We start from the raw sequence: 63,879 nt of genomic DNA, 5'->3' as shown, positions 1-63,879 counted from the left end.
CTGGAACGCAGCCTTGGTGTGGATCCCCCGTCCCCGTCCACCCCCCCCCCCGCCCTGTACGTTCCATTTGAAAGAGACCCAAAGGTGAAATGTCGCCCGCGCCTCTCGCCCCACCCCCTTTTACACTTCTCTCACAACACACAGCTTCTGTGCATGGTACATTTTCAGCAAGCAGGGGCGCCGGCAGCTGCAGGGAGCGCCAATTTGCCAATTCAACACACAGTGAAATTATATAAATGATGACGCAGAGGATTTTTTATTTTTTTTTATCTGCTCGTGCTGCCGCCCCCAATGTGTCACGAAAAAATGACGCCCCGGGCGGCTGCCCGGTTCGCCCGTGCCTAAAACCGCTACTGGTGGCAGTAATAATAGCAGTGGCAGCAATAACAGCAGCAGCAGAAATAGCAGCAGAAGCAGTAATAGCAACAGCAATAACAGCAGCAGAAATAGCAGCAGTAATAACAGCAGTGGCAGTAATGATAGCAGTGGCAGCAATAACAGCAGCAGAAATAGCAGCAGTAATAACAGCAGTGGCAGTAATAATGGTGGCAGCAATAACAGCAGCAGCAGCAGAAATAGCAGCAGTAATTAATAGCAACAGCAATATCAGCAGCAGTAATAACAGCAGCAATAACAGAATCAGCAGCAGGAGCAGCAATAATGACAGCAGCAATAATAGCAGCAGCAGAAGAAGGAATAACCAACCGCAGCAGCGTCTTAGATTTATTCCACCAAGACCAAACATATCAACACTGTTGTACCCATTAGCATGCCAAACACTCCAAGAGTTATCATGAAAGAGCTCTTTTTGGTTTGGAATGACATGGGTGAGTAAATAATGACTTTTTGTGAGCACTATGCCTTTAAACGATGTGTCAATGCTGTCAACAGTATGAAAGAAAATCACATGAAACCTCAACAGCAAACAATAAATTGTAGCGTTATTCCAGTATTATTAGCAGACTTTGCTAACACCTTCAGCCGCTGCACATGGAAGGTTACATAAATGATCTATAAGTCTTCACATTGCTGATCAGGTGGGCTTCAGATAATGAGCACTCGTTCCCCTGCTGACACTGAGTGACATGAGCATTTTTTTTACACTGGAATCCATCTGCCCTCAAAGGGCACTTTCATTATCACTGCAATAATTAAATATGCTTTAAAAAGGAAGCACATTCGCTCCAATAAGCCTGGTCGAAAAGGAACTACCTTAGATGGCAGTTCATCTGAAGCTCATGTCAGATTTATAGGATGATTTGAAAAGGTTCAGAGATAAAGTATGTCCATCATCCTGAGCACAGTCAATTATTTACATAGACAATGAAATACCAGGAAGTTTCTGTTATAAATGACACCCATATATGGGTAAGAGTTAGCAATTATGCTTCAGTAAAACATGTAACGGCATGTGTCTAGAAACTGAGTTTGTCAACCGCATCAGTGGCATGTACAAGGAATTATAAGAATGTACAAGATGAAATACCTGAAAATGTCTTATCCTGATACTTCATTACTGACATATGATGGTACAAACTGTCTGTACGGCATAGTTCATAGTTTCATCCAAAAATGAAAATTCTTTCATCATTTAGATCATTCCAAACCTGTGACTTTCTTTTCTCTGTAAAACACAAAAGAAGTTTTTTTTTTTTTTACGTTTTTGTCCATACAACACCGGACCACATTGAACTGCAGCTTTTACACTGAGCTTCGGAAATCTTCTTAAGGCCAAATGTGTGTATTTATGCAGGTGGGTGTATGATTTGTTTGCAGTGTATGGTCACTTTGATTGTATCAAGTCACTATTAAGTTGACAACAAGTCAACAAGTCATTCTAAATGCAATAATTGACTGCAGTTTTGCTAACATTATCATTGTTGAAGAAAAAGAAGCAGATTTGACACACCTCAGAAAAAGAGACAAATAACGAGACAGTTATCAAGGCTTTGGAAGCCAGGATTGATTGATTTAAATATAGACATCTAAACTAATGAAATTAGGTAATTAGCATGGTCAAAGTCGTCTAATGCATGACAGGAATTCTGAACACGTTGCACAAACTTCTGGAGGCAATCAGACTTGTACAATTGCATATCAAGCAGTTACTTGTTCAGGGTGTAGTCAGTACTGTATACCGGCCTCCTGCAGTGACCTTTGGAATGTGGAATGTAAGGAATGCAATCCGTGTGTTACTGACAGTGTGATGTGGAATTCTGACCTCATGTTTTCCCTCTTTCTTTAGAATTAACTGCCACTTCAGAGTATTTACCACAGCAGTGCATTTTTGTCTTTGATGTACATGTCTTTGAAGGTCTTAAGCATAATTAGATCTAGTTTTTGGGTTTAGTTTGATGCATTTTTTAGCTACCAAGATGCATTTAACTTGTATTTGTGCAGCCAGTAACCCTATAATGAAGCTTCTATGTTTGCAGTCTGCAGTTGAGCCTTTGACCCCCGTGCTGAGCCAGATTTCGTAACCCCCCCAGCCGTATGTATTCAGTCTAGGATTAGCCTCTCATACAAAAAAAAAAAAAACGAGAAGAGCCACTTCCCTCTTTCTGTGCATTGTCACCGTTTATCTAGAACCTTTTCAGCTCAGCATGCAAAGCCCACTTCCTGTTAGCTCTACAAATGACGTGTTATTTGCGATGAGTTTCTGGAAAAAGTGCGATTGGCCTGTATTGCAGAGCGTACATTTGGAGAATCCCTGGGCTTGCACTGAAGTTGCAATATGACTGTAAATTGCGAGATGGAGCCTCCATGGATCGGACTTGTTTGTTCAGCACATCCCACAGATGCTCGATTGGATTGAGATTGGATTTGGAAGCCAAGTCAACACCTCAAACTCCTTGTTGTGCTCCTCAAACCATTCCTGAACCATTTCTGCTTTGTGGCAGGACGCATTATCCTGCTGAAAGAGGCCCACCAGGGAATACCATTTCCATGAAAGGCTGTACATGGTCTGCAACAATGCTTAGGTAGGTGGTACGTGTCAAAGTAACATCCTCATGGATGGCAGGACCCAAGGTTTCCCAGCAGAACTTTACCCAAAGCATCACACTTGCCTTCTTCCCATTGTGCATCCTGGTGTCATGTGTTCCCTATGTAAGTGACGCACATGCACCCGGCCATCCACGTGATGTAAAAGAAAATGTTAATGATCAGACCAGGCCACCTTCTTCCATTGCTCCATGATCCAGTTCTGATACTCACTGTTGGCTCTTTTGGTGGTGGACAGGGGTCAGCATGGACACCCTGACTGGTCTGCGGCTCCATACACAACAAACTGTGATGCTCTGTGTATTCTGAGACCTTTCTATCAGAACCAGCATTAACTTCTTGAGCAATTTGAGCTACAGTAGCTCATCTGTTGGATCGGACCACACAGGCCAGCCTTCGCTCCCCACATGCATCAATGAGTCTTGGCCAACAATAACCCTGTCGTCGGTTCACCACTGTTCCTTCCTTGGACCACTTTTGATAGATACTGACCACTGCAGACCGGGAACACCCCACAAGAGCTGCAGTTTTGGAGATGCTCTGACCCAGTCTTCTAGCCATCACAATTTGGCCCTTGTCAAACTCGCTCAAATCCTTACGCTTGCCCATTTTTCCTGCTTCTAACACATCAACTTTGAGGACAAAATGTTCACTTGCTGCCTAATATATCCACCCAACAGGTGCCGTGATGAAGAGATAATCATATTCACTTTTTTTTCCTTTAAATATTGAATGTGTGCATATGCAAAATATACCTCATACAAAAAAATGGTGTAAATGTTAAAAAACTGCAATCACAGAAAAAGTCCTAATGCGAGGAGTGGCTAATTACTCATATTGTTTATTCTGTAATGACATTGTCAAAAAGTGTCTACGTAGCTCAGACAAAGAGAAAACAACTGTGTAATTTGGTTGTCTCTTTAGCTGTAATCCAATTTTCTGCTTGTTTTTGCCATTTTGAGAAGTCCGAGAACAACCAATCTGTAGTCACATAGTATAACACTTGGATATTTTTCATATTTTTTCATCTCCTGGCATCTTCAAAGAGAGCACGGTATGTTGCAAGATAGCAAGATAGAGACAAAAGGCATTCTACTGTATCAGTGTCTGATTTACACATGCGATAGACAGACACATACTCACACCAAAAGGACAGACGGTACACACTAGAATTATTATTACTAGCCTGTTTGCCTAATTTGTCTCTTGAGTGTAAAAACTACCTGCATAGCCAGACAGTTAGCTGGAGTCTGCTAGACTTAGACAGTTAGTTGGGGCCGCTGAAGGTTTGTAAAGCCACTGTGATGACTGCGTGATCAGGGCTGTAACCGTTGCGGATCATGCAGTCTCCCAGACACCGATACACACAGACGCCTGGCTGTGAGCCAGCTAGTCAGGGAGGTTCAGACGGCCTGCTGTGAACATTGTAAATATGCTTTTCAACACATTCCCAGCTTGGTGAAAAGAAGATTTAGCTGTTACTCACAGTGGAACACAGTTGATTTTTAAAATTGGGTCATTGTGATTATTGAACAGTCTGTTCTCTGAACGGGTCGTTGCATAAAAGATGCTTTGCTAGAACAGTATTTAGTGTCACTATCGTGGAAATGCATGTTTGTACCTGCATCAAACAATCTAAAAACACTGTAAACATGATTCTGCTCTGCCATTCAATAGCATTCGTGGAACAGAACAGTACAAGATGTGTTTGTTTGCATCTGCCTGTTTGTTTACTGTTATTGGACTCTTTATTATTTCATAAAATACTTACTCTTGCACTTCCAGTTAGTTTAGAGACGATTCAGAGAACTCAACTGCAGGAAGTGAAAGGTAAGCCACCCTCTTGTTTGTCTCCCCTGAGCAAGCACTGTTAAAATGACCTGCTCACTCAGACTTTTTGGAGAGACTCATTGAATAAGATGACCTTTGATGACCTAAGGTGATCAGGCGGCCTTTGACCTCAGTGCTTAAAGAAGACAAGGAAGAGAAAAATAGGTTTGCTAACAGCTAAATAAGCAGCTGTAACTGTGTTTCCTGTTTTCTTTATATATATATAAAATGTTGGAAAAATCACTTTTTTTTTTGGTACATCCAGCAGCTCTTGTTCCCAAAACTGTACCATAAAAACACTATGGTTACAGTGTTGCAAGTATTGTGGGATATAATTTTAGAAATTACTGTTAATATACCAACCTATTTGACCAAATATTATTTTCTTTTTGATGTATAAATTGGACAATATTTGTCCAATATTTTACAGTAATTCTACATGTACTAATTCTACAAACACACACACATATATATATGAAGAGTTTCGTTGCAAAACGAGATAAATCCGTTTTTAACATTTTTGTCAAAACATGTTTATTATTATGTTATCATGTTATTATTTTGTTTTATGGTGCTACTTAGCTGTATTTTTTAAGTTATGAAGGTTTAAATCAAAACAAACCAACTGCAGTTGAATTGATATTAATTGGAATGCACAACCAAAAAACAAGATTTTTGAAAAAGTAAAAAAATGGATTTATCTCGTTTTGCAACGAAACTCTTCATATATACATACATATATATATATATATATATATATATCATTGTTACAGTTAAGTAATTAACAGTACTGTAGCATTTTTACATAGTTTTTCTCTCTTTTTTACAGTGTTGTCTGAGCAACAGACAAGTAATATTGATTTAGCTGAAATATTAGCTCAGATTTAAAGTTATACTCATGAATACTGGAATAACATGTTTTTAGACTAATTTTAATCTAAGTATATGCTATGATCTTGATGTAATCATACACTCTAAAAAATGCTGGGTTAAAAACAAATTGGGTTGAAAATGGACAAACCCAATGATTGGGTTGTTTAAACCCAGCAAATGGGTGTTTTAACCCAGCGGTTGGGTTAAATGTTTGCCCAACCTGCTGGGTAGTTTTATTTAACTCAAATATTGTTTAAAAATTGCATTTATTAATGTTTAATAATTGTGTACCGGCGGTACAGTTGAATGCTAACACATTAATAAGTTTAATGAATAATAATTAAACAAACATTACATTTCTTATTAATATATTTTCACCTTTTGATTATTATTATTGCCTCTAGTAATTATGTGTCGGATTTTGGGTTCATTTTAAGCCAGACATATAGTCATTTTTAAACAATAGTTGGGTTAAATAAAACTACCCAGCATGTTGGGCAAACATTTAACTCAATCGCTGGGTTTGACCATTTTCAACCCAACTTGGGTTGTTTTTAATGCAGCATTTTTTAGAGAGTACACTAAAGATGTTGCATTTTAAATCTGATTATGAGTAACACTTGACATTTTTCATTTGTGTCTATAATTAAAACCTTTGTTCATTGTAGGCCATGTGTTTTGAGTAGCTCTTAAAACTCCTTCTTTCTGCCACTGTGATTCTGACCCCGAGCCCTGCAGAAATATTAGGTTTGGCATTAGCGGTCGTCTCTCCGCCTCTGCTGATTGCCCCAGACTGATTGATTTCTACTGAGGAAACAGGAGCCTAATAATTACTTTCACATATGAGCACGATACGTGGCTTTAGAAAAATGTTTGCTTGATTGATTCATTTTAGGCAACACTGAAGATCACTATAACTTCAGATAAAAAAACAGTTGATCAGGTCTTGCATTTGGAGAATGCAAACAGCCATTTTCACAAAATGAAGATTAGGAGCACGTGACACTGTTTAAAGCTGATAAACGTTCTCTGTCTCTGTGAAGTGGACATGCTCTCTTAAGTTTTGTAGTCCACCTCATCTGATCAGGGCTTTGTGTGTGGCATTGTCTTTGTGCAATGTGTGCTGTCAGATTACAGACACAGAGCTGACGGGCGCGTGCCTGACTTCCCACTGGCTCCGGTGCACTTAACTTCTGCTAATCAATCAGTCACAGGGGGGAGTCCATGTGTTCCCAACTTCAGTTTAACGTGACTAATGAATGAATCTCTGTTACCAACGGTAACCCTCAGTCAGACAGATATGGTGTTTCCTGAGTGTGAGACTGTAGAGGAAGTGGAGAAACCACTGAGTGCTCTTATCAAGGTATGGTCTGCACTCACCGGCATCACAGAAAAGTCATAAAATATAGTCTGTATACACACAACACAAACAATAATTAACCTAGCAAATTATACACAATATACATAATAGAATGGAAAATGTCTTTAAAGTAGGCTCAAATTATGACAATACACCTTTTGTGTATTGTCATTTTTAGTGAACAAATACATTAATTTGTATTGATTTTGAACTGGTGCCCTTCAGTCGCAAAAATCCATGTTTGTGTTGCTATTCTTGCTGGTTCTTCCATATTTGCAGACCATTAATCTCCAGTGTCGTAAAAGGAAACATGCTGTGGTGACAACAGGAAATGTGGGCTGTAAAGCTGTGTATGACATGCTCATGAGTTTATCTACCATAGGACAGGCCCAGCATCTGACAACAAGGTCCCATTGCGTCAAGGAGAATGGTGGGTGTAGCATTAGGATTTCACGGTTAATGATATGTGATGCAAGAATTAAACAATAAATGCACACATCCAGCGGGCAAAAAGCAATAAAATGATATGTGATGCACGTACGATTGATTGAGTGATTTATTGTTGTCTTTACCTGTATGTTCTAAAATAAGTGTGTCTGAACTTCTATAGGTTTGCTCCATGTGCCCTCTATCTATGGGACTAGCAGTTTAAACATTATATAAATATACATTAAAATGAAATCTGAAATTAATAAATTGAATTGTACAAATGCATAAATGTACAATTCTGCTTTATAATCTATTCTTAAACAGACTTTGGCATTCAGTCAGAACCTGATTAAACTACTTAGACATTAAAGGGGACCTATTATGCCCTTATTTACAAGATGTAAAATAAGTCTATGATGTCCCCAGAGTGTGTATGTGAAGTTTTAGCTCAAAACACCCTGCAGATCATTATAGCATGTTAAAATGGCCACTTTTGGGGGGTGAGCAAGAACACGCCGTTTTTGTGTGTGTCCCTTTAAATGCAAATGAGCCCCTTTCAAGAAGAGGGCGGAGCTTCAAGAGCTCATGCTCCGGCATACCGAAAACAACAAAATGGGACGGTCTCACGCACTGAAAATGTCACAAACTGTCAGTAGCTGTGTTCAGTTCAAACAGGAGACGGACAATGATGCCTACAGAGCCAATTTATGCTGCATGGAGATAAAACAGGTATAGTTATTTTAATTACAGTTATAAATTATGTTGTCATCTTGCTTTTATACACTATTAGTACAAGCCTGTTGTAGCAGACCCTGTCCGAATAATGGCTGAAACTTTACTGATGAGTTTTATGACGTTTATTATTATTAAAAAACAGTTAAAGTCTTATCCATAAACTCTCCCTCCCTTGCATTATCATCAACATACACAGCGAATTACACAAAAACGATAGTTACAACTAACAGTAAACAAATCTATACAGACCTTGTGCCTTTTCAGGGGGTGCTTAATAAACTGGTAAACTTTATATCCTAAAAAACATCACTGCTGTAGTAGCCAGTAGTTTATCGCTCCGGAGACTATAACCTGGATCACAAATAGTTTACTGATCCATCCTTGAGTAACATCTTTTGAGCAAAACCTGTGTTTTTTAATGTCCCTTTGGTGTAAAATGATTCACGCAGACATAAACAAATTAAATCACCTTGTATGATTCATTTAAATACTCTCCTCCCATATTTACGTCTGAAAGAGAAACTTCTTTAAATGCTTATGCTATAAGGTTAGCCACAAAAGTAATTGTCCACGCATTTCACTGCATGTCTTTAGTAAATCCTGACAGTATTTTTTTTTAATGCCAAAAGAAGGTTTGCGCTGGTGCAAGCTGTTAGTAAATCTGGCCCTTAAAGGGGACCTATTATGCAAAAATCACTTTTACATGGTGTTTGAACATAAATGTGTATTGGCAATGTGTGTACGCAACCGCCCTATAATGAGAAAAATCCACTCACTCCTTTTTTAAATATCCATAAAACATAAGCAGTGTCTCAGAACAAGCCGTTCGCAGATTCTGTACAAAGTGACATCAGTTTTACAGGCCTCGCCCACAACTGTTGACGGACTCTGCTGTATTAGCATAGACCCCGCCCTAATAGAGTTGTACACAGTCCGCCATTTCTCCGGGCTGGAGCAACTGTAACGACAAAAATGTCTTGAAGGCAACTCAGGTGTTTTGTTGCTGAATGAAATGGTGAACATAACAGTCTTCATGTACTCCTGACATCAGAGCCACTGAAGACGCAGTGGATTACTTTTATTTTTGAAAGAAATGTGCCCCCATAGGCTATACCTATGGGTTTATACTAGTCAGTTTATTGGTATTTGCTCCATTATTTACTGCCCAAAAAACATGTTTTAAACAGACACTTTTTTTTTGCCCTGCTCTTGCTAGATTGTGTTGGTCATAATAAAAATGGTCCGGCTGCATCTGCGTTCTTTAATTTGTGTGTCATCAGTAGATTACATGCAGAACTTTCTACTCCCATCTGCGCTTTTTTTTAAATTGCGCGCCCACGCTAATTTGCCCTGTTTAGTAAATCTGGCCCTTAATGTCTTGTGAGTCTTAAAAGTCATGTGCCTACTCTGTTTGTTGCCGCACAAAAGTGGACTTCATAAAGGACGGAGTGATGAGAGGGTCTTATTTTTCTCGGCCCCTGACCTTGGCTCAGCAGAACACATGAACTCATTAGTGTGTCAGACAGAGAGGGGTGACCCAGCTGCACATGACTCTCGTTCTGACTTCATACTATTTCAACAACATGGCCATCCATTAGGCATGCATAGCACATTTGAACCTGTTTTATACTGATTTGTGAGATTATTTACAATTTTTCGGAGTAACATCTGAATGGTTGCATCCAATATTTATTATTTAAAAAACATATATATTTGAAACAAGGTTTTAAATGTACAATAAGTACAATAAGTATTGGATGCAACTATTCAGGCATGTGAGGGGTGTTTATTTAGTACTCAAAAATATAAAAAATATTTATTGATATAATGTCAATAAATATTTCATTTTTAAGCTACAGCAGTATGTGGGATTCTATTGTTTATATTTTCTGAGCAACAGTACAGAGACGTTTAACGTTTAGTTAAATAGTGGACATGTACTAATTCTATCCCTCATTTTAGTTAAATCATGGCCACGATTGAATTAAATTAAAACAATGGAATAAATTAGTACAAGGCCATGATTTAAAGTCCCCCTGTAGTCATTTTTGCTCACCAAAATCACATATTTAAACTTTTTTTGTTTTCTGTGAAAAAAATTCTTCATGCCTTAAAATAGCTTGAATGTAATTCTACACTCTTGCTTCATTTTGTATACGCAGAGCCATGAATATGCAAATTAGCCCCGCCTCCACTCACTCACACCAGCTCAGAGATCCACTCTGTCAACTTTACTGAGGTAAACGCTGCACAAAGATATCGCTCTTTATTACATCTGACACATAACAGTAATTTATATGATTAGCCTTTATCAAACATCTAATAATGTGTTGCTAATGTTACACAAACCATGTTCCCGTTTGCCGTCTCAGTCTGCTTTTTGAAAATCAGAATCCTTAGAAATGCTTTGAACAACGGCAGTGGAGAATGGCATAGTCCATCATAAAATCATAATATACATCATATACACAATTCACCTGCTATATTGCTAAATGTACCTGATTTTTCATATCGACAACATAAAAATATCCCAGGATAAGCTTCTCTTGAGACTCCCCTGCTTCAGAGCTAATAATATGCTAAAGCCCGCCCTGACCTGATTGGTTACAAGGTAGTTTGTGACATAAGAAACACCAGCGATTTTAAATCATTACTTTAGATCACTGCAGTTTTAAAGGGTTAGTTCACCCAAAAAATTTCGTTCATGTTGTTCCAAGCCCGTAATACCTCCGTTCATCTTCGGAACACAGTTTAAGATATTTTAGATTTAGTCCGAGAGCTTTCTGTCCCTCCATTCAAAATGTTTGTACGGTAGACTGTCCATGTCCAGAAAGGTAATAAAAACATCATCAAAGTAGACCATGTGACATCAGTGTTTTTGAAGCATCGAAAATACATTTTGGTACAAAAATAACAAAAACTACGACTTTATTCAACATTGTCTTCTCTTTTGGGTCTGTTGTATATATACGCTTTCACTCCACAGTGACGCTGCTTCTTCTTCTTCTTTCCTGTTTTACGGCAGTTGGCATCCAGCCTATTGGTGCATTACCGCCCCCTTCTGCTCCAGACAGTGACGATTAGGACATCTGCGACATGCACATCTATGCACCATTTTAAAAAATATAGCAATACCAAAATAGAAAAAATGTAGAATAGCTTGAATACAGCGTGTGTCTCCCTCAGACTGTAAACAAAGCTCGGGCGCACTAGATAACACGTCAGCAGCGTCACTGTCCGGAGCAGAAGGGGGCAGTAATGCACCAATAAGCTGGATGCCAACCGCCGTAAAACAGGAAAGAAGAAGAAGCGGAGTCGTGGGCTGCGTCCGAAAACCTAGGTAGCTGTCTTGCTGCCTCGCTGTCTTATAAGAGAATGACTTGTACGGCAGCATTTGTGCATTAAGGTACCTTACAAAATTGATTTCGGACAGACTTCTAGAGCAGCACAACAGTTTAATGATCTACAGCAATATAGCGCGAGCTTTGGTGAGAACTAAACAAATATTTAATTACTACAGTAGTAATTTCTCGATAGAAATGATATCAAAATTTAAATATGTTGATCAAAATCGTACATTTATACACAAACTGAGCAGCAAACGCAACTTTCGGACGCCATCTTTCTAGCTCAACTGTCACAGAATGGAAAGCACAGGATTGTGGGATATCAAAGGCAGCTAAGGATACATCTATGCTTCCTTCAAAAATCGATCTGAGGAAGGTATCTCATGAGAGAGGAAGTGAAGCTAACATTGGATTCGGACGTGCCTTGATGCCTTACTACCTTGAAATGTGTCCTCGGAAGGCAGCATTTTCCAGTTTTCGGACGCAGCCCTCAACACGGATTGACAACAGACCCGGAAGAGAAGACAATGCAAAAAAGTACATTACCAACACCGACAGATTCAATGGAATCAGTTCAATGGAATCAATTCAATGGAATCAATTCAATGGAAATGATTCCAGAAGAGAAGACAATTCTGAATAAAGTCGTAGTTTTTGTTATTTTTGGACCAAAATGTATTTTAGATGCTTCAAAAACTTCTATCTAACCCACTGATGTCACATGGACTACTTTGATGATGTTTTTATTACATTTCTGGACATGGACAGTCTACCGTATAAACATTTTCAATGGAGGGACAGAAAGCTCTCGAACTAAATCTAAAATATCTTAAACTGTGATCTGAAGATGAACGAAGGTCTTACGGGTTTGGAACGACATGAGGGTGAGTCATTAATGACATGATTTTCATTCTTGGGAGAACTAACCCTTTAAGTAGAAAACACTCTGCAATGGTGTTGAATGATGAACTTGCACATGGTTTGTCTGAAAGCATATTAAAAACACCTCATAGACATTAAAAACTTGATTTTCACCACTGGGGGACTTTTTAACTATTAGTAATTATACTAATTAAGTATCGCGAATTAATTCTTAATTGTAAATAATAGTCTATTTTATCCTTCACCGTACAACAGTGGCTTTATGGTGGATAAGATAAACCATGCATATTTCTGAAGCTCAACCAATGTTTTCTTTTAGAATAAATATGGAAAAGAACTGTTGAGTAGCCTGTGATTTTCTTCATTTAATGATCTTAAAATAGATCACCCCATGCACACTGCAGACATCATAATTCTACTGTGCTGTGTTTATATTCAGACTATAGTGTTTATGTCTGATGTAAAAACCCCAGCATGCTCCACTTTTTGCTTTTCAGTGAACATTTGAGTCAGTGACATGCTCAAATATAGCTCCTACTAGTCTAAGAATAGAACATGCAGTCAGTCTATTCATGGCAGAGGCTGTTACCTCAGTATAGCGAGTATCGTTGTTAAAGTGCCGTGCTATTGCTGCCATGGAAATAAGAGCCTTCTGTTCCTGTTTTTCTTCTATTTTCTCTCTCCAGCTTGACGTCAGGCAGTCCTGAAGTGCGCAGCTCAGCCCAGCAGCCGCCCAGGGTACGCACCATGCTTTAGTCATGTCTGTCTGCAGAGGAGCCCATCAACGTCGGCTTTGTGCGCGGACCAGGGCCTCGGGGCAGAAATCACTGTTTTCTCTTGGGCTTTTACAATGAAGACACAAATATATCTGTCAGTTGCTAACTGATCCACCCCACTTAAACAATGGCCCCTGTTGATGACTTCATAAAGTGGGTGATTACTGCTCACTAACTTTCTTCTCATCACCGTTCTTGAATTGCGCTATTGTTTTTTTTTAACCCCTCGTTCAGCAAGTGAATTTTTTTTTTCTTTTGGCACAAGGGAACTGTAAGCACTGCCACATGTAAGAACAGGGCTCCCTGTGAAAATACAGACATGCCATTCAACCCTTCTGTACGGCATGATGTGTTCTCAAGAAAAGGTTGCTACTCCGCCTGTGCAGATGTAGATGACTCTGAGTCATCAATTAATCACTTCATATTACTAAGGTTGTAGTGGAATCACCCCCAGATGTCTTTAAAGGAATATGGTGTGAGTCAGCGCAGTAGTCAGAGCACACCGAAGTCATAGTGAGGAAGATGTGGAGTCGATCACGTGCAGTAAGCTGTCTGCAAAGTTAATGGGAAAAATCACAGGGTGTGTGTGATCTCAGATCTCTCCTGCATGTGGCCTGCAGGCAGCCTGACCTTTCACAGTCACCAAAGAAAAGGTCAGTTAAGTCAGAGTGATCAAGCTATTTTTCGGTCTTCTGAAAAACAGCACGAGTCTGTGACTAATAAGATGTTTATGCATGTTTTCATGTCCAGTCTATAATGGCATTGATTGTTCTTTTTGAAAGATTACTATTCGACTGTTTTTTTTTTTTTTTTTTTGATGATGAAAAGGCAGTGAAAAAGAATAGCTAAGCAGATTATGATCTTATCTGGCTGTAGTTTCTCCTTCATCCTCTTGAGCAGGAAGATATTAAAAGCAAGTCCTCAGAGCTGTGTTCTCATGTATATTTTTCACCTCTTGCAAACAAAGCCCTTTGTTTGAGAAACAGATAAGGAACCTCTTACTTCTGTACACACAGTGCTGCGTCTAGGCTGCATGATTCATGATACAGGTGGGGGAAAAAACAGGTGTCAATATGTGAACAGCAATCTCCTTGGGAATGATGTTTCTTTACCATTAATCATAAGTGTCTGTTGTCCCACAGAACAATTTAAGTCTATCTCTTCCTTATTGTGAGCTTAAAATAACATCCGAAATTATACCTGGCTATTCCAACAAGGAAGCAAGAGTATTTTTAACTAATTTGTCTTTATGACCAGCTCTAAACTGAACGCATGTGATGGTTTTTCCCTCTAATGTCCAAACAGTTAAATCTTTAAATCTGACATAAAAAACACAACAGGAACTGTTAATTTTTTGAACAATTATGCATAAAATTTATTTCATAAGAAAAAGTACACTTTGCAAAATTCATAAATATCCAAATATATTATTTGTTTTGAATGACATCAGTGTTGTGCATAAATAAAAATTATGGTAAGACAAATTCGGTCCTTGAACAGCAGTCTCTTATTGACTTTTCCTCTGTAGACCCAGGTCTGAGTCACGTGTTATTCATTCACCCCCCTCGTGGAGTGCAAAGTGCGGCCATACGCCGGCGCCTGGAAACATCCCCAGCATCCTTGCTGCATCCCTTTAGAGGTACAACAATGTCCACGACCACCCTGGTGCTCGTTCGGTCCTTCCAAATGGCGATAACACCGATCATGCATTATGAGGAACGTGGACCAATGTCTCTAGTATCCTCTGACACTTCGAATTCCATAGACATGGAGGTGGAAGCTCTGGAATGGACTATTAGACAGTCCCCTTGAACTGACGAGTGTGTCCTCATGACAGCTGAAGGACGACATCAATATTCCTTTTCTCTTCAGCACATTTCAGTGCAGAATATCTCAGCGCTCTTGCAGGGCAATGGAGGGCACCCACTGGTTCTTGCAACGGCTTTCCTTGCAGTAACTTCCCACCTCCTTCAGCTTGAGATGCTCGGCTTGTGGGTTCTATGAGAAGGAAAGAAACATGATTAGTATTGCAAATCTTTCACAATAGCTTTTTTGGTACTTTCTTGGTTTGTTTTGAAGGGATAGTTCACCCCAAAAAAAAATTTAAATTCAGTCATTTACTCCTCCTTGAGTTGTTCCAAACCTGTATAAATTTCATTGTTCTGCTGAACACAACATAAGATATTTGAAGATATCTCGCCCCCATTGACTACTATAGTCAATGGGGGCGAGATATCTTCAAATATCTTATGTTGTGTTCAGCAGAACAATGAAATTTATGATCTGCTTTGTTACAAACATTCTTCTAAATATCTTCCTTTGTGTACAGGAAGAATACATTTAATTGTTCTGCTGTACACAACAGAAGATATTTTGAAGTATGCTTAAAAACCAAGCAGATCTTGCCCCCCATTTACTACCATAGTATTTTTTTTCCTACTATGGTAGTCAATGGGGGGGCGGGGCGCACAAATATATTACTTTGTGTACAGCAAAACAATGAAATTTATTCTTCCTGTACACAAAGGAAGATATTTGGAAGAATATTTATAACCAAACAGATCTCGCCCCCCCATTGACTACCATAGTAGGAAAAAAAATACAATAGTAGGCTAGTCAATGGGGGCAAGATCTGCTTGGTTACAAACATTCTTCCAAATATCTTCCTTTGAGTTCAGCAGAACAAAGACATTTATACAGGTTTGGAACAACTTGAGGGTGAGTAAATGATTTTTTTGGTGAACTATCCCTTTAAGGGTGCGAATTGCTTCCCGAACACGTTTAGCAAAGCTCAGTAACGGACAGAACATTAGCAAAATGTTAAAACTGCTATTATTTATTCAGTATATTTACATTTCACAACTAAATCACGCGTGTTAACGAGAACAAAAGCGATATAAACAAACTGCACCCCTCCCTCGAATGTTATTTTATAATTCGCACACTGCTCCTGTTTAATATGCATTTGTGAAATGCATAAAAATTGCTACTTACAGTTACAAGTATGCAGTGGAGGTCTCTTGGTTCATTGGCGTTGCTGTCAGTGGAAAGAGGCTCTCCGAGAACCTGTGCCAAACGCCTCATGCCGGAGACGCGCACAATGTTGATGTCGATGTCACAGCAGAAGGCTTGGATCAGCGTGAAGTGGATCTGAAGCGCAACATCATTTTCGTCCTCCTCATCAGTCGCTAAAACGCAAAGGACCACGCTGTCTGGATCCCTGAAAAAGGTAATAAACGCATTTCATTTAATATGCAATTCGATTAAAAAAGCGAATTACATTTGAGATAAGAGTAAAATACTTACACATTCATGAGTTGTGCAGACTCGTAGACTCCAACTGTCAGACAGTTTTGTCGTTGTGCAGCCACTAGAAGCTCCTCGAGAGCTTCACTCACTGTTTCCATTCTTAAAAGAAAAATGAATTGTCAGTTTTAACTTATGAAACGGTTACAATGAAGAAGACTCACTCAGTTAGGCTATACGAAACAAGTAACTTACTTTCTGTCAGTGCTGCTGCATCCAACAACTTCCTCCAGAGTCATGTTTGTCATTAAATGATGTTATAATCCAGAAATAGAAATTCCCCCAAATAATATAATTCCAGAGTATATGGTGGTAGTAATCCACAGAGATTTCGAATGGTTTCTCTCTCGCACTGCTCCGATACGCTAAGATGCTGTGTCGGCTCGTATTTGACTGCACGCTGTGGGAGCCCGTGGTTTTTATAGGAGGAGTAGCGTAGTGGGCGTGGTTGAAACTGCAGTCGAAACCTCATGCTAGTTAGTTGCCCACGAAGGTTTCTATGGAGTCTCCTATTGTGTGAAGTATTGTGTCATCTGCAGTTGATGTCTTTGTGTGAGGAACGATCAAGGAACTATTCTCCATAATGAAATCCTGCAGACTAATCCGTTAAAAATGAAAAGTCATTAATATTGATAGTTAGTTTCTGACAGATGGATTTAAAACTGGTTTTTGTCACGATATGCATGAAGCACCCGCTGAGATTTCAAGTATTGTTAAACTTTCTAAATAAAAACATTTTATATAATATTATATATATATATATATATATATATATATATATATATATATATATATATTTTATCTCTGCATTTTTACGTTATATTTTGTTTATTTTCATTTCTATTATCTCATAATGGCTTTGCAAAATGTTGTGCAAAAATATATATCTTAAAAAAATAATACATCATAATGTCAACTAACGTACGTGGACTTCAAACGGTTTGTTCCAGCCCTTGATTCTGATTGGTTGAGCCGCGTTCGAAGCCGTTGTAAATGCTGATTAAAAAATGCATTTAATTATATGAAACCATATTATGCATTATTTAACCTTGATGTTAGTCTATATTTTTGCATTTATTGTCTCAAATGATAATCTACATAATAATAATAATAATTAATTGATTAGTTGATCAAAAGTCATCCAATTCTTGAACAGCATTTATTCAACCATGAGCGTCTGGACGGTCTTCTTTGTCCAGCGCTCCATCTGGTGGCGAGAACTGTTACTGTACCTCCTCGTGGAGATCTGAGATCACGAGGAGAAGGGACATGTGCTGGCAAGTACCTCAGAAATTAAGGTGATCGTGTAGGTAATCATTCTCTGATTACATCAAAACTAATAATAACTAGATCTGGGATTTATACTAAAGTCCGCGATTTCGTTGGTTTCGGTGATTAGGGTCAGATCATGAGATTAAACTGTTTAGCTTTAATTATGTCAGGTGATGATAATGTGTTATAACAAAATGAAGATGAGCTGTGAAGCGAAACACGGAGCGGAGGTTATTTGATTGTCAGAGGGCCGCCATTTTGCATGACAATCAATTCAATCAGGGCTATCGTGATTACATCAGTTGAATAAGATTATAGTTTGACAAAGTTTGTAGCACCACAAATCATCTGTTGACAACATGATTATCATCTTAATCCTTTTCAAGTGGCATTAATACCCATAAGGCCTTGCTAGCATATCGAGTTAGTTAGCTAATAGCATTCAGTTTAGTAAAAGATCTCGCTGCAATGATAAACTCATAGAAGTTTTATGTAGCCTGTTGTAAAATTTAAATTTTGTAGTTCATGTAGGCCTACAAAATAACCTTTACATTTTGATATTTCTTAATTCTTTTGATGTCCTTAATATCAACATGCATGCACTTAATTAAAATATTTGCACTCACTTTAGCTATTCATCTATTTTGGCTATTTGTTAGCTTTATATTTCATAATGATTTAAAACATTTCTTTTCCGTTCAAGTTTAGCATCTGACCTATAATGTCAAAAGTATTTTATTCTCTATTTGAATTTAAAGCTTTGACATTTTTTTTCAATGTGCCATCACAAACTTTTAAAGATAGATAATATAGACCCAGATCTATAGAAATATATCTGAATGAATGAATGAACAGATAAAGAGATAGATAGGTAGATAGATAGATAGATAGATAGATAGATAGATAGATAGATAGATAGATAGATCACAGAGGGGCAGTGAACTTGTGTACTTAGTGCTTAGTTAATAAAATATTTACATGGGATCATTAAAGTTATTTGTTAAAGTTTTATTTCAAATTTTCTGAATTAGGCTAGAATTTCCCAATGCCTTGGTGTCTCTGCCTTACAGGTTATCTCATTAATACCTGAAGCAAAGCCACTGACCTTGGTTACTCTTTATACATGACCCCAATCATCTATTCCTCCTCGCCCCATCAATGTCAATATTGGACTTGACCCGGAATCATCCAGATCAAGCAATCCTCTGTCACATATCTCGAGTAATTGTGATAATTTCTGAGATTTGAGATTTTATTTAAAATGATCATGAAATTATATGTTTAAATTATTTCATTGATTTACTTTGACTATCAGCCCCAAGGTCTACACAATTATGTAGTAGGCTATTTTGTTCGGAAGTCGACACCTGGTGGTTTGTGACGGTATTGCAAGGGTTCGGTGACCAGACCAGGCTAATACTTAAAAAAAGAAGGGGAAAAAAGACGTTTCTTTATAAAACAATTAATAAAGAAATGCTTCAAATATACATATGAATGTAAAAACAGAAACAGTGAATCAAAGTTTCCTATAATTTCAAAATTTAATGCAACTTCCTATTATATTATGTAAATGATTTGTTTAATGCAATATGAAGTGTTACAGAGAAAACGTTTTTCTTAGATTTTGGGTGGGGTCACAGTCTGTAAAAGGCAAAATCCCTGGTTTCTGGTAACAGTGTACAAACATAAGCAGACATAAGTTAGGAAACTCTCTAAAAAACCTTGGGTTATTGTTTCTTCCCAAGTCCTGGGTTGAGCCTTTTGGGTAATTATTGTTATTATTTAGTTATTATTTAGTTGTCCAGTGTTTGGATAATTTTTGTGTTACCCAGATCCTGGGTCAGACATAACAACCCAGGGTTGAGTTATTTATCGCGGGCTTTTTGCGACCTCTTCAGGAGAGAGCAGTGCAGCTCCAACAAATTGGTGCATGTCTTCGGTAATATACATGTTTGTGTACGTTTTATTTGATCTAAAAAACGTTATTTTTCTGTATATCGTTTAATTTTGTAAAAAGCAACATACATGGGCGATGTAAGTCAATTAAAGGAGTGTCTTGTCGGTCTTTTCACGTGATGGCTTGCATACATTTTTATGATTTTATTAAAAAATATACAGAATATACATACTTAGGATGTTAAAACAAGTTCTCAGAATTGTACGCTGATTATTTATGGACAGGTTGTGGTGTCAGTCACAGCATTTTTCAGCCGAGTCAGACGCAGAGTGGCGGTCTGAAGTTATCAGTTCCCCCGCCGAACGCGACTCATCTCCGGCACGAGATCCAGCGCAGTTACGGTGGAAACAGGACAACATGACTGGTCGATTACACTTGAATTACTTCTAAATGTTTAATTTTTACTTCTAATATTTGTTAAACGACCTTAATTGTAAGCAATATGTATTTTATGTAAAACTATATAAAATGTGCTATGCTATAAAATATGATCGAAAATAATCATGTAAAGTGGTTGTGTGGAGTATTAAAAAAGGTTTAGAGGATTTATGTTAATCTGTAAACATTCATTCATGCATGAAGTTTTTTTTTTTTTTAATTATTATAGTAAAAATAAATCAACCTATTATGCTGGGTTAAAAAAAAAACAAATTTGCTGGGTAAAATTAGCCCAACATGTGTTCTGTACTATATTTACCCAGCCCTTGGGTTGTTTAAACCCAGTATTTTTTAGTCTGGATGAACCGCATCTGTAACGTTAAGCATATCTTTTCCTGACAAACTACCATAAGTATGGAAATATGGCCGTCATCATCATGAATGTTGTAGCAGGTGATGTAGAATTCATTTATAAAGAACAGCTGTTCATCACCAACGACCATCTGTTGGGACCAAGGAAACTTCTTTCAGCACCATGGTTAGCGGACGGATCGTCCTTATCGCTGCTGCTACTGCCCTGTCCTTCATCCTCACGAGCTGTGATGATTCATTTGACAATCGCTCTTTGGAGAGTGTCATAAAAACACAGGAGGAGAACAATTTGGTGAGTTATTTAAGTTCTGTCTTTCATGACAAATGAATGAAGAAAACCAACCATCTTGAATAATCTCATGAAATAGATCTAAAAATGTAATTATTTTTACAGATAGAGGCACTGCAAGAGGTTCTTGAGAAGTTAAAGAATAAACAACTCCCACAAACTGGAAAAAAGTTTAGTCTACTTCCTTCGGTAATGTAGCACTTGTTTCAACACCCAGTGCTTATTCGTGAAATGATTTTGATCATAATTAAGTTAATTCTGTTATTGCTTTGAATGCAATTTAAAATTCTAGCTGAAGTTTCATACTGTCTTACATTTCAAGTAGCTAAACTCAAAGTGGTGCAACCTGCAGTGATTAAATGAGCAGTTTTTCGACTACTTTGACTTTAATTACTGACAAAGAATAGCGAGTTGACAACAAAATGACATGTTATCATAATGCTGAAAATATTTTCCTGCATGTATTGTAATTGCATTGACCATTCCATCACTTCTTCTTCTTATTTTTATCTTCAGTGTGATGCAGGTGAGCAGTGTGCAGTACGTAAAGGTGCAAGAGTTGGCAAGTTATGCGGCTGTCCACAAGGAACATCATGCCACTTTTTTATTTTGAAATGCCTTTAATCAGATAAATGATGTAAAATCTTGTCGTTTTCCCTTTTACTTCAGACATTGCATTCATTTTACATTACCGCTGTGTAAAATGCCTTGCAAATTCCAAATAAAGTCATGAGTTATTGAATGGTTGGGTTGTTTTGCTTTCCTCACCTACATTTTTTCTAACGTAGAGTGAATGCATTGTACTTAATTCATATGCATTTCCTATTTGATTCATGGTAAATGCGTTCCTTAAAAACAATTAGCCTAAATACTGAAGATTGCTGATGCGTGCAACACGGCGGACTTCGATTGGTCAGCTTCAGTTTCATTCAAATTATCCGCCTGTTCCTTCAAAAATGCTTGAATCAAATGCTTGTGTATTACATCATAAGAATAACTTTCCAACATGGCGTCGGGTCTAACGGCAGCGATGGAACCAGAGGACCTGACAGCCCATCCTGGATTCAGCAATGACAAATACTCGATGTTGATTGTCATCGGTGCGCTTTATAGACCGCATATACTGGACTATATTGTGGTGGAGATTGAACGAGGTATTCCCTTTTAAATTTTGGGTTTGGTATAATAATAGTTAACCCAAGCTGTTATAATAATATATTGAATATTATCATTATCTCTCATTTGTGTATGTTAGGACTGCATTCAACATCCATTCTGTGATTTTGTAATTATTCAACGGTTGTTTGGTGAACTGAGATGGCTGAAACACAATCAACACAGTGCGACTCATTGCGCCAGAGACTTTCTCTCGCGTTCAGCAATACATTTTTACGCATATTTCAACAAGCTGTCGTCGGCTACATACCGCTAATCCTACAATAGCTTTCAAAGCAGTAATATCATGTTTATTCTGGTACAAGATTCGCGCAGCGGTCCCTGCACTGCAGTGTTATGGCATCAGATAGTAAACATCAAAAATAGCCACCTTGTGCATCCCTTTCCAGCATGCCTAAGTACATTATTTGCCTCACATGTTTATTAACAGTCGTTATTACAGTATATAGAAACGAATTATTCCTTTAACGTGTTTCTCACACATCAACAGTTTAGTCTCAGTCTGTGCGTGTTCACACACCCACCCCAGCGGTCGTTTTTTTGCTTACATGTAAATTAATTTTAGTGGCCATCATCACCCTGATGAGAAATCCAACTTAATCTAGTAGTTAATCTAATTGTGAAACACTGTAACTGGTGTCTAGCTGGTCTAAGATAGCCAAGTAATGATCATCTTAAACCAGCCAGCTACATGCTACAAAACAAAAAAGCTACCAGTTTAAGCTGGATTTTCAGTCATCAACATTTCAGCAACAGAGACAGTGGTACCATTTTAAAGTAGTCACATGAGGCGCTAACAATATGTCAGATGTTGACAGCACATATATCTGGGTGATCAAAAACTGAAAAGAGCCTGCCTCTGTGGGTAGTGAGCAAGAAAAAAAGATAAATAACAGCTTACAGGAATTTTTTTTTTTCATATTTGCTTTCATTTAAGTTTTCTCTCACAGAAGTAATTTGTACGGTTTTAAATTATTGTCAGTCGACCTTTCTGAGTACAGCAGACCAATGCCACGAAACAAAGCTTTTTTTGATGGCCAGTCAGCCAACCATCTCATTTGTCTCTAAAAGCCACAGTGTGTCTCACATGATGTTTCGGTGACATGCTGACTGCAGTGCTTTTGCTCTGGGGGTTTAGCCTGCTTGCTCTCAAATCAACGTTCATTGTTTTTGTAATAGGCATAAACCCAGTACAGTAATTGTCAATAAGGACATTATTGAGTTTTGATAATGCTTTGAATACTTACGTCTCCTTACATAGGTATTCGCGCATGGGATGTGGACCTGACAGTGTGTAACTTGGATGAGCAGCTGAAGCTCTTCTCTTCTCAGCATTCTTCTTATGAATCCAAAGACATAAGAGGTCTTATTTCTGCTTCCTAATATTCACTGACTATGAATGCCTTTTTTTTCTGGGTAACTTTTATTTTTCATCATACGGCAGACATAAATTTATGAGGTAGCCTATACAAAAAGAAGCACATTTGGGTTGGCAGTGAAAGACATGAGCTACACTTTTAAAGAACTCTGTTGGGAATATTTCAGAGCCCAGTTGGAGCACATGATATACGTGTGGGATTCAATCTTATGAATTAACAAAGAAGCAACTGTGTAGTTCAGCCCCAGCACAGCTCTTTTTACAGTATCAGACATGCACAATAATATTCCAGTTAATAATGGAATATGGTCATATTTTCAATGTATATGAGTCATGTAAACTCATTAAAGCCATAATCTGATTATGCCAATTTCAAAAAGTCTGAAAAACAACAACAACACCAACTGGCATGTTTCTATATTAAAAGAATTACGGTTCAAGGCAAACATGAGAATAGCAGATATAGAACATCATGCAATGGAACATTACAATATCTGTTGAGCATGTAAAAATATTTTTAAGTCTTAACAAGAATTTTGACACTTTTATCAGAAAATTGTTTTAGTAAACCTGTTCCTTTTGTATTTTACATTTATAAACACAGTAAATATCCTTTCATTACTGTCTGATGTAAAAAGGCTTTGCTTCAATGGGAGAAAGTCAGTAATTATTTATAATTTTAATATTTATATTGCGTAATGAGGACTGTGTAAACTGTGTCGCCTCTATTCTTCAGTAAAAGTTGTATTATGTTGGCATGTTGGTCCCGATTTGCTATTTCAGTAGACACAGCAGAAAGACAGGAAGGAAGTGCTTTCTACCAATTGTTCAGACTTTGGCTGCTGTTGAAAAAACAGCAGTGGAACATTTTCTTGCAGTAGTTTTGAAAGTGATTTTGCTGAAAAACCATAGATAGACATGGTTTGCTCTAATACTCAGGGAAAACTCACTCATTTTGTTTTGCATTACTCTGGTTCTGTTTTAGATTATGGCAGCATTAAAAGCTTTGAAGTTTGACTCATGATTTTAAACACTTACAGAATAGCCAAATATTTAATTGCATCATGTTTTCTGACTTTAAAGTTTAGTGCAATTTGCTTTGATTTATCTGTATTGTGCTTTTTTTCAGATTAGTATGCAATGCATTAATGTTTGCTGTTGAGAAATCCACATATGCATGCCATCTTTGTGTACTTATTCTGATGATTTCCCTATTGACTCATTTTGTTTGTCTCCCTACAATCCCATCATAGGTCAGAAGACTTTTCATTTCAGTTCAGACGTACTGGACATTAAAGTTGTAGTAAATCCATCTGAAGGGTTACTCTACTCTGAGGTGTGTGACTGTTAAAGGCATCTCTTCTTCTCTTCCTCGATTCTATTTATTTGTATTACACAATCAATAAATGACAAAGGTCACATTAAATATGTTAAGGCTAAATAGTGCCTCGGAAATATAAGACCCATCACCAATCCTGCAGAAAAATGTAGTCTCATTTTCTAATGTAATCATTTGTAAGAAAAATTAGTTTTCAATCAGGTATTCAGTCTCCATTTTGTAGTACTTTGTAGAGGCATATGATAATAGCTTGAAATGTAATTGAAACATATGCATATATTTTAAATATTTGAATATATAAATTGAAATATTTTTGTAATTTATAAATATTTTGTGTAACTCAGGTCCACAGATTCATATCATCCATACCTCGGCACAAATTGCTGGTTCTGACGGGACAGTCTCTTGAGGACTCCGGGGATCTGGTCCTGCACACGGGGCAGTTCACTCCTAATGATTTCACCCAGATCTTTTCAGATGAAGAGGTTTGCCAGACTGTAAATGTGTATGCCAATATTTTAAAGTGTTGTCCTCTCATAAGTAGTGGATAAGAAAAAGTAGCTATATTTGTATATAATATGATTCTTCTATGCATTAAAGATGATTCAGTTTTTTTGATGAGAGCTGTTTTCTGTACATTTCCAACAGATTCAAGCTCTCTTAAACTCTGTAAGCACACATGGCAAAGCAAACCTCACCTTAAGCTGCCCTAAAATTGGAAAATGGAAAAACTCAGTGCTAGGGAAACACAACATACATGACATTATCGACACTAAGGTGAATCCTCTAATGGTACTACCCAAAATGGGCGGCCTTCAAGAGTTCACGGACCACATTTTTGAGTCTTTAGAGCCACAGTCTACATTTGATCTCTTAGAGCCGCCTGGCACAGTGGGATTTCTCAAGCTATGTCGTCCGTGCTGTTATGTCTTTCCAGGAGGGAGAGGCGACTGTGCCTTTTTTGCTGTCAATGGCTTTAATGTTTTGGTAAATGGTGGAGCAGATCCGCGCTCTTGCTTCTGGAAGCTCGTCAGGCATTTGGACCGCGTTGACTCAGTGCTGCTTACACATGTTGGAACAGACAACCTGCCGGGAGTTAACAGTCTGTTGGAGAGGAAGGTCGCAGAGCTTGAGGAAAATAAAACTGACTCACAGGAAAAGGAGCAATGGGCGAAGAATCTAATCTCTCCAGAGCTTGGTGTGGTTTTCCTAAATGCCCCAAACAGACTTAAAAAGCTTCAGGGTGATCCTAATGTACTACGAAGCAGTGATCTAGCAGGACTTATTTTACAGCATTTGGAAAAACTAAAGATCTCACCAGAACCGCTTTTTCGCAATTCAATTGGCTCCATAGAACCAGTTATTCTTTTCCAGAAAATGGGAGTGGGATGCCTTGAGCTTTATATCCTAAATCCAGTCAAACGTAGCAAAGAAGTAGAGTCTTTCATGAATAACTGGCCAGATAATAGTTCCAAATCCAAGAATTTAGATGGCCACCTATCCTCTGTGGTCTCTATATGTGCTTTGCTTGTTTGGCATCCTGCTAACCCAGTGGAGAAAATCATCAGAGTTCTCTTCCCTGGCTCTACACCACAAGGAAAGATAATGGATGGTCTGGAGAGACTGAAGCATCTAGAGTTTCTCAAGCGCCCTATAGTGTGCTCCAAAGATTTTGAAACAAAACAAGATAAGAATCCAAAAGCAGAGAGTCAGGACAGTCCCAAATCTGTTAAAAATGAATCCAGACCAAGTAATGGTGCTTCAAAAGACAGAGCGATTCGTGGAGATCTAGAGCTAAAAGACAAAACCAAGGGCATGAATGCAAATGATCTAAAAGGTGAAGAAAAGTTAAAATCTGTAGAAAGCAATGTGAAACATAAACCCTCCAGACTAGTTACAAGGAAGGAGTCTTTGAAGGACAAAAGCAATGAAAAATTAAACATATCAGACTCAAAGAAACAAGAAAATGGGCAGAGAGAAACGTCAGGTAGCAAAAATTCTTCAACGAGAAGACCAAAGTTAGATAGCAAACCCGAAGAGAGAAAAGCAACAAAGCCTCTTGGGAAAGAAATCAAGAAAACCTCCACTGGATTACTGAACTCAAATAAGCCTGAAAACGTAAAAAACGAAGCAAAATTACACAAACAGGCAGAGGACAAAGCCAAAAATTTTAAATCTAACAAGGAGCAGCAGAACCAGAAGTTGTCAACAGACTCAGAAGATGTAAATTGCTCCATAATGTCTTCACCAGAAGATATGACAGCAGATTTTCTGGAATTGGATCGAGAGCAACATGAATTGCTCATGAAGAGGCAAATTGTTGACTCTGGGAACCTGAAAAATGTCTCAACAGGTAATGTGCAGTCTATGTGTAGTAGCATAGTAAACCCAAGCAAGTCCGGAGCATCTGCGAGACCTTTTGTCAAAATAAAAAATGAGCTCTCTGTGAATCTAGACCTCACACCCACTGAGTATACTTTGCTTGATGGGGCTTTGAAAGATAATATTTCAAAAAATGGGCATGAGGAAGTTTGCGTCAGTCCAGATGAAAAGACGTTAGAGCTAACATCTCCTAGATCAGGTCCAAATAGTGCTGGTCATACTCCTTATCACTTGTCACCTGAAGAGACCTGGGCCTCAAAAGATCTTAGTAGTTTTGGTGTTAAGATGTGTCTTGGCTCAGATAGCCAGCAGACGGGATTGTCCAAGTTTTCAGAGTCCGGATGCCCTAAAAGTAACCAAGAAAGTATCTCAACTTCCTCCAAAGAGAAGCATTCTAGTTTCCTGTCTCTCAGCTCTTTCAAGGATATAATGCATGATATATCTCCCACATTTACCACCACACACTCAATGCCTGCGGAAGTAAGTTCACCACAGTCCACTGAGGTTGATGAGTCATTGTCTATGTCTTTTGAACAAGTGCTGCCAACGGTGAGCGAGTCCACCAACGAAGACGAAACATCTTACTCCAACGGACATCATGTTAATTCTGATTTCAAAGTAGGAATGTCTTTGTCTTTAAAGAAGCCTCACACCCAGAGGGCACCTCATGATGGCCCAGAAGGGTGTTCATCTGGACCGCATGGTCTAGTATTTGATGCTACCCATGATGTTGACCTTTGCTTGGTCTCTCCATGCGAATTCAAACATTTCAAACCGGTTGGCAATCAAGAAGTTCCACTGTCACCAGGTTTTAGAAACACCAGCCCGTTGAACCTTTCTGATGATAGTGACCACTCCCAAGAGGTAGCTAAGCCCCTTCCACCTTCATGTTCAGGCAACAAGGTCACTCATCCAGCTCAGGAGACCCCTCTCACTTCAGCCAGTGACTATTTTCAGATGGCAACAGACTCAGATATACATCCTGGTGTAGAGGATTGCCCATCCATTACTGCAGATGGACTTCTGGATTCTGATGAAGAAGGTGGTGCCCACCTGCAATCCCAGAACCTAAATGATGGTGTGAATTCTTACAGAGGGAATCATTCTTTGCCAAAGGATCCCCCACCCGCACCTCTGAAAGACTTACCTCCTCTTCCACCTCAGCCTGGCGCTTGTATGCCTGATCCTGTCAGCAATGCAAAGCCTGGTGCAACAAAAGGCAGAAAAGCAGCAAGAATTACGCAGAGGTTAACATCTTCACAAGGCACCAAAACCAGGGCTGGTAGTCAAGGTTCTTCTGTTAGTGGCTCGAGAAGCAGCTCAGCAGGAGACATACTGGCTAGTCGGAGCACAGGCTCTGCTTCTAAACGATCCACAACAGCAGGTTTGAAATGATTTTACATTGTTTATTTTTGCATGAAGATTGCATGAAGATTTATCTGGTAATGACTGGTGTCCTAATGCAGGTTGCAAGGTTGGTGCTTCAGTATACCTGGACCTGGCTTACCTTCCGTCAGGCCATGCAGCTTCTACTGTTGATGTTGAGTTTTTTTGCCGCTTGCGATCATCCTGTTACATATTAAGTGGGGACGACACACTCAAGGAAAGCTTGCTGAGGTCCATTCTGGATGCATTATTGGAGGGAAAATCTGTATGGCCTGAGGATGTGCCGGTATGTATGAGAAGATATATGCAGTAGAAGTCAATTCAAAGTTGCTCTACAGGACTTTGGCCTCTCTATCTGTGGTTAACTCTTTCCCTGCCATTGATGTAGTTTTCTGGCTTTCCCTGCTTTCATTGTTATACTGTAGGGGGCGCTATTACACATCTTCTGAAAAAGTACTGAATCTCTAGATTAAAACACAGGCAAAAAAGGAGCAGAAACAAGCAATAAGTGTTGCTTATAATCATTGTACACTCTAAAAAGTGCTGGTTTAAAAACAACCCAAGATGGGTTTAAAATGGACAAACCCAACGATTGGGTTGTTTTAACCCAGAGGTTGGCTTAAATATTTGACCAATGTGCAGGGCAGTGTTATTTATCTCAACTATTGTTTAAAAATTACTTTATGACTGGTTTAAAATGAACCTAAAATAGGTTGGAAATTAGAAATCAGACACATAATTACTAGAGGCAACAATAATAATCAAAAGGTGAACATTTATTAATAAGCAATTTATTAATTGTTGTTTGTTTATTTATTATTCATTTTACGTATTAATGTTCATTTATTAAACATATTCATAAATGTTAATTTCCAACATATTTTGGATTCATTTTAAGCAAGCAATACAGCAGCTTTTAAACAATAGTTGAGTTAAATAAAACTACCCAGAAGGTTTGGCGAACATTTAACCCAACTCCTGGGTTAAAACATCCCATTCGCTGGGTTAACAACCCAAACAATGGGTTTGTCCATTTTCAACCCAACATTGGGTTGTTTTTAACCCAACATTTTGTAGAGTATAGTCTGAAAAAAGGAGCCATTACATTTTTGTGAAAATGATCAAAATTGTTAGCGGCGGCTGGCAAAAAAAAAAAAAAAAAAAAATGCTGGCGGAGAAAAAGTTAAACATAAAATTCGAAGTTACTTGTAGAATTGTTTTTTGTAATGCCACTTTAAATCTCATGCTACTTCTACACTGACAGGTATACCTATGGTTGCCTGTGATTATCATATCAGAGTGGACCCAAAACAATCTTCTTTGAGGGGATAATGTGAGATACTTTGTCTGTTTTATCTTTGTGTACTTCTAGGTGACTCTGATTCCCACGTTTGAATCACTGATGATGCATGAGTGGTATCGGGAAACTCAAGAAAAACAACGGCATCTGGGCATTACAGTCCTAGGCAGCAACAGCACTGTGGCTATGCAGGAGGAAACTTTCCCTGCTTGTAAAGTAGAGTTCTGCTAGTGATGACACATGCTTTACATTTCCAATCTGTGTATCCCATGCTTATTTAAAGGGACACATACACATTTTCACCACCACACATTCATATGTACAGTTATGTTCTTCTCGGCAGATGTTTTACCAAACAACATATATTGTGTTTGTGAAAGATTCCTAAGCAGGAAGCTAAGGACTAAAGTAAAATCACAAGTATTAAATCAATACCTATAGATGTATTTACTCTAGGAGTATAACTTCACTGATTTATTATTAAGAAGGGTATTTAATAGATTCCCACTTCACAAACATAGCAAGTCATAATTATATACTGCACACTTTAACATAGCCCAGAGTTCACATATCACAGATACACACTTCTTTGGAAAATGCATTATTGTGGTTTATGCGGATGACCTGAATAAATTGGAGCTAGAGAATTGCATTGATTATGTGCATGAAGACCATTATAAACTCATTTAGACACACAAACAAATTAATTAAACAAATTAGTAGTGCCAGTGGGGGTTAGATGGCACAGATATTTTAATATCAGCTGTCCAAACACAGATCAAATTACGCAACATGATTACATAGAGACCTATTTTACACTTCAATATGTTCTTGACAAACATTTTTGGTTTTGCATTGGTCTGAAAGGATAGTATTGTACCATTTTCCTGTCCCTTTTGAGGACCAGTAGCTTCACACCAATTCACACAGATGTGGTATGAATGCACTGCACTGTAATAGAAAATCACTATGAAATCTGTAGATGGCATGTAAGTGTTCATCCCATTTGGACATGTGATAAGTGGTAGAAGTGTGTGACACTAAGTATAACTTGTAACTGCAGTGCAGAGCCTCTGATATCTACTGTATGCCTACTGTGCTTCTGTTACTGACTGCTGTAGTACATACTGCTCCTTTATTTTTATTAGATGCATCTCCTTAATTCAGCACTATAAAGAGAATGTCTGGTAAGTTTGTGGAGCACAAGAATTTTAATTCATGCATTGCTGCACTCCCATATAAAGTGTGTAATATACTTGTATGTAAAATGAATTATATGAATTAAAACATTTAAATGTCATTAAAAATTCTGTACTGGTTCTTTGTCAGTATTACAGGATAATGCAATCCCACAATGCACAGACATGATTAGTGGGGAAAAAATGGTAAAAGTTTAGAGAGAAAAAAAAATTATATATATATTAATTTATTTTTTATTTTAATTTATATGTATAATTTAATACTGTAAATTATCAATTAAAATAGTTGAATGTAATTAAATTGGACTATCCCAGATATAGCAAGCAATCATTGAAAGAATGTTAATTCAGTGTTGATGTGTGGACGCTAATAGCAAAGTTACAAAGTGATGTTGGTTCAGTATCACTTTTGCAACTGCACTGAAATTTGAAACAATTGTGAGATTTCAACAAAAAAAATCAACACTGAGATGAACAAAGAATCATTGGTAATATTGTTGAATCAGTGTAACATTGTGATGTAAAAAATAAATTATAGACTTGTTTTTAATGAGCGTTCATGCATGCGGTTGCTAGATTTGAAGAATTTAAATCCCCAAATTGGAGCTTTTCTGTTGAAAGAACACATTTTCTACCCGGTGTTTTACTTAATCTTTTCAATCTGGCAAAGATTAAGGAACACTTCGGAGCAGATGATTTGAAAACAGACCAACAAGTAAACCGGGGGACTTATGCAACTTACCTGTCTCTAGTAATTTGCGTATGAAACTAATTTAATGTTTAATATATAGAGAATCTTGTCCTTCCGTAGACCCGGGTTTTCCAGGCTGAACCATACAATATACCACTAAAATCAAATACAGACTGTATCAATGTGCATGTTAATAGTTTTTAATGAAGAGAAACTTGCCTCCATTCCACTCCACTTACACATCTCATGATGTTTAACAGCTTTTGACATTTCTCAACCATTTTATTTATATGTTCAGCCAATGAAGGATTTTAATAAAAATAAATAGGTCTTCCTCAAAATTTAAAAACCTTCACCCTTTCCAATGGTCTCATACATTTTCAGGCTTATTTCTGGAATAACGTTCTTCCTAGAGAAAACTAGTCTTTGTTTTTTTATTCTGAAAATTTTAATCCCCATTCATGCGCCCATTCTTCTACTTTTCTGATTGCTTCTTGAATCTTCCCATTAATATGCAAAACATTCCTTCCCCTTTTCCACAGAGTCTGTTGTCTGCAAAAAACATCTACTAATGTCTTTTACTTGATTAAAAACATAATGAACCATTACAGAAAAAATGGAGTTCCATTTTCTATCTCAAATCTATTTGACAATTTGTTCCCTATACTTACCTGTATAGTTCTGTCTGCCATCAAATCTTTTATCCAATTCAACATCCTTCCTTCTATGTTCATCAGTTTTAATTTTATCAGCTATAATTAGAAGGTTTTGAAGGGTCCTTTCCATACTTCCTGATAGGATTTATTATAGTTTCTTTCCAAGCTCTCAGTTGCTTTTACCAACATTTCTGTCTCGTCCTTGTCTGTTACCTCTATTTCGCCTTCTGATTCTGATACAGGATATTCCCATTCTTTCCTATTACCTTCCATTCTCTTTATCTACTAGGCTGATCTTCCAATTTCACTGCAAAATCTTTGCCAGCTTCCTCTTTGTCTTATAGTTCTCCTCACCACTGCTTGAGTGTAATTATGTGTTCTGTTAAGAAGTCTAAAAGCCTTATTTCTGTTTCTCACAGCTTCACTACACTTAGCTGTCCACCATGAACAGTTTTCCTTTTTTACCTGCTATTTGGTATTGATTCTAATGCTGCCTCAAGTATTGTTGCACAAACTCTTGTCAGTTCTTGGTTTGAGTCAAGTGCTACCATTCTTTTCTCACAAATTTCCTCAAACTTGACCCAATCTGCTTTTTCAAATATCCATCTTTCTCTTCCTTGTATTAACATTCTATGTGTCTCAATATGCACTGTTGTAACAACTGGTGTAGTGATCACTTGCTAGTTTCTTCCCATATATCCCACTTTCTAGGCAAATTGTTGACACAGTGTCAAATCCAACACAGGTTCCATTCCCATATGAACATCTATCCTTGTTCCCCTCCCATGAGTCTGCATCATTCAAACAAACCAGCTCCCTTTCCTCTAATATAGAGCCTCCACTATCCATTACCATTTATGTACCTCCCTCCCCAAAGTGTATTATGTGTATTTAAATCCCTAATACACCATAATTTATAATCACTATCTCCTGTCCCCTACTCCACATCTCCGCCGCAATATATTCTTGATTCTTCTATGCGCGACTCAAATGCCGTGTCATGTGCGAGACACTGCAAAAGACATGAGACGTGAATGCAACGGTTAAATGTGTCCATCTAGCGCATGTTTACAGTGAAGCTGCTGTCGGTTAATGAAGATTTGATGGGTGTCAAAAGTGATAAGACTTTTCAGTTTTATGGATGTTGCCATCTTTGATATTACTTTGGTCAAGTCTCTATGGTTACTAGTAAGGGAATCCGGGCTTGCACATATACATACAGACATTATTCGAGTTGCTGTGTGAACATACATGGTTCATACAATGATTTATAGGCAACCTCACTCATGCTAATTCAGATTAGCACAGTTGCTTTAAAAAAAAGTCTTGTTTATTTTAGTTCAGGAATTCATAGTTCAAGTGTTAGTAATCTGTACTTAATCTTTATTTCAGGAAGCCATTTTTAAAACCATGATTAACTATTCTAGATTACAGCCTACTACTGTCTTCATTTAAACCCTGTCTGGGAAACTGCCCCTTATAATTGACAAAAACTTGACTAAACAAAAACAGAACAAGGTTGACTATATGATAAAAACTAAAAAGTATATTGGTAACACTTACAGTGTTGTACTTACTATAGTAATAACAGTAAATTATACATTATACATGTAAAATTATACATTATTATACAAATTATACATTATTAAAGGATTATTATTGTTATTATAAGTAACTAACCCTAACCCTAACCTCTATTAAGCACATATAGTTAATTAATACTACTCAGTACTTTTGAGTAATTACAATGTAACTACGGTATTGTAAAAGTGTAACCAGTATATTTGACACAGGACTAATGATGCATGTGTGTTTCCGAGCGTTAAAGTCAGTTAATTTCATTGCTGCCATTTGCAAATATTTGTCATTCTTTAATAGTTGTTTGGTAGTTACAGTTGTTCGAACTTAACATGTGACTTCATAATTGAGTTGTACTGTGGAATCAACTACAGGGCGGGGTTTTGCGCTTAACCATTTTTTTTTTTTTTGCAAGATCAGTGCATTTTTATATTTTATATTTGCATATTTACATTTCTTTTGCATGCATTATATGATGTGACAATTTGAATTACTTGAATCCTTTCAGATGTGGACGGTAATCTGTCACACCACACTGTACTGTATCTAGTTGCTTACATATTTTTCAAAATACTTTTTCAAGGAACTTGGTTCCTGGGTGGGGTTTTGTGCATAACTGTAGGAAATATCACGTTAAAGCAAACCTGCACTGCCACTTCATTTTTTTTATATATACAACGTTGAGTTTCAGTAAAAAAGAAAGTAATCTCTTTCAGGTTACCAAATGAAAGCAGACGAATCTCACGTCTCATTCCAAGGTGAGCTGATTTCATAACTTTTTTTTTATTTTACTTTTATTTTTTACTAGGTCAACGCAATTTTATATTTTATTTTTACATATTTATGATTTGTATTGAATTCTTTCACATGAGTTTGGGTGTGGACAGTTATCTATATGTTGTACTTTACTGTATGTAGTTGCCTACATTCAAAATATTTTTTAAAGAAACTTTTCATTTCATTATAACAGCATGCTTTAAATGTTTTTCAGGTCATTATGAGCACCATCACATCCAGCTTGACAACATGGCAGAAGAAGAAGCTCTGCTCGTTGTTCAACAATGCCAACTTCAGCCTGCTGTTTAAAGCCAGTGTGCATGGCTACCATATCAATACATTTCACCAAAAGTGTAATCATCAGGGACCGACTGTTGTTGTAGCTTACAATAAGTCTGGATATATTTTTGGAGCTTTTACTAGCAAAGATTATGGTCAAACAGGCGGAAATGTTGTGGATGACAAAGCTTTTCTCTTCAGCTTTAATGACAAAGAGATTAAAGAAGATCCTCTCCGTGTGTTCAGTGGAAATCCCCAGTTTTCTTTCACTGACAGTGGTCCAAACTTTGATTCTTTAGTGTTTCTTTACAATAACACAGCCACCGTCTACAGTAATCCAGCATCTGCATACAAATTCGATCCACTGAAGATGCATGGGAATGACTTACAGCTGACAGAATGTGAGGTATACAGAGTTGAAGGTTTGTTTTATTTTGTGCTACTTTTTAGATCATTTATGAGAGAGTAGTGCACTTTCAATGATGGTTGTGTGAATAACTCTGGTTTGGATTCTTACCAGATTGTGGAAGACTCATGGAGAAACCATGGAGAAATGTGCAGTGGAACTCTGAGTGAGTAAAGAAAACCAAATTTAGTGTCTTCTTAAAATTTATTCAGATTCAGTAATTCAGTCAATTTGGTCTGATTTCTGTTTTTTAATATCAATGTCTTTTACTAAATGTTTTTGACTTACTGTGTCCCTAAGAGTGTTTAAGGTATTTGACAATAATTAATAATGTTTTTAGGACAAAGAAGGCACTCCTAAGCACCATCTCGGGCTGGAAGCCTTCTGTTAGCTCAGTTAAACAGGCTCGGATTCTACTGGTGGGTCCTGTTGGAGCTGGGAAATCAAGCTTCTTCAACTCTGTCAACTCTGTATTCAAGGGTTATGTGAGCATCCAGGCCAACACTGGCACTGCTGGAACCAGTTTGACAACTCGGGTAGAAATATACTTTGATTATTACATCTCTGATGTTTCACAGAGTGAAATATTGTGTAAAGTATTGTGATTAGTTATGTACCACATTACATGCTAAATATTTGTGCCATGCAGTTCCGTACCTACAACATAAAGCCAGGCAGCGGTGTCAGCCATGTTCCCTTCACTATGTCTGACTCGATGGGTCTGGAGGAGGGTTTGAACAGCGGTCTGGATGTAGAGGATTTTGCCAATATTTTGAAAGGTCACATTCAAGACAGGTATCAGGTGAGAACTTTAGGTAAAAGGTAAACAAAAGAATAATGGTGCGTTCAAGTCATGTCGGAAAGATCGTATTTACGAGCAGAACTGACATGAATGCCACCACAATGTCGTAAATACCAGTGGGAAGCTCGTAATTTTCTTTAAGCTCCGATCTGTACGAGTTGGGGGCGTGTCAGTCAGAAACATGGCGAAATACCACAATATTACAGGTATTTAGCAGTGAATTGTCAGGCTTTTCTATTTACAACAAAGTAAGCTGATTCCCAGCAAAAAATACAATAGCATCACAGTATAAAAATGTAATATGCAACAATAAAGTTTACATAAGCTTCATAAATTAATTAAAAAACATAAAAAAGGAACATACAACTAATGTACATTATTTGCTCTACATTTTCTAGAAGCAGAAGTGTTGTAATTTTGTGTAATTAATTTAGAGAAGGCACACCGCCATCATACTCCGACGAAAGTGACTTGAACGCACCTACCGTCGTACACACGATTTCCCACCTCGTAAATACGAACTTCCCAGGAAGACTTGAACGCACCATAACACAAGACATGTCACTCGTATTGTTTTGAATGGGAGAAAGTGTATCGCGCAATATGGCGGAATAAGTCCCGCCTTCAAAATAAGAGCCAATCGCCGACTGGTTAGAAGCACTGGTTTCTATAGAAACAGTCAGACGCGCCGCGCGCCTCCGAAATGAGGTACAAGAGACGCGCATGTCTGTGCATGCGCATTAGCTTGATCCAGCCTAAAAAATACAGTTTTTTTGTCATGATTCGAGCGTTTAGGAAAAAGAATTATGAGACAGTTGTCAGATTTCATTGGTGATTTCAAATATGAAATTTAATCGAAAGTTTGGCAAACTGCTTTGGAGAATTTGATGTTTCCCCATTCAAAGAGATAGGAGCTGCATGGATACCCAGGATGCCCGAGCAGTGCCCAAGGAAGTCGACCGGAAGTTGAAGTCGGCCGCGTGCTGCCATCTTATAGCAGAATTTCACTTGCGTTAGCATCCCATTGACTCCCATTCATTTTGGCGTCACTTTGACAGTGAATAACTTTACATCTGAGGCGTTTAAAGACTCCATTTGTCCATTATTTATTTCCAAAGATACACGACAATGTATAAAGGGCTCCATTACCTTCTATGTTACATTATGGCCCCGTAGAAACAGTTTTTGTAAAAATAAGCTAACGATTGCGTCATAACCACTCGACTCTCTGTCGCACAGTAGAGAACTTACCGTACAGACAGGAAGAGAAGCTCGCAGGCAATCGGGGAGATTATCTTAATATGGCGTACTGGCGTTACATTTTAAAATACTATACAAACTAATTAATCAGAATACTTATTCCTGCTCACTCACGCCAAAGAACTCCCCGCTCAAGCTCGCCGTCTCTGCAAGATTAACGATGGCAGTTTGTACGCACAGCTACTAGAAGATTTACATCTGTCAGACAGGTTGCTGACGTCATCAAGCTTAGTGTGAGTCTGCGCGTCAGAAACGGAAGTGCTAAAAATCGCTAAAAATGGGCTTCACTTGACTCAATTGAGTTCCAATGGGGTCGCTGTGTCCATTTCTTTTACTGTCTATGTGCCCGAGAGGCGTTTCAAAGATGGCCGCCGAGTGAAGTTACTTAAAGGGACTTTGATAATAGGTTTAGAATATGTTTTATAAAGCGGATAGTTCTGGCCTCTGATTCTGATTGGTTGAGCTGCATTCAAAGCTGTTGTAAAATTCTCGAAAACATACAACTGACCGCATTAGGCTACATAAGTAGGCTATAGAGGGTACATCACCATCGACCGTTATTGCAGTCATGCCTGTTGAGTGGCACAAATTGACAGCATTGGTTTTCAGCGTGAATGCTGCGAAAAACACACAAAAACACCTCCAAAACGGGAAAAAGCTTTGTGATTGACTTTACAAATAGCTTTGACACAAAACCTGAGGTATATATTTAAAGATGAGAGCTACAGAAAAAAGAAACAAGATTACTGCAATTCACAACTGAAACAACTGAACTCCAGCAGAGATTGAGTGAACGAGTATATTACCTGCATTCAGATTTAGTATTTTCCTTCAGGTCTGTCCTATGTTCATAAAAAAATCTGTTTGAATGTCCACTGCGATCCTGTCCTTTTAACTTGCGTCTTGTTCCATGTTCACAACAAGTTTCAATTCAAAAGTCTCTCGCTCATAAACACAATCTTTGCCTCCATCTAATGGTATAATAATGTAACTTCTGTTGCTGTTCATGGTCAGGGACTATTTTTTTCCAACAGAAGGAAGGCTTTTAATGATTTTACTTCATGAAAGTTGCATTGATACATATTTTTTGGCTTTAATATTTGTATTGTGTGGTTACTGTTTTATAAAAGCAATAAGCCCTTTGAAGCCATGGTTTACAGTGAATTTATAACAGCTAAGGGGGTTTTAGGCACTAAATGCCAAACAATGCCCCTGTTATAAATTCACTGCAAACCATGGCTTCACAGGACTTATTGACTTATTACTAGCTAGTTACAGGGAAAAAAAGATGGACATTAAAAAAGATGGACTATAATTTTTTATCCAGTATTTTCTGTCTAACATCTTAATGATATTTGAAATATCTTTTTCATAGTTTAACCCATCGATGCCGATACAGCCAGACTCCCCTCATTTCCGTAAATCTCCAGGCTTCAAGGACAAGATTCACTGTGTGGTGTATGTGATTGACACCAGCAAAGTCAAGCTTCTCTCAGACAAAATGGTTGAAAAGTTTGCGGTTTTTCGAAAGAAAACCAACCAGCTGGGTGAGTGACAAACAATAATGAAACATATTTGAATTAATTTCAAGTCACATGAGTGTATTTTGTCATTTAAATGATGGGAATAAATTTACAGCCTCTCTCAAGCAACCTGAGGTTAAGTCCCTTTCTCAAGAGCATCTCTTGTGGGGACTGGTTGTTCAACAACTATAAATCTTTAACCTTTAGGGCTACATCATGATCCCTTGGATTTGGTAGCATTTAAGGGCCTAATTACATCTGGTCACTTCATGCATTTTTACTGATCGGATAGCTATCCGTTTTGTCACAACTGTTCCATTTGCACTTGACCACTTAAATATGGCAACACACATCACCATCATATAGCCTATAACATCTCACACGTTTATTTTTTTAAATATTTTGGGAGGAGTAAACTTTGCATATGTGGTTTCAACAACCAGATGCATTTACACATTTATCCAGCATTTGTAATGCATTTCAGATCACTTCCTGAAATGGTTTGAGTGATGAGATTTAAATCCGTCCAGAAAGCGTTTCGAAAGGCATTTACACCTTGTCTTTTCACTATCAGAGAGCTATCCCATCAGAGAGAATGCATGAAGTGACCAGGTGTAAACAGGCCCATAGATATTGTTCTGTACTTCAGGTGTTCCTCAGCTGGTTCTGCTGACTAAGGTGGATGAAGCCTGTCCCTTAGTGGCGGAAGACCTGAAAAATGTCTACCAGAGCTACTATATCAACAGAATGGTACAAATGAATGTATATGACTTTATAGAGAGTGTTCTGTTTCACATCTTGTTATTGAGTGTTTCTGAACTGTTTTGTGACAGGTGCAGGAGGTGAGCACCCGGCTTGGAGTCTCTCTGTCTGCTGTGATCCCGGTGAAAAACTACTACCAAGAACTGGAATTGGATCCTCAAACTGACATACTGCTTCTGAACGCTGTTGTTCAGATGATCAGAGCTGCTGGGGGCTATTTTGATGATTTTTACAACCCAGAAGAGAAGTCTGAGTAGAGCTTTCTTTTCCCTTTCAGAACCTAAAGGTTCTTTATGTATATTTGTATTAGCAAATCATATCTTTCTGTTTAGATAATCACATTTATATTTGTTACAGTCTGTGCTTTGGGTGTATTTCTCTCTCTGTATGTGTGACATCATTACTCCTTTCATCTCTCTGAGTATGTGTTTAGGCCCTTGTGCACATGTGCTACTTATTATTTTAAATGTAAGCGCAGATGTGGCTGATGGTAAATTAAATGTCTTGTTTCCAGTGTCATCCGCTTTATTTTTTTCATGTATTGTCATAATTATAAACACTCTGGTTTGTAGCTCAAATATTTTAACCCTTTAGACACTTTGTTATTCTTCTAGTTTTTACCTAATGAATCAGAAGTCTTGCACATTCACAGAAAATAGCTTTCTTCTGCTTTACAGAATAAGGTGGATAAAAGGTCGCTGAAGCAAAGTGTAGCAGGGTAGAGGAAATATTCACTAGCCATTACCCCACAAACAAGCTTTGCTCCTTTTTAACTAATTTTTGTTGATTAATCGTTAACATTAGCTGCCCTTTTATGCTGGAGTTTTCAAGTATTGTTAATTGTTTGTGTTTTGTTCATTTTCTGTCAAGCCATTCAGATTCATTCTTTATAGACCCTTTTACAGCCCACGTGATCAAACAGTTGCGCGCGCATTTTGGCAACGGAAGTGGTATTGTTGCCTATTGGTTTTAACCATAGACAGTAAAAGAAATGGACACAGCGACCCCATTGAAACTCAATTGAGTCAAGTGAAGCCCATTTTTAGCGATTTTTAGCACTTCCCTTTCTGACGCGCAGACTCACACTAAGCTTGAGGACGTCAGCAACCTGTCTGACAGATGTAAATCTTCTAGTAGCTGTGCGTACAAACTGCCATCGTTAATCTTGCAGAGACGGCGAGCTTGAGCGGGGAGTTCTTTGGCGTGAGTGAGCAGGAGTAAGTATTCTGATTAATTAGTTTGTGTAGTATTTTAAAATATAACGCCAGTACGCCATATTAAGATAATCTCCCCGATTGCCTGCGAGCTTCTCTTCCTGTCTGTACGGTAATTTCTCTACTGTGCGACAGAGAGTCGAGTGGTTATGACGCAATCGTTAGCTTATTTTTACAAAAACTGTTTCTACGGGGCCATAATGTAACATAGAAGGTAATGGAGCCCTTTATACATTGTCGTGTATCTTTGGAAATAAATAATGGACAAATAGAGTCTTTAAACGCCTCAGATGTAAAGTTATTCACTGTCAAAGTGACGCCAAAATGAATGGGAGTCAATGGGGATGCTAACGCAAGTGAAGTCAGGGTTGCCAACTCTCACGCATCTGGCGTGACACTCACGCTTTCAGCATCAATCTCACGCTCTCACGCACACGCAAGAAATGTCACGCCAAAATCCATTCTTCTCCCCTCTCAATCCGTTACTTTCTGTTGATGACTAGACTACAGCGTATTAATGACAGGAGAGGAGTTTAATGCCCACAGCTGTTACGTCTCCTTACAACGTTCTCACTGCAGTATTCTCTGATCGTTGATTGGCTGAAAACCTTGCACGTGAAACGTCAGTTGCGTGTGAGAAGTGAGAGAGAGCCCCGGCCGCGCGCGCGCACTCAATATACAGAGCAGAGCGGCCAAAGCACAGATCGTCTTCAGCACTCCCGGATCGTTCACACTCCGCCGCTGGCCAAGCCCAATAGTATGTTCCTGCACAACCGGAGGCTGCAGTTTCAGGACCGCAGATCTAGGACCGCAGTTCTAGGACCCTAGTTATTCGTGACAGCGCCACCTACCGTACTGGATGATATAGCGTTCTAGGGCCCTGTTGGTTTAGTTTGTAGTCAGGTTTGCATATAGCATCAATATATTAATCTCAGTAGTATTTGTTTTTAAATGTGATTTTTGATTCAAAATGCAACAGAGGTTAATTACTAAGTGTGCTTTGAGTCACAATTTTAAATTTAAACATGAATTTACACAAAATATAAATGAAAATTGTATATCAATTTTAAAACAATTGTAAAAAAAGGACTTTAACTTTAAGTCTTAGTCTCTTGAATTATACAGTATATTGATTAACCTCCTTAAAGTGAATTAGCTCATTATCAAGTAAGTTAAAGTTGGAATCAGCGTATGCAGCCACTAAATTACAGCCATATTTTAAAGGTTGTTGAGAGGCAAGACAAGACACAAGAATGATTCAAGAATGTTTGTTTGTTTGTTTGTTTGTTTATATACATGTCATTTTTGCGACAACGGCACCAAAGCGAACCCCTTTTCCATCAGTTGCTGCATGGATAGAATGGCTGTAGGCTTCAACTCTAGAGAAAGATAGAGCGAGAGAGAGAGAGAGAGATAAATAAGAAACATTTGTTTAACATATTCAACTGGAATATATATGATTTAACACTTATGCACTGTTGGAGTTTTAGAGAGAGAGCCAAACAGAATATTCATGTTACTGACATCAAATTACAAACATCAAATGTCCAAAAACATAAGAGCAATACCCACCAATTGAATGGTCTCCCTTCTTTCCTCAATTGTTTGTCAATCTTTCTATTAAATTCTTCCACTTCACTGAAATAGTTATCAGAGAACAATCACTTTGTGATAACAGAAATATCTGTAGCAAAATGGTGCACTAGGCATTGTGCAAAAATAATTCATATTGTACTCTGACCTGATGGGTTGAACAAAGCTGAACTACAGAACGGGCAGTGAAAGTCCTTGCAGCATGTGGTGCATCTCTTGAATTCGGGCAGGGATCACCCTTTTTGGATTGTTATATGCATCTTGAAAAAGAGAGAGCCTACTTGTTAGAATATTTTAAGATCATGAAAATATCCCTAGTGCCTTAATCATCTGTCATACAATGAGCCAAACCAAATCCATAAAATCACTTCATATTGGCCATGCAGAACATGACAGAAACTAACAAATGATAACAATGGACTGTATGTGGAGTAGGCCTGCAGATTAGGCCAAACGCCTCATTCATCATTGCAAAACAATGCCAAAACAACACAGTGCAACTAGGCAGTTTAATTATGAAATATATTTTATACTTAAATATGGTAAAACAACGAATATTAAGCCACACTAATACATTAAGCTGCAGGTAAATCTTACAAACCTTACATCAACCATGCTCTTGTCACCTGATAATTAATCTGCTGGCTAGATTCACTTATAATACTTCGTCATTAAAACTCAACAAGGATTTATGAAATCATGGCCACGAATTAACATCGTAGTAATTAATAAAACTAGCTCACAAATTCTTAATTTGGTGGGAATTAATTATTAATTAATAGTTAGCAGTTCTCAATATGTAAACTTCGCACCGTTTAAACGTTATCAAATAAAACTTAATTAAATATCGGTACTCACCGTCTGATTGCTGTCCACATTGTTCATCTTTAATTAGTGTTGATCCAGTACGGTAGGTGGCGCTGTCACGAAAAACTAAGGTCCTAGAACCGCGGTCCTAGAAATGCGGTCCTGAAACTGCAGCCTCCGGTTGTGCAGGAATACCCTTCTTGGCCAAGCTGCTTCTGCTTTACACACCATGGCCGTTATTTTCTCGAGAAAAGGTGTTTTCTCATAGCTTTGCAACGCAATACTCGTTCCCTTATCTCTCAGGGAACCGAGGTTACGTAAGTAACGTAACGTTACGTTATATACGTTTTGTTATATAACAACCGATATGACAACTTTAGCACATTTATCAGATGTGAACTGAAAACTTAAAACATACTACGTTTGCCAACGAACTAAAACTGTGATATGGCTTTGTGCCTTTATAAAACAGCAAAAGACAGTGATTAAGTATATACAGTCTGTGTGTGCTGCGTGTTTTAAAGAGAAGAGCGCGCATTTGTGCACGCGATCAGCTGGTGATCAAAATAAAAGCGTAAGGATATCTTTTAAAAAGAAATGAGTACAAAAGTATTGTAAAAAAAAAAAAAAAATGTTTGAACCCTTTTTAATGTCCAGGTACAAGTCAATGCTGTTTCTTTGTTCAATTTGCACACTGTACATGGGTTGAAGCTCTTAATTTTGAGTTTCCAGAGTGCACCAGATTGATGCATTTAACCTTAAAATGTACAAAATTTTCTTCCGGGGGGGCATACCCCCGGACCCCCCTAGCGGAGGTACATCCAACAAAGTTTTACAAATTACAGTGTCAAATAATGTACATTTTTATACGACAACAAAAGCTCCTTTCATGTCATTAAAGCTATTAATAGAAAATTGAAATGTCTTTGGACAAATAAACCCTGCGTTCCAATGTCCATACTATCCATCCTAAATAGTATGTGAGATTAAAATAAGTGTGTCCCAAAGCATAGTATGTTGAAAAGAGTATGCCAAAAGTCCCCGGATGGTCTACTATTTCCGGTAGATTTTTGAAGTGTGGATCCGTGCACACTATAAAGGCTAATATTGCCCACAACCCATTGCGCATTGGACGAGGATTCAGTTCAGAACTACAAACACGAGTAAAAAGTGTTAAAAAACTACAAAACATGGCGGATACGCGCGATCGACGCTTTTAAATGCATCATTATGAATAAATATGAGGACAGTTCTCCACATGAAAGACCCGCGACTGCAGTACGTGCTGCATTTCTCTCCGATACGGTAGGAAATTAACTAAATGAAATGTGGAGGATGTAAGATGATTGACAGGCCAGTTTACGGTGACTGGATGCGACAGAGAGAATTGACGCGATTGTATGACGTGTTAGTATGTCCCAAAGCTTGTCTACTCTTTTACTACACACTCAAAAGTAAGTACTTTTTGTTCACAGAAAGAGTACATACTTTTAGGGCGTAGTATAAGTAGGCGAATTGGAACGCAGCAATAGATTTGGAATAAGCCCCCCCCCCTAATGTTTACAATGTCTGGCTCCGCCCCTGTCAGGTAACAAAACTGACAAAAAATAAAATAAATTATTTCACCCCAATGATACTAAGTAAACATGGACTGACATTGATTTTTAAAATTAGGGTTACCAAACATTTTCTCCGTGCACACGCGCAAACTGAAATTTTTACAAAGTCTCACTCCAGCCAAAGTCCCAAAGTTGGCAACCCTGAGTGAAGTTCTGCTACAAGATGGCGGCACCCGGCCGACTTCAACTTCCGGTCGACTTCCTTGGGCACTGGTTTCAACGTGTTAGCAACTCTGAAAGTTTTTCAGGGCTCTCAAGTGTAACGCACTGAGCGTGACAGTCACTCATTTCGGTCTTTTGTCAGGCACTCCCGCCACACATTGTATTTCTCACGCAGAAAAACTATTTTTCATATATTTAATATGCCGCCGCGCCGGGCAGGAATCAAGCGCGCCTCCCCTGGAGTAGCCTGCCACTTATCAGCCAATCAAAAAAAGAAAGGGGCTACACAGTAGCCAATCAGAAAATAGCACTATTGTATCTGGGTAAGATTTAACGCAACAACCAATGAAAATAAGAATATCCTGGAATTGTTCACCATCATCCTTGTTCACCCACAGAGGAAAACACTGGAGCTCTGAGCATCACTTTGAGCACAGCGTAAGTCATGATCTCCTATTTTAATGTTACAACAAATTCACAGCTTGTTTGACACAAACAATGAAAACTTGACTGCTGTTAGAGAATGTTTCCCAGATAATCAACATCAGTTTTTCATGAGTGTCTGAACAGTCAACAGTTTTACAGCCTGTTCACTGAAAACCTGCTCAGTAGTAGTTATATTTTCGTTATCACACGATGACTGACATTTTGTCACATTAAACATCTCTCTCTCCAAATAGGCTTAATAATTTTATTAACACTAAATAAATTATAGTGTATTAAATCGTCGATGTTATTGGTCACTTTAAAAATCATGTCATCTTGTTTAAAGCTTGAGAGGCCTGGTTTATGTATATATATCTGGCCACTGTATTTGGCCATCTGCTAACGTCTTCTATCCACTCGACTACACGGATCTGATAGCCGGATACCTTTCGATAAAGTCAACTTTTTAAAATAACTTTATCTGTCTGTGTTGCTTAATCCGCTCGCGAAGCTGTAGATATAAATATCACTTTCGGAGTTGCTAACACGTTAGAACCCTATGGTTAGAACCTATGGGGAACAACACCACTTCCGTTGCCAAAATGCGCGCGCATACGTTGCTACGTCATCATTGTGTACAAACAGTAAAAGGGTCTAGGAAATGAGTTTTCACAGACTGTACCAGGAGCAACATTCAACATGCACAATATGCACATACTACACAGAATACACGTAAATTGTACACATAAATAGACATATTGCAAAAAAAAAAAAAAATAAATAAATAAATATATATATATATATATAAATATATATATATATATCAGTTTTTGCAGCAATAGTTAGCAAAGTCTATTTATGTGTACAAGAAATTATTACAGAAAAAATTACAGAAATCATTTGTCATTATTTTAAGGCTCAAAATATAAGAAATTGCTGTTTGACTTATTTTGCCTGACAAAAATGAGGATGTTTTGCTCATTATTATTAGGGAAAGAAAGTCTTGATAGGCATCTGCAAAATGAATTGGAATTGAATATTATTATTTATTTACAACAAAGAATCTGCTGTCGGGCTAAGCATTTTAGAGAACAAGTACATATCCTATTTGTATAGTACATATAATTATTGTGGTTGTGTTAGGTTTCATTTTTGTGACGTACGACCTATTGCAAGGTGCGTTTCCGTAAAAACGAAAGTAATTTTATGGGAATTCCGAATCTTTTTAGGGAACCGGATCATTTGGCTCAGCTCAGTAATAAGAGCCGACTCTTTCAGCTCCCAAAACGACTCTTCATTTAGTATCACTTCTGGCTTTTTAAATTAAGCCAAATTTAATAATGTTTAGCCTGTGATTGATATGTATGCACATATTTAACATAAATTATTCAACATAAAATTATATTAAACCTTAAACCTTACATTAATTAAAAAAAAAAAAATGTAAGCATAAAACACTACATTATTTCGAGAGCGAGAGCGGCGTGATCACACGTACACATCAAAAGAACAACCTAGTGTATGGACCCCCAGCAACTTTGGATGTCTCTCTCTTTAACACACCTGTTTCAACTCATTACAGACTGCAAGACCTGAAGTTAGTGTGACAGATAAGTTAAGACAGGTTAGCGAAAAAATTGTATTAATGTACAAAAAAAGGGAAAACGGCTCTCAAAAGGGAACCGAATCTCGCCGTTCACTTAAAGGAGTCGACTCATTAAGCCGACTCGTTCGCGAACGACACACTTTCGAGCAACCAAGCGAAAGAAAGCAGGAGATTCTGACGAATTGTTCCTTCCAACGTGAGTTGATTTCATATATATATATTATATATATATTATTATTTTTTGTTATATATATTTTTATATATATATTTGAATCGTATTTGGGTGGGGCAATATTCTACGTTGCACTGGCTAGTAGTAGTAGCCTACATATTTTACAATATATTCAAAATACTTATAAAGGAACTTTATAACAGCATGCTTTAAAAATGTTGGTTGAATGTTTTTCAGGTCATTATGAGCAGCACCATCACATCCAGCTTGACAACATGGCAGAAGAAGAAGCTCTGCTCGTTGTTCAACAATGCCAACTTCAGCCTGCTGTTCAAAGCCAGTGTGCATGGCTACCATATCAATACATTTCACCAAAAGTGTAACAAGCAGGGACCGACTGTTGTTGTAGCTTACAATAAGTCTGGATATGTTTTTGGAGCTTTTACCAGCAAAGATTATGGTCAAACAGGCGGAAATGTTGTGGATGACAAAGCTTTTCTCTTCAGCTTTAATGACAAAGAGGTTAAAGAAGATCCTCTCCGTGTGTTCAGTGGAAATCCCCAGTATGCTTTCACTGACAGTGGTCCATACTTTGATTCTTTAGTGTTTCTTTACAATAACACAGCCACCGTCTACTGTAATACATCATCTGTATACAAATTCGACCCACAGCAGATGCATGGGAATGACTTACAGCTGACAGAATGTGAGGTGTACAGAGTTGAAGGTTTGTAATATTTCAGATAATTGCTGAGAGAATAGTGCACTTTCAGTAATTGTGTGAATACCTGGCTTACTCTGGTTTGGATTGTCACCAGATTGTGGAGGACTCATGGAGAAACCGTGGAGAAATGTGCAGTGGAACTCTGAGTAAGTGAATGATTATTCAGATGTTAAGTTGGTCTGTTGTCTGTATTTTATGATCAGTGTCTTTTACAAAATGTTTTTTTTTTTTTTTGACTCACTGTCCCTAGGAGTTTAACATTTATGTCATTAATGACTCACCCTCATGTCGTCCCAACCCCCTTCATCTTCAGAACACAAATATTTTTGATGAAATCCAAGTGTTTTTTTATCCTCAATAGAAAGCCACGAAATGACCACATTCAAGGTCCAGAAAAGTAGTAAAAACATTGTTAGAGTTGTTAACGTGACTACAGTGGCTTAACCTTAATGTTATGAAGCGACGAGAATACTTTTTGTGCATCAAAACAAAAATAACCACTTCATTCAACAAAAGCATCTCTCCCCTGTCAATCTCGTACGCAGTTGACGCAGTGAATGCAGCGAACAAAGAACCTGATAGTGCTGCAACACAAATTTGTTAAAGTCATCATTTTTGTTTTGTTTTTGTGCACAAAAAGTATTTTTGTTGCTTCGTAACATTAAGGTTGAACCATTGCAGTTACGTTGACAACTCTAAACTTTTTACTGCTTTTCTGGACCTTGAAAGTTGTACTTTCATTGCTTTCTGTTGAAGATAAACCTCTTGGATTTCAATCTTAATAAGTGTTCTGAAGATGAAGGTTCATATACTGGTGTACAAACGACATGAGGGTGAGTAATTAATGGCAGGAATTTCATTTTTTGGGTGAACTAACCCTTTAAGGAATTTGACAGTGACAATTAATAATGTTTTTAGGAGAAGGAAGGCGCTCTTGAGCATCATCTCGGGCTGGAAGCCTTCTGTTAGCTCAGTTAAACAGGCTCGGATTCTACTGGTGGGTCCTGTTGGAGCTGGGAAATCAAGCTTCTTCAACTCAATCAACTCTGTGTTCAAGGGTTATGTGAGCATCCAGGCCAACACTGGCACTGCTGGAACCAGTTTGACTACTCAGGTAGAAATATACCTTGATTACACCTCTGATATTTAGTGTGAAGTATTGTGATTAGTTTTACAAAATTTCTATATGCATTAAAAATAATTGGTAAAAATGTGTGCCATGCAGTTCCGTACCTACAACATAAAGCCAGGCAGCGGTGTCAGCCATGTTCCCTTCACTATGTGTGACTCGATGGGTCTGGAGGAGGGTGTGAACAGCGGTCTGGATGTAGAGGATTTCGCCAGTATTTTGAAGGGTCACATTCAAGACAGGTATCAGGTGAGAACTTTAGGTAAAAGGTTAACATAATAGTTACTGCAGTAGGTGTGGCAGATGTTTTACTAGCCATTACAGGAATAAAAAAGATGGACATTACAATATGCTTTAATTTTTTATTCAGTATTTTCAGTTTCACATCTTAATGATTAAAGATATTGTACATGTTTTTTTCTTCTTCTTAGTTTAACCCATCAATGCCGATACAGCAAGACTCCTCTCATTTCTGTAAATCTCCAGGCTTCAAGGACAAGATTCACTGTGTGGTGTATGTGATTGACACCTGCAAGGTCAAGCTCCTCTCAGACAAAATGATCGACAAGTTAGCAGTTTTTCGAAGGAAGACCAACCAGCTGGGTGAGTGACTAACAATGATGAAATAATTTCTAGTGACATCAGTGTATTTTGTCATTTACATAATAGAATATTCGATTTACAGCCTCAAGCAACCTGAGGTTAAGTCCCTTTCTCAAGAGAACCTCTTGTGGAGTTTGATTGTACAACTAGCATAAATCTTTAGGGCTACCTCACCCATAGGATAATGATCTCTGGGATCTGATAGCACTGAAGGTGTTGTTCTGTACTTCAGGTGTTCCTCAGCTGGTTCTGCTGACTAAGGTGGATGAAGCCTGTCCCTTAGTGGCGGAAGACCTGAAAAATGTCTACCAGAGCTACTATATCAACAAAATGGTACAAATGAATTTATATGACTTTATAGTCAGTATTCTGTACTGTTTTGTTTTACATCTTGTATTTCTGATGAACTGTTTTGTGACAGGTGCAGGAGGTGAGCACCCGGCTTGGAGTCTCTCTGTCTGCTGTGATCCCGGTGAAAAACTACTGCCAAGAACTGGAAATAGATCCTCAAACTGACATACTGCTTCTGAACGCTGTTGTTCAGATACTCAGAGCCGCTGAGGGCTATTTTGATGATCTTTACTGTCCAGAGGAGAAGTCTGAGTAGAAGGTTCTGGATGTATATTAGTATTAGCAAATAACCTCTTTGTTTACACACACATTCCTATTGTTTTCGTCTGTTTGCGTAAGGTCCACTGACATTTCTGCTGTTCTCTGAACATGCAAACTATTTGTGATCCAAAACATGCAACCACATGTCTAATATTCAAAGCTTTATTCTCAGTTTGAGAGAACAATCTGTGGTTTAGAATTGAAATAATTAAAGGTCTCATAATGTTTATTTGTTGTAGAAGACAATGAAAGGAATACATTCACATTGTACAGTACCAACAGTGAATCATAAATATGTACAAAGTCAAATGTTTGTACTTGTTCTAAACCTTAAAAATTACTTTTGTTTATGTAACCTAATGTAGTTAGGTTGATTTAATGAAAACCAGTTAATTTAGAAGCATAATATTTAGGTTAACTCATAAAACACAGTTTGCAGTGTATACTTGAACTCACAGTAATCCAAAATTCATATAGTCTTCATGTGAGATTGCCTTAAGAGCAACTGCACTCATCTCTAGATGTGCAGATATTTTTTCCTGCTATCAGCCATTCTTTAAAAAATCCTCTCATTCCCAGTGTTTACAACCATACAGATCTATCCACCTTATTTTGCAATGCAGAAGTAAGCTATTTTATGTAAATGTGCGAGAATGTTTGACACTATATGTATATAACTAGAAGAATAACAAAGTGCTAGAAACCAATGTGTTTATAATTACAATAATACATTAAAATAATATGGAATAAGAAACACCAGTTTGCAATATCGAGCACCTGTTTTGTACAGCTAAAAATAACTGGAAGTGGATGACACCAGGAGCCAGACACATCAAGTTTGATCTTACGTTTAAAAATGATCTTCTCTTTTGTTTCATTCTCATACGTTGTTTACGTCCAGCGCTTTCAGGTTCTACATCAGAACGCCGACTCATTGGCCGTCTCCTGTGTCAGTATCGAACGCATGCATCATGCTGATTATTAATTTATAAATTTACTGTTATTCATTGTTGAGTCGTTATTCACAATAAATGAATTTATACAACTTTTTTTCAAGTTTTAAAAGGTAGGGTAGGCAAGTCCGGAGAGGCTAGCAATAGCAAGCTAGCTTTGAAAGTATGAGATCCCACCATTTCCAAAACGACGCCTCCTTCAGAATTGGACTACTTTAACACTGCTGCAGCGGGTTGAAGTGACCACAAATTACATGATATTTAGCCCATTAAGTGCGAATTTTACCAGGGGACCCCCAACAAAAAAGCATATTTTACCCTCCGGAATGCAATTTTTACCAGGGGACCCCCACTGAAATGTGATTGAGCTAGTTTTGGGCCAGTTTTGAGTAGCAAAAGTCTCTTTTCACAGACGAATGATGCGTTTTAACAGTCATCAGTATCGTAAATCCTGCAAAGTTTTTTATATTTTCTTTTTTTTTTTAAATGTAGGTGCATTTATAACACTATACTTAGTATTATATTACTTTTGCATGAAATTACAAAAATCTAGTTTACACTGCTGTTAGGGTGTTTGTAATACAATGGCTATGGGAGTGACAGTAAAAATGACATCTTTATCGATAGTTAAGGTCCTACTTCATCACAGAAAAAAAGCCATGGAGACATATGCAGTGTTAGACGACGGCTCTGAGCATAGCATCGTACTGCCACAGGCTGTCGAACAGTTAAACCTTACCACAGTGCCTGAAACACTCACCTTATGACCAATAAGTCATGTTTAACGTCACCTTTAAACAGACCAACTAGTTCCAGATTAATTGTGCCTTCACTGCAGAGAATCTGAGACTGCCTGAACACTCTTATCCAGTATCTGCTCTCCAATGAAAATATGCCCATATCTGGCCCTTACCATTGCCACAAATTGAGCGAGCACAACCCTTGCTACTCATTGGGTCAGACATGCCTCATCTACTCGTGCCAGTCCAGCCCATACGAATGGGACCTCCTAATGCACCCATAGCTGCTCACACCAAATTCGGCTGGACTCTCCAAGGCCCTGTTGGGTACAGCCAAGCTGCTCCTTGTGACCAAGAATGTCTGAACATCTCTATAGATACTCAGAATGCTGAGATACTCAAGAACGTTGAGTGTCTTTGGCAGATTGACACTCTACCTTACATTAACGAAACAACAGTCACTCATTCCAAAGAGGACCAGCACGCTCTCACACTACTCCAATCCCGCACTACTAGGGTAGAGGTAGATGGCATTCTACAATATGCCACTCCTTTGCTCAGAAGACCGAATGCTGTCACCCTGAAAGCCCCAAAGGTAGCAGTACTGGCATGTCTTCGCAGCCCTGAACGGAGACTCGCCAAAGACCCAAACCTCTCTGAAGCATACTGCACTGAGACGGACAATTTAGAACAGGCTGGCCACGTGGCAGAAATCTCCCTTCAGGAAGCTGAGAAATCCACTGAATTCTGGTACATTCCTCACCATATGGTGAAACACAATGGCAAAGACAGGATTGTGTTTAACTGTGCTTTCCAGTATCAGGGTCAATCATTAAATGAACACCTTATTCATGGTCCCATACTTTGTCCATCTTTGCTTGGAGTTCTGCTTCAGTTCAGACAGCATACCGTGGCTGTAAGTAGAGATGTGAAAGGTATGTTTCACCAAGTTCGCCTACTGCCAGATGACAAGACGATCTTGCACTTCCTCTGGAGAAACATGCGAAGGACTGAGCAGCCAAATATTTATGAGTGGCAAGTGCTACCTTTCGTTGTTGTTGTGTTATACAGTATCTCACAAAAGTGGGTACACCCCTCACATTTCAGCAACCATTTTATTATATGTTCTTAAGGGACAATTCTATAGAAATGAAAATTGTATATAGCCTATTTTAGAGTAGTCAATGTGCAGCTTGTATTTACTGTCCTCCAAAATAACTCAACATACAGCCATTTTTGTCTAACTGGCAACAAAAGTGAGTACACCCTAAGTAAAGATGTCAAAACTGTGTCCAAAGTGTCAACATTTTGTGTGAGCACCATTGTTATTTAGCACTGCCTTAATCCTCTGGGGCATGGAATTCACCAGAGCTGCACAGGTTGTTGGTGGGATCCTCTTGGTACTCCTCACCAGGGCGTCACCACTCATGCTGGACACCATCTGAGCCAAACAAGTTTATCTTAGTTTCATCAGACCACAGGACATGGTTCCAGTAATGCTCTTGGACAGGTTGTCTTCAGCAATCTGTTTGCAGGCTTTCTTGTGAGCCAGATTCAGAAGAAGCTTCCTTCTGGGATGGCGGCCTTGCAAACCGACTTGTTGCAGTGTGCGGCGTATGGTCTGAGCACTGACAAGCTGAGAGAGAATTGTACTCAAACTATGAAATTTTAACTGCTCTAATACAAGATACACACATTTGTATGGTAAGGTCAAGCAGACATAAACATGAACATGATGAATAGAGTTTACTCACTTTTGTTGCCAGCTATTTTGACAATAATGGCTGTATGTTGAGTTATTTTCAGAGGACAGTAAATCTATACTGCTATAAAAGTAGCACATTAAGTACTCTAAAACATATCCAAGTTTCATTTCTACAGTATTGTCCCTTGAAAAGATATACTAAAATGGTTGCTAAAATGTGAGGGGTGTACTCACTTTTGTGTGCACAATCAAGTGCACAATCAACTGAAAAGGCCAGAGCTGTTGTACATGGTCTATGGCAATTGCTTACTGGATGGTTTGATCTTCGCCAATGGGCGAGCAACAAACCAGAAGACATTGAGCACCTTCCATCAGAAGCAAGGTCACAAAGCAGTGAGTTATGGGTATTCCAAAAGAGTCCAGATCTTTTAGAGAGCACACTTGGATTGCGATGGAACTCAGTGATTCCTTAGGATACAAGCCTCGCCAGGTGGTTTCCCCCTCTAGAAATTTTATGTGCCCAGAACATTCTCAGAACATCCCCTCTGGTGTTAAGGACGTTGCCTAGTAATGTTCCCAGAACATTCAGAGATGGTTTTTTTAGGGTTTGGAGAACATTATTTGGAGGATCTTCAGGGAACATTCAAGACGTTCTCTGAATGTTTAGGGAACCATACTTTATTTGGAAATGTTCTCAGAACGTCCCTGCTGCCCTTGTCAAAAAAAATTTAATTGAAAATTAGAGCTGAATTGACTAAAAAAAGTTTGTTCAAACTAAAACTAATTTATCTTAAATATCTACAAAAAACAAACAAAAAATACTTTACAGGTAATTCCTGCGCTAATATTATGAAACCTTTTCTTTAAAAGGCAAATATCTTACAGTAAGTCATTAACTAATGTATCACTGCATCAGCAACTACACAGTTATTTACTTCAAATAAAGCAACATGCAACAGAACATCAGTGTTTCTGGATCATCACTGACTGAAGCACAGGCTCTACTCTCCAGCATGGTGACCTCACAAAACTCAGATAACAGAAACATTAAACACTAACAGATCTCTCTAGATCTCTGCATCTTCACTTATTACAAACCACTCTGACTTTGTTTTTTTCATACAAATCTTCTTAAGGTGGTGTTGATGTTTTATCAAAATTTATAAATGTCACCGTTAAGGAGGTAAGCGCTTGCTTTAGTTGGGCTCCTGACCCTTCAGTTGACTGATTTTTTCTCCAATTTTTGTAGCTGTGTGTTTCTCAAGCATTTGTTTCTTTCATGTTGTAAACCTATGATAATGCATAAAAAACTAGTGTCTGGAAATAAAACAAAATATTCTGGCACCTTTGATTGGGTGGGCCAGCCATCAATCTGGGTGGGCCAGTGCCACCCTGGCCCTTCTGTAGCCTCCCACTGCTTTACTTAACTCCTTGAGTTAAGCACTGACTGCATTTCTTTATATTTGAGTCCAACACGTTAAAACTGTTAAAACATTAGCTGCGCATTATTTGTGTGCATTATTAACGTATGGAGCTGACTGAAACACTACTGTCAGCCAGCGGGACATTAAAGAGTGTTTGTCCGAGCCGAGGTCAGGACAGGAAGTCCTAAGTTTAGAAACATTTGGGTCACCTCACCCGTGCCTCACAGTGGTTTGGTCCACCGCGCACGTCACCTTCACACAAATGCGGCAGCGGGAGAGAATAGTTACAAAAAAAAAAAAAAAAGAGAGAGAGAGAGAGAGAGAACAGTTACAGTTCTTCAGACAGTAACGTTAGTTGAGGACCTCCAGTAAGTAGGCTGTCAATGCTATTTTATTCAAAAACGTCGGATGAAGTAATTATTTTCTCTTTAATAGCTACAGACGATGTTTAGCCATAACACACACACAAAAAAAAAAAAAAAAAAAAAAAAAAAAAAAAGATAACTGATGTATTTTTTCCGTGAGTCCGCTATGTTAGCGATTATAATGTGTGATAAGCTATAAGATAAGATATATGTGTGAACTGTAATAATAAGGTTAATAGATTTACTGTTGTGTGCTGGGTTTTGATCAATGTGTATTCATCGTATTTTGGTGACTTGGTTGTAAACAACTTAAACTATTGCAATAAATGTTTTTTAAGAAAACGTTTTTTTCACATTCAAAAATTGCTCTTGAGACATATGTTTATTGTTCCCTCCAACTGTCAGATATGAAATTTACCTGGGCTCGGTAAAGTTCTGGCTACGCTTGTGTATTGAAAAATTGGGTTTCTATGTGTATAATGTATTTTGAGTTAGGCTACTGCCTAAGAGTTTAAATTCATTGTGAGGTTACATTTAAGTTCGGATGCTTATTTCTTTACAATGATTTCACAGACATTAATTGTAATTATTTTAAGGCTCAAAACATTTAAGAAATTGGTGTTGTTTGACTTATTTTGACAGGAGGACAGAAATGAGGATGTTTTACTCATTTTTATTAGGGAAAATCTTGAGCGCCATCTGCATAAAGCATTATTCATGTGTATAATTTTGATTATTTTTTTATTATTATTATTTACAACAAAATATCTGCTGTATCTGCCAAGCATTTTAGAGAACAAGCATATATCATATTTCTAAAGTAAATATAATAAAAAAATATTGTTTTTGTTGTTGTTTTTTTATAATAAAAATTGCGGTTGTGCAAACGCATTGCAAGTTTCGTTTCCGTAAAAACGAAAGTAGCCTAATCTCTTGCAACCAATCAAAAGAAAGCAGGCGACTGTGACGATTTTTTCCAACGTGAGCTGCTTTCATAATGTTTTTTTGCAAGATCATTTCATTCATTGCAAGATCATATATATATATATATATATATATATATATATATATATATATATATATATATATATATATATATATATATATATATATTTATTATTATTATTATTATTATTATTATTTATTTTATTTTTTTTACAAAATATTCAAAATACTTTTAAAATACTTTTACTTTTTACTATTATAACAGCATGCTTTAAAAATGTTGGTTGAATGTTTTTCAGATCATTATGAGCACCATCACATCCAGCTTGAAAAAATGTCAGGAGAAGAAGCTCTGCTCATTGGTCAACAATGCCAACCTCAGCCTGCTGTTCAAAGCCAGTGTGCATGGCTACAATATCAATACATTTCACCAAAAGTGTAACAAGCAGGGACCGACTGTTGTTGTAGCTTACAATAAGTCTGGATATGTTTTTGGAGCTTTTACCAGCAAAGATTATGGTCAAACAGGCGGAAATGTTGTGGATGACAAAGCTTTTCTCTTCAGCTTTAATGACAAAGAGGTTAAAGAAGATCCTCTCCGTGTGTTCAGTGGAAATCCCCAGTATGCTTTCACTGACAGTGGTCCATACTTTGATTCTTTAGTGTTTCTTTACAATAACACAGCCACCGTCTACTGTAATACATCATCTGTATACAAATTCGACCCACAGCAGATGCATGGGAATGACTTACAGCTGACAGAATGTGAGGTGTACAGAGTTGAAGGTTTGTAATATTTCAGATAATTGCTGAGAGAATAGTGCACTTTCAGTAATTGTGTGAATACCTGGCTTACTCTGGTTTGGATTGTCACCAGATTGTGGAGGACTCATGGAGAAACCGTGGAGAAATGTGCAGTGGAACTCTGAGTGAGTGAAGCAAACCAAATTCAGTGTCTTCATAAAAACAATTAAGATGTTAATTTGGTCTTTTGCCTTTATTTTAAGATCATTGTCTTTTACAAAATGTTTCTGATAATAATGTTTTTAGGAGAAGGAAGGCGCTCTTGAGCATCATCTCGGGCTGGAAGCCTTCTGTTAGCTCAGTTAAACAGGCTCGGATTCTACTGGTGGGTCCTGTTGGAGCTGGGAAATCAAGCTTCTTCAACTCAATCAACTCTGTGTTCAAGGGTTATGTGAGCATCCAGGCCAACACTGGCACTGCTGGAACCAGTTTGACTACTCAGGTAGAAATATACCTTGATTACACCTCTGATATTTAGTGTGAAGTATTGTGATTAGTTGTACAAAATTTCTATATGCATTAAAAATAATTGGTAAAAATGTGTGCCATGCAGTTCCGTACCTACAACATAAAGCCAGGCAGCGGTGTCAGCCATGTTCCCTTCACTATGTGTGACTCGATGGGTCTGGAGGAGGGTTTGAACAGCGGTCTGGATGTAGAGGATTTCGCCAGTATTTTGAAGGGTCACATTCAAGACAGGTATCAGGTGAGAACTTTAGGTAAAAGGTTAACATAATAGTTACTGCAGTAGGTGTGGCAGATGTTTTACTAGCCATTACAGGAATAAAAAAGATGGACATTACAATATGCTTTAATTTTTTATTCAGTATTTTCAGTTTCACATCTTAATGATTAAAGATATTGTACATGTTTTTTTCTTCTTCTTAGTTTAACCCATCAATGCCGATACAGCAAGACTCCTCTCATTTCTGTAAATCTCCAGGCTTCAAGGACAAGATTCACTGTGTGGTGTATGTGATTGACACCTGCAAGGTCAAGCTCCTCTCAGACAAAATGATCGACAAGTTAGCAGTTTTTCGAAGGAAGACCAACCAGCTGGGTGAGTGACTAACAATGATGAAATAATTTCTAGTGACATCAGTGTATTTTGTCATTTACATAATAGAATATTCGATTTACAGCCTCAAGCAACCTGAGGTTAAGTCCCTTTCTCAAGAGAACCTCTTGTGGAGTTTGATTGTACAACTAGCATAAATCTTTAGGGCTACCTCACCCATAGGATAATGATCTCTGGGATCTGATAGCACTGAAGGTGTTGTTCTGTACTTCAGGTGTTCCTCAGCTGGTTCTGCTGACTAAGGTGGATGAAGCCTGTCCCTTAGTGGCGGAAGACCTGAAAAATGTCTACCAGAGCTACTATATCAACAAAATGGTACAAATGAATTTATATGACTTTATAGTCAGTATTCTGTACTGTTTTGTTTTACATCTTGTATTTCTGATGAACTGTTTTGTGACAGGTGCAGGAGGTGAGCGCTCAGCTTGGAGTCTCTCTGTCTGCTGTGATCCCGGTGAAAAACTACTGCCAAGAACTGGAAATAGATCCTCAAACTGACATACTGCTTCTCAACGCTGTTGTTCAGATACTCAGAGCCGCTGAGGGCTATTTTGATGATCTTTACTGTCCAGAGGAGAAGTCTGAGTAGAAGGTTCTGGATGTATATTAGTATTAGCAAATAACCTCTTTGTTTACACACACATTCCTATTGTTTTCGTCTGTTTGCGTAAGGTCCACTGACATTTCTGCTGTTCTCTGAACATGCAAACTATTTGTGATCCAAAACATGCAACCACATGTCTAATATTCAAAGCTTTATTCTCAGTTTGAGAGAACAATCTGTGGTTTAGAATTGAAATAAAGGTCTTATTAAAGGTCTCATGAAGTTTATTTGTTGTTGAAGATAATGAAAGAAATACATTCACATTGTACAGTACCAACAATCAATTGTTTGTACTTGTTCTAAACCTTAAAAATTACCAACCTAATGTAGTTAGGTTGATTTAATGAAATTAAATGAAAACCAGTTCATTTAGAAGCATAATATTTAGGTTAACTCGCAAAACACAGTTTGCAGTGTATGCTTAAACTCACAGTAATACAAAAACTTCATATTCTTCATGTGAGATTGCCTTAAGAGCAACTGATATGTTACACTCATCTCTAGATGTGCAGATATTTCTTCCTGCTATCAGCCATTCTTTAAAAAATCCTCTCATTCCCAGTGTTTACAACCATACAGATCTATCCACCTTATTTTGCAATGCACAAGTAAGCTATTTTATGTAAATGTGCAAGACTTCTGGTTCATTAACCACTATATGTATATAACTAGAAGAATAAAAAAAAAGTGCTAGAAACCAATGTGTTTATAATTACAACAATACATTAAAATAATATGGAATAAGAAACACCAGTTTGCAATATCGAGCACCTGTTTTGTACAGCTAAAAATATCTGGAAGTGGATGACACCAGGAGCCAGACACATCAAATTTGATTTTGCGTTAAAAATAAGGTGGATATTGTCCTCTGTGGCTAGTTGCATAAACTGCTTAGATTTGTCTTAAAAGTTAGTCATGTATATATATATTTTTAAGACTGATCATAACTTTTTTAAAGTAAGATAAATTGGTCTAATTTGACTTTTCAGATCACCCCTTGGCTAGCTGCTAGTTGGTCAGACTAGTTCTTAAGACTCAGTCATAACATTGTGACGATGTTTATATCACTGGCCCAAAGGTCTGAGAGAATAGCCTTCTCATCACTTCAGGAGTGCTCTCATGAAATACTTTTCTTCTCCACTAGTAGGCCTATGCTACTCCTTTTCATACTTTGGCCGCTCTCCCTTCTCGATGGGCCCAGGAGAGCCTTCTGGTGACCCAGCTGGAATGGGGGTTATTTGTGGGGCTCCAGGCAGAATCTGGTTGAGAGGAGTTCTGATGGCCACTGGCAACTGTCCTGAAAGAGCCCAGAGTTTTTCTGAGCCATGTGTTCTTAGCAGCCTGAAGTTCAGTCGTCACAACTGCATTTTGGTGCTCCAACTCCTTAAGATGAAAATGAGATACTGTTTTCAGCATAAAAGTATCTACTTAAAATCATTAACAAGACCCAAAAAATGAAATCTGAGAGGTATATGACTCGTGCATAGACAGCAATATAACACATTTTTGATGAAATCTGTGAGCATGAAATCCAACATTATTACCACTTAAAAGGTACTAAAGACATTGTTAAAATAGTCGACGTGACTGCAGTGGTTCAACCTTGATGTTATAAAGTGACGAGAATACTTTTGTGCGCAAAAAACAACAAAAATAATGACTTATATATAAATATTGTCTTCTCTTCCATGTCATTCTCATATGTTGTTTTCGTCCAGCGCTTCCAGGTTGTACGTCAGAACGCCGACTCATTATTGGCCGGCTCCTGCGTCAGCATCACAGCATGTGTCATGCTGATCACGTGATCAACTTTGGCCAATACTGAGCCGGCATTCAGACGTAAACACTAAGCCTTCACTGTGCTTACTGCGGCAACTACCTAAGGATAGTGACGGAAGAGAAGATATTGTTGAATAAAGTCGTTATTTTTGTTTTGTTTTTGCGCACAAAAAGTATTCTTGTCACTTCATAACGTTAAAGTTGAACCACTGCAGTCATGTTGACTGTTTTAACAATGTCTTTAGTACCTTTCTGGACCTTGAAAGTGTTGGTTAAATTGCTGTCTGACAAGTCATATACCCCTCGTATTTCATCAAAAATATCTTAATTTGTGTTCTGAAGATGATTGAAGGTCTTACGGGTGTGGAACAATATGAGGGTGAGTACTTAATGGCAGAATTTTCATTTTTGGGTGAACTAATAATAAGCTTCAGTTCATTAACGCATTAAGTATCATGAACAATGAACAACCATTTTAACAGCATTCGTTAATTTATAAATGTACTCTAGTTCATTTATTGCGAATAACATGACTCAACAATGGACAAATGTTAATTTATACAACTTGAAGTTTTTAAAGGTAGGGTATGCAATTCCGAAAAGGCTAGCAATAGAAAGCTAGCTTTGAAAGCATGAGACCCCACCCTCCCTTGGGAGTATCTCCAAAACCACGCCTCCTTCAGAATTGGGCTACTTTAACACTGTCGCCACGGGTTATTTTTCATGTCCACGGGTTGAAGTGACCCCAAATAACATGATATTTAACCCTTGAAATGCTAATTTTACTAGGGGAACCCCGCCAAAAACACATATTTTACCCTATGGAATGCGATTTTTACCAGGGGACCCCCACTGAAATGCAACTGAGCTTGTTTTGGGCTAGTTTTGAGTATTACAAAAATCTAGTTAACGCTGCTGTGAGGGTGTTTGTAATACAGCAGCTGTGGGAGTGACAGTAAAAATGACATCTTTCTCTCTTCTGAATGCTGTTAATGACTCTGTTTTTTTTTTTTACTCTTTTTGAAAGTTGTGAAAACACTATTGTTGAGTTTTTCTTTTGCTATTTGTGCAAATGGAAACACAAAAATATATTTAATGAAGTCTGTCATTCACAATTTTACCCAATTATGACGATTTCCGCTTCAGAGAAACCTGGAAATGTGAAAAGGGTCTATAGAGGGTATGCACGTGATGTCACCGTCGACCGTTACGGCTGCGGTCACGTCCACTGAGTGGCAAAAGACTGAGCAGCAGCATTGGTTTTCAGCGTGAATGTCGCGAAAAACACACAAAACACATCCAAAACGGGAAAGAGCTTTGTGATTGACTGTACAAATAGTTTTGACACAAAACATATATATATATATATATATATATATATATATATATATATATATATATATATATATATATATATATATATATATATATATTTTTTTTTTTTTTAAATCAGAAAGCAACAGAAAAAAGCAAATGGATCACTGCAATTCATAGAAACATCTGAACTCCAGGCAGAGAAACATGGATTTGCATTTATCATTTTGTGTCAAAATGTTGGATTTTGAGGTAAAATCATACTGTATATATTATATTGTTATATATTATGTTGACAACTCATCAATTAAATATTTTTGATCTTATATTCTGCATAATTGTGTTTTTAAATAAATAACACTGACAAAAACTATACTATAAAACTATATATATGTTTTAGGGCTGGACAATATGACGATATAACATTGATATAAGTGATTACTCGGATTTAAACCTACCTATATTGTAGTTATATAAGATATTCACATGCAGATTTGCTTTATGTATTTCCCCACCGTCGAAATCAGGCACATATAAATGTCCTTAAACACAACTCCAGGCTGCATGTCGATATCTATGGATTAGTTTTATTTGACAAGTTGTAAGGAACACATTCAATTCCAACCTTTAGTGTAATTCGTTAGTTTTACTCGCATTTTCGCAGTTTCCTCTACTAAATCCAGTCACGCACGCAGCAGTTTCTTTTGCCATTCAGTCCAGCTGAGGGAGCGCGTTTTCGGCGGGAAAGTGACGTCGACAGGGATGACGCGTTTTTGTAGGCAAAACCCGGAAGCGAGTTAGCATTTTAGGACTTCCGGTTCCAACGCCGTTAAAGTCTATGGGTTTTTTGAATGGGTTTTTGCTAAATCGCCTGAAATAAGGTCTGTGGTTAACAAAGCCTCTAAATACTTTCACGTTTTGATCTATGACATAAAACACACCAGTTATAACCCACTTGTGATTTTTAAACTTTTACTGTGTCTTAAAATCGGCGGTTGCTAACAAATTGCTAAAAGGGTATTCTTCCTTTGGCGGGGACTTTAGACGTCATCATTAAAAACGGGACATTTGGACAGCATTTCTTGTGAAAAAGTGGATAAGTACTCATAACAGCACAGATCATAATCAGCGAGCATGTTTTTAAATAGAGTTGTTTTCTAAATACAGTTTGAGGAAGCTTGGTGGTGACGACGTTGATCCGCGACCATGGTGTGCTGTAGTCCGTTTAAAGCCTACTGTTAGCCTTTTATATCTGATGACTTTATTTAGGCTTCAAAATCTATAAATGTTGTGTTAACTTGTAAAGATTATCTAGATAGACAAAACGTGTAAGTGTCATAACCCTTTGTTAAACACAGAGCTTATTTTCTGCTGTTTCCTTGCCGCGCTTATGACGTGTGATGTCTGCGGGTGCACGGAGGTATGGAAATACATATGTTGACCGGCAGGAGGACGCTGAGACTTTCACAGAAGATATATGTACATGTTTTAATATTTAGACCACTTCTATTATTGATTTTATGTCTTACTTGAATCTTGCATTTGGATTCCACCATTTGTAGCTTGGTCTGGACTAGCTCTCTCTCTAACTCTTGGACCTGTTCTCTGAGAGAGGCCTTCACTTCCTCCTGAGCAGAGGTATCTTCACTCTCAGAGCACAGCTGAATTGATCCATCCATGCTAAAGATGTGTCTGCACCGCTCACACTCCAGCATCTTGCTCTGAAGTAATGTAATATATCATACAGTATATATGAGAAAAGAGACTTTTTTAGGAGAAACATGATACTACAGTAAAA

General features: G+C 37.8%; 6 protein-coding genes and 1 long non-coding RNA gene across 7 annotated transcripts in view; 4 read left to right on the top strand and 3 right to left on the bottom strand.

Moving 5' to 3' along the window:
• Nucleotides 1–14,624: 14,624 nt before the first annotated feature.
• Nucleotides 14,625–16,916, bottom strand: gadd45bb (growth arrest and DNA-damage-inducible, beta b). Its single transcript, XM_067362790.1, has 4 exons — nucleotides 16,737–16,916; nucleotides 16,542–16,643; nucleotides 16,230–16,455; nucleotides 14,625–15,233 (listed from the first exon to the last, which is right to left on the bottom strand). The coding sequence occupies exons 1-4, from the start codon at nucleotides 16,787–16,789 to the stop codon at nucleotides 15,129–15,131; spliced, it is 486 nt and encodes a 161-aa protein (XP_067218891.1). The 5' UTR covers nucleotides 16,790–16,916; the 3' UTR covers nucleotides 14,625–15,128.
• Nucleotides 16,917–21,815: 4,899 nt separating this feature from the next.
• Nucleotides 21,816–30,994, top strand: map1sb (microtubule-associated protein 1Sb). The gene is made up of 7 exons (XM_067362766.1): nucleotides 21,816–21,963; nucleotides 23,247–23,348; nucleotides 24,617–24,699; nucleotides 25,047–25,187; nucleotides 25,351–28,468; nucleotides 28,551–28,756; nucleotides 29,843–30,994. Exons 1-7 carry the CDS (start codon nucleotides 21,816–21,818, stop codon nucleotides 29,999–30,001), a joined length of 3,957 nt encoding a protein of 1,318 aa, XP_067218867.1. The 3' UTR covers nucleotides 30,002–30,994.
• A 3,897-nt stretch (nucleotides 30,995–34,891) lies between these two features.
• LOC137003459 (interferon-induced protein 44-like) lies at nucleotides 34,892–39,960 on the top strand. Its single transcript, XM_067363629.1, has 7 exons — nucleotides 34,892–35,372; nucleotides 35,471–35,522; nucleotides 35,697–35,892; nucleotides 36,006–36,158; nucleotides 38,794–38,965; nucleotides 39,591–39,691; nucleotides 39,775–39,960. The coding sequence occupies exons 1-7, from the start codon at nucleotides 34,892–34,894 to the stop codon at nucleotides 39,958–39,960; spliced, it is 1,341 nt and encodes a 446-aa protein (XP_067219730.1).
• Nucleotides 39,961–42,500: 2,540 nt separating this feature from the next.
• On the bottom strand, nucleotides 42,501–43,482 carry LOC137003051 (uncharacterized). Its single transcript, XR_010891938.1, has 3 exons — nucleotides 43,369–43,482; nucleotides 42,659–42,770; nucleotides 42,501–42,555 (listed from the first exon to the last, which is right to left on the bottom strand). It is a non-coding gene; the product is annotated as an uncharacterized lncRNA (long non-coding RNA).
• A 3,754-nt stretch (nucleotides 43,483–47,236) lies between these two features.
• LOC137002914 (interferon-induced protein 44-like) lies at nucleotides 47,237–51,335 on the top strand. The gene is made up of 8 exons (XM_067362856.1): nucleotides 47,237–47,326; nucleotides 47,540–48,029; nucleotides 48,121–48,172; nucleotides 48,945–49,140; nucleotides 49,252–49,404; nucleotides 49,587–49,758; nucleotides 49,991–50,091; nucleotides 50,180–51,335. The coding sequence occupies exons 2-8, from the start codon at nucleotides 47,546–47,548 to the stop codon at nucleotides 50,363–50,365; spliced, it is 1,344 nt and encodes a 447-aa protein (XP_067218957.1). The 5' UTR covers nucleotides 47,237–47,326; nucleotides 47,540–47,545; the 3' UTR covers nucleotides 50,366–51,335.
• Nucleotides 51,336–55,493: 4,158 nt separating this feature from the next.
• Nucleotides 55,494–58,989, top strand: LOC137002703 (interferon-induced protein 44-like). The gene is made up of 8 exons (XM_067362532.1): nucleotides 55,494–55,560; nucleotides 56,802–57,288; nucleotides 57,380–57,431; nucleotides 57,553–57,748; nucleotides 57,860–58,012; nucleotides 58,195–58,366; nucleotides 58,599–58,699; nucleotides 58,788–58,989. The coding sequence occupies exons 2-8, from the start codon at nucleotides 56,808–56,810 to the stop codon at nucleotides 58,971–58,973; spliced, it is 1,341 nt and encodes a 446-aa protein (XP_067218633.1). The 5' UTR covers nucleotides 55,494–55,560; nucleotides 56,802–56,807; the 3' UTR covers nucleotides 58,974–58,989.
• Nucleotides 58,990–60,152: 1,163 nt separating this feature from the next.
• The window catches only part of rabgap1l2 (RAB GTPase activating protein 1-like 2), a 6,373-nt gene continuing 2,646 nt past the window's right edge, over nucleotides 60,153–63,879 (bottom strand). Inside the window, exons 7-8 of the mRNA XM_067362533.1 lie at nucleotides 63,611–63,802; nucleotides 60,153–60,371 (exon numbers count right to left, since the gene is read on the bottom strand). Coding sequence (XP_067218634.1) covers nucleotides 60,153–60,371; nucleotides 63,611–63,802 — 411 coding nt within the window. The remainder of the gene's footprint in view (nucleotides 60,372–63,610; nucleotides 63,803–63,879) is intronic.

Source organism: Chanodichthys erythropterus, chromosome 16 (genome assembly GCF_024489055.1).
Source record: "Chanodichthys erythropterus isolate Z2021 chromosome 16, ASM2448905v1, whole genome shotgun sequence".
In the NCBI taxonomy this organism is placed as follows: domain Eukaryota; kingdom Metazoa; phylum Chordata; class Actinopteri; order Cypriniformes; family Xenocyprididae; genus Chanodichthys; species Chanodichthys erythropterus.
The sequence above is the reverse complement of the archived record's forward strand: the minus strand, read 5'-3'. Positions and strand labels throughout refer to the sequence as shown.

Coding starts and splice junctions, on each gene's coding strand:
- LOC137002914 (XM_067362856.1), top strand. CDS start 47,546: ATGAGCAGCACCATCACATCCAGCTTGACAACATGGCAGAAGAAGAAG. Junction 49,759..49,990: donor AAGGAAGACCAACCAGCTGG/GTGAGTGACTAA, acceptor TCTGTACTTCAG/GTGTTCCTCAGCTGGTTCTG. Junction 50,092..50,179: donor GCTACTATATCAACAAAATG/GTACAAATGAAT, acceptor GTTTTGTGACAG/GTGCAGGAGGTGAGCACCCG.
- map1sb (XM_067362766.1), top strand. CDS start 21,816: ATGGCGTCGGGTCTAACGGCAGCGATGGAACCAGAGGACCTGACAGCC. Junction 21,964..23,246: donor TGTGGTGGAGATTGAACGAG/GTATTCCCTTTT, acceptor CTCCTTACATAG/GTATTCGCGCATGGGATGTG. Junction 25,188..25,350: donor AGATCTTTTCAGATGAAGAG/GTTTGCCAGACT, acceptor CATTTCCAACAG/ATTCAAGCTCTCTTAAACTC.
- LOC137002703 (XM_067362532.1), top strand. CDS start 56,808: ATGAGCACCATCACATCCAGCTTGAAAAAATGTCAGGAGAAGAAGCTC. Junction 57,289..57,379: donor TGAGGTGTACAGAGTTGAAG/GTTTGTAATATT, acceptor GATTGTCACCAG/ATTGTGGAGGACTCATGGAG. Junction 57,749..57,859: donor GAACCAGTTTGACTACTCAG/GTAGAAATATAC, acceptor TGTGCCATGCAG/TTCCGTACCTACAACATAAA.
- LOC137003459 (XM_067363629.1), top strand. CDS start 34,892: ATGAGCACCATCACATCCAGCTTGACAACATGGCAGAAGAAGAAGCTC. Junction 35,373..35,470: donor TGAGGTATACAGAGTTGAAG/GTTTGTTTTATT, acceptor GATTCTTACCAG/ATTGTGGAAGACTCATGGAG. Junction 35,523..35,696: donor AATGTGCAGTGGAACTCTGA/GTGAGTAAAGAA, acceptor TAATGTTTTTAG/GACAAAGAAGGCACTCCTAA.
- gadd45bb (XM_067362790.1), bottom strand. CDS start 16,789: ATGACAAACATGACTCTGGAGGAAGTTGTTGGATGCAGCAGCACTGAC. Junction 16,644..16,736: donor TGCAGCAGCACTGACAGAAA/GTAAGTTACTTG, acceptor TTTTCTTTTAAG/AATGGAAACAGTGAGTGAAG. Junction 15,234..16,229: donor TCCACTGCATACTTGTAACT/GTAAGTAGCAAT, acceptor TCCTTCTCATAG/AACCCACAAGCCGAGCATCT.